This window comes from Carex rostrata, chromosome 1, assembly GCF_964058835.1.
Source record: "Carex rostrata chromosome 1, lpCarRost1.2, whole genome shotgun sequence".
NCBI lineage: Eukaryota > Viridiplantae > Streptophyta > Magnoliopsida > Poales > Cyperaceae > Carex > Carex rostrata.
In genome coordinates this window covers 11,694,856-11,763,165 of record NC_135918.1, presented here as the reverse complement: position 1 = coordinate 11,763,165, position 68,310 = coordinate 11,694,856, and the positions used below count along the sequence as shown (strand labels likewise).

The window sequence follows — 68,310 nt, the reverse complement described above, 5'->3', positions numbered from 1 at the left end:
ATTAACTTGTTTAACTAATATGGACATCTTTTTTGTAAATGTAGCCTGTTTTTTGTTTTATTATTTTTCCTAATTTGAGCATGGTATAAAAATTGAAAATATATTTTAGATTTTTCATAGCAATATTGTTGAGATAAATTTTCAAAATATTCAGATATTTATAAATTAATTGAAATATAGTTATCCGGATCAAACTGAATCTTATCCATAACCAAACCTAGAAGATTCGATCCACGTTGAGATTTGTATAAATGCTTTAGATATGTGTGGTTCTAAATTCATCTGCACAAATCTCAAAACATATCATATAAATATAACATGGCTTTGGATAAGGCTCTCACCATCTGTCCAAAGCTGGATAAAATCCCCATCCTAGAATAAATTGGAGAGATGGACTCACAGGCGTAGTGAGAAATGAATTATTCGGATTCGATTCGGTGAGATCAAAAATTTGTGATTCGGAAATAATTTGGAAATAATCGGGTATAATTTGGAAAAGATTTGGAAATTATGGATCAGAGATCTCAGTCTTGCATGAGAGCAAAAAAAAAAATGTTATGAAAAAAATTCGCAAATAATTCGTAAAATTCGGAAAAATTCATAAAATTCACGAATTATTCGGGTTTAATTCGGTCAAAGTTCAATTAACTGAATAATTCAGCGCATAGTGACAGGATACCCGAATTATACCCGTTTAATTCTTTTTTGGGGTGATGCCGAACTGAACGCCGAATTATTCGGTTGACCGAACTTTGACTGAATTAAACCCGAATAATTCCTGAATTTTATGAACTTTTTCCGAATTATTTACGAATTTTTCCAAGAATAATTTTTTTTTTTGGTTTTTCTTGGCTCCCTTGCAGGACTGAGATTTCTGATTTGGATAATTTCGAATCATTCCCGAATTATACCCAAATTATTCCCGAATTATGAATTTTTGATCTCGCCGAACCGAACTCGAATAATTCATTTGTCACTATGAATTTTAGCGTTCGATTCAACATCACCAAAAAAATAAATTATTCGGGTTTAATTCGCGAATCTTGTGACTATGATCACAAGACATCTCCATTGACTGGACCCAAGTCATGCAAAAATTATCTGATCCGCATGAAATTTGAAAACACCCCTTGTGTTTTCGCCTCTTACCTTCACTTCGAATTAAGTTCTTCTAACACCTTACTTGGATGAAGAGTAGAAGGAGGAAATGAAAAGAAAAGAAAACTTTCCATCTTGTGTTTGGTTGATAAAATTATGCCGGAGGTGAAGAATACAAGAAGTGAAAAGTTTAATTTTGTATCATTGTAATTAATAGAATCGGTTTTATGAGTGTAACAGATGAAAAAAAATGTTGCAAATATTTAAAAAAAAAATAACACAAATGTTCAATTCTATAACTTATATAATTCTCATATAAGTTTTTTGTCATAATTCTACAACAGTTACTGAATTTTTTCTAACCTTCTAAATTTTAATCAATCAAACAAAAATTAAGACGGAAAGAAAAATTAAATTTATTTTTCCTCATTAATCATCAAAACACAAAGAAGTTAGATATGTTAATTTTTATTTTTATTCCATTATCTTTCCTTCTTTTCTTCACCTTCACTTCTTTCCTCTGCTCTACATCCAAATAGTGTAAACCTTTTCGTTTTTTGAGCAAAACAGCGTGTGTGTGAGGTGATGAATAACTTGCTACCAACACGAAAGATCTTTTCCCAGCAATTATTAGGACCCTTTTTGGTGTGAAAAGGTTGGTTACATGCACAGTTCGAGTTAAAAAAAAAAGAACGAAGAAATCTGAAAACATACTTTAAAATCACTTCATTGAGTTTGCAAAAAACCCTATAATATATTATAATTTGAACAATCGTAGCGAAAAATGAAAAACTATTTTGCAATGTCATTTTAAAAAACTCAAACAATTGATTTTCTCATTTGAACAACTATATGTGTGATATTTTTTTATAGAATAATAAAATTCTCTAACAATTTGCATGTCAATTATATAAATATGGAATGTTTTCTTACGTAAGATTGCAAAATTAACAGTTCACAAGGCCTTTAATTTTGACTAAAATTTCCGCACTTAATCATTAGTACATATGTATGGTTCTAGACAACAGATTAAGTTCCCAAAAAACTTTAAACTTTATACTGTTGAAATGAAGAATTTTTCGTATTGTAAAAAATTATGTTCATTGAAACATTATTGTTGTACAAACATTACTTTATATTTCGACCATAATATAAATTGTTCAAATCATGATTTCTTGTGTTCGAACAGTCAATTAATTCAAGTCGCGCAATGCATTCGTCATATCAAATCTTGTAGGGTACCAAATTTATTATTTTCTCAGATTTTAATGTGGAATATATGCATTGAGAGACTAGGGTCGAACATCCCGAGAAATAATATAATTTGAACAAAATGTATTTAAAAAAAAGGAAGCAGCTAACAGTCCTCCAACTCCAGTCCCCCAAAAATCCCCGGACTAATTCTGTAAACATCAATACTAAATCCTGTAAACATCAATATTAAATTCTGTAAACTAATTCAACAAATCCTGTCAACATAAAACTTTCAATTATGTGTGGTCCCCAATAACTTCCACTTTAACCACCACTTAAACCACCACTTTAACCACTTTAACTACTTTGACTGGGACCACTTTTAAACCTTTGACCAGAACCACATCTAGAAGATCTCTGACATCTTTTCAAAACTAAAAACTAACCATGACTACATTAAAACTTTGTAAACAAAAATATGTAAAAAATATTCGATTTTTTTTTTCAAAATTTTTTTCAAATTTTTTTTCAAATTTTTTTTCAAATTTTTTTTCAAATTTTTTTTTTCAAAACTTTATTTTCGAACTTTTTATTCGGAATTTTTATTTTCCAAAATTTATTTTCGAAATTTTTATTCGGAATTTTTTTTCAAAATTCTTTTTCAAATTTTTTTTTCAAATTTTTTTGTCTCCTTCTAGATACTACTTTTAATTATTTTGAATTCTGTTAACCTTACTACATAACTCTGTAAATAGTTTCGTTTAATCCTATAAACCGGTAAAAAAATTTTAAATTTTTAAATTTTTGAACATGCACATATTATCTTGTGAACATGCACATATTATCCTGTGAACATACACATATTATCCTGCAGACATACACATATTATCCTGTGAACATACACATATTATCCTGTGAACATACACATATTATCCTGTGAACATACACATATTATCCTGTGAACATATCATGTAAACATACACATATTATCCTGTGAACATACACATAGTATCCTGTGAACATACACATAGTATCCTGTCAACATACACATATTATATTGTAAACATACACATATTATCTTGTAAACATACACATATTATTTTGTGAACATACATATTGTACTTGAAATTATGACAGTTGAAAGTGCGTCAGAATTAAGCTAAAAAGGGAAGGCTTTTATACACGGGGATTTTCGGAGGACTGTAGCCCGGGGGACGTTACCTTTCAAAGATCTCCCAACTCCAGTCCTTCAAAAATCCTCCAGATATTTTCAAAGATCATGTAAACTAATGGAGTAAATTCGGTAAACTTCAATACTAAATCCTGTAAACTAATTCAACGAATCCTGTAAACAAAATTTTTTTCCAAATTTTTTTTTTGAATTTTTTTTAAAAATTTATTTTTTGTCAAATCTCTTTCTAGATACTACTTTTAATTATTTTAAATTCTGTAAACCTTACTACATAACTCTGTAAATAGTTTCGTTTAATCCTATAAACCAATAAAAAAAAATTATTTTTAAATTTTTTCAATATTTTATTTTATTTTTCAAATTTTATTTTTTTAAATGTAAAAAAGAATTCGAATTTTTTTTTTGAAATCTCCTTCTAGATACTACTGCTAATTTATTTTAATTCTGTAAACCTTATCACATAACTCTGTAAATAGTTTCGTTTAATCCTGTAAATCGGTAAAAATAAAATTCAAATTTTAATTTTTTAAATTTTTTTTTTTAAATTTACATCTAAATGATATTTTCAATTGTTTTGAATTTTATAAACTTAATCACATAACTCTGTAGACAGTTTCGCTGAATACTGTAAATCAGTAAACAAATTCAAATTTTAATTTTTTTTTCAAATTTTTTTTTTTTAAATTTTGTAAACAGATATATGTAAAAAAAAATTCAATTTTTTTTTTTTAACTTTTTTTGCATTTTTTTTTTCAAATCTCTTTCTAAGTGCTACTTCCAATTATTTTGAATTCTGTAAACCTTATCACATAACTCTATAAATAGTTTCGTTGAATCTTGTAAACCTATAAAAAAAATTCAAATTTTATTTAATTTTTCAAATTTAATTTTTTTAAATTTACATCTAAATGCTACTTTCAATTGTTTTGAATTTTGTAAACTTGATCATATTATTCTATAGATAATTTCGTTGAATACTGTAAAAAAAAAAGTTTCAAATTTTATTTTTTTAAAATTTGCATCTAGATGCTACTTTCAATTGTTTTGAATAATGTAAACCTTATCACATGACTAATATGTAGACAGTTTCATAGATCTAAATACTCAAACAGAAACAAGTACATTCATTGAAACTAGAAAAGGCATATGAAATACAACACTATGTGGAAAGTCAATTAAAGATGAAAGGCACAATTGGACCTCAGGCCGTCTTCACCGGTTCCAGTGCTTCAATCATGACCACACCTGTTTCCTCTGATCACCTGGTGAAGAATTAAGTTATATAGATTTATATCAAATCAGTGCAGTAACTTGCGATAATGATTGAAACCATAATATTGTCATATTAATTACAAGCAAAAACACAACACACCTGTATCACTTCAGTTAAAACAAAATTCCCTAGTTTCGCTAAATTGATAATAATAGTGAACCATTTTAATCACCATAACTATCAATATTATGCATTAATTATTACTTGTCACCTTAGACTAACACAGTTACTTTGTTAACAACTACTCCAACAATCATCATTTAACCTTTGCTTAGAAAGTAGTCCGAACTTTCAAACTTGTTATTTTCATGAAAACTTTAGACATCAAACTTTGCCAGAATCAAGAGATTAAGTTTTTAAGCTGACCCTTAAGTGAAGATTAAAAAGATAAATGACCAATCAATCCCCTTCACTTTAGTTCGGATTTGACCTTGTTTTGGTGTACAAGAAGGTGAGTATTTCACTGGGGTAAACAGAAAAAGTAAATGAGCTCAAAGAAAAAATTAAATTAATAAGACGTACCACTATGCCAATGTCATTATTTTCATTGCCATTAAGCTCAACATAATTATCAACCACCAAATTCATAAATTGGTCAAATCCACGTAGAGTTTCAACTACAACCCGATTTGCATTTAGCTTGAGTAGAAAATAAAAAATGGTAAATGTTAGAATTTTAGAGCAGACAATCAAGAAAAAAATGAGCAGTTATGTAGCAATATATTGGGCATGAAAAGTACAGTTCCATGGACTTATCAATCTCAGCACTGTGCAAGTCAAGCCTGATAGCAGATCTGTACCAGTCAAATACTGACCAAATAGGCATTAACCATCTGGTACTGGTATCGGATAACTAACGAGAAAATAACATTGGTTAGAGAAGCAAAGCTAAACAGAAATTGGATACTTAACTTTAAATTGACAACTTTTATGTTTCATCAAATATCCACTCAACTGTCTGAATACATTGATTAGTTCAATCAAGTACATGTATGCTCTTCTACTTATCTCATCCCAAAGCATTAGAATATAGAGAACAATTTGAATATCAATTCGAATCTGCATAGGAATATTCCACAAGAACATATTCTATATATTCCAATAATTATTTGGTCAGGTTTCTCCAATAGCCAAGGAAGAGGCACTAAGCCTGCTGGAGCTATGCAAACCGACCTCTGTCATAGAGGACCTGTCACTAGTAGACTACCCAGTGGTGAATTGAATCCAAAACCATGCTATATACACTAGCGATGAATCCCATAAATCTAATGCAAGAATCCTGTAATGAACCAGTATAAACAGACCTGGAAATAACATGCCACTTAAGATGAAATTCAAAATAATTAGGATCGCAAAGTTCGTGACATAATTAGGATCGCAAAGTAGGTACAAGAGTGATTTTTTCTTCTTAGTCCTAGTTTTTTGTTGATTAACATTAAATGCCTAAAATCTCTCTTAGATCATTTTTTCATCAAGACATGCATTAACAAAAGCAAAGTTCAATATTATCCAAAAGCCAACTTTCAATACCATCCCTATATGTTTGATAAAACGACACCTACTTTCGACCAGCTTGATGATTTAATGACCCATTGCCAGAAGTTGTGAATTTATTTTCAAATAAGTTTGTGAAGAGCTAATACTAAGCAAGAGAATGAGCACCTTGATTAAAATCTCAAAACCATAAGACAAGCTCAAATGTTGCAAATTGTATCTCTTCTCTTAATTTACTATTAGGCCACCGAAATCGAGACAAGTTCAGAAGATTAAAAATAGATACAACCCCCATTACACTCCTTAAAGACAATGAAACCAAATATTAACCACCATGATAATATGAGGAGAATAAAGAAAAAAATAGTTAGATTATTAGTGTTTCTTGGGTTTGATAATTATAACTTTTATTCACAAGAGTTAAAAGGATAAGCAAATGGTACCGTACCTGATCAGTTTGGTACCAATCTCTAGGTAATTTGACCTCAAGCCTTACTAGAATTTTTAATCATGTTTACAAGGTAGCAGCTAGTTAATTAAATTACTATTGAAGCCTGACTAAAGTACTGTTAGTAACAAAATTATTTACCATAATTAAATATTAATCAATCACTGAACATCCTGATCCACTGTGGATAGTACCCAGTAGAAATTGGGGTTGGGCCATCTGATACATGCTTTTGTTACAAAACCTTTTATTTTTGCTAAAATTGAATATATCTCTGTAACTAGATGACAAAATCAAATCAAGGCGAGAAAAAGAACCAAACCACTGCTTTGAATTCCTTTGACTTCCTCGATCAGAGTTAACGGTTCCTTGGCGGTGAAATCTGATCTCGGATCGGATTCGTGGAGATCAGATTCGTTTTTACCAACGGCGATCTTCCTTCTGTACAACTTTTCGGCGATTTTCCTACAGGTTCGTCTTTACCGACGGCAACGATGCGGCGGCGGCGGTGGTAGCAACAGATGAAATCGATCCGCTTGGCTGTGGCTGAGTGGACGTCCAGAGGTGACACCAGGAGCAAAGAGATCTGAAAAGAGATTGGGAGGAGAGAAGAGAAGAGAACGGGAAAGATCGATTGGGAGGATATGAGAAACCAGAACAGGAAAGAGTAGATCGGGAAAGTTTTATCTTGGACCGTTAAAAGCGGTTGAAAAGACAGTTAAAACCGCATGAAAAAGGTTAACGGGGATTTTTCGGGGACTGTAAGTCGGGGATGATACCTTTTCTCTGAAAAAAATACATTACAAGCTGAATACGTTTTAAAACTGCAAATATAATTTTAAAACATCATTGATTCTAAGAACTTCATCATCAACGATATGCGTCAATGAAAACTTAACATAATACTTCACTCACTCAAGAGGCTTGAGACAGGGGGATCCTCTCTCACTGATGTTGTTCATAATTATCGCGGATTTCTTAAATTGGCTGATAAAAAACTCACTAAGTTTGATGCATCAACCCATTCATATCCCACCAAAACTCATACAGTATGCAGATGATACAATTATCATAGCCGAGGCACACCCGAAAACTCTTAAAATAATTGCTCTCATACTGGCAATTTACGAGAAGATTACGGGATTGAAGATCAATAGAATGAAAAGCGCCTTTGTTCCGATAGCTATCCAAGGCGACCTCAGGAAGGTAATTGAGAGAATTCTAGGATGCCCCGCAACGGAACTGCCGATTAAATATCTGGGACTTCCGCTTTCGGATAGAAAACCCAAGAGAAGTGACTTCCTTCCACTAATTGTGGCGGTCGAGGCTAGAGTTGCGAGCTGGAAATCGACTCTTCTGTCCTATGGAGGGAGGCTGATACTCATTAAATCGGTCTTATCAGCAGTTCCGCTTCACTATATGCAGGCTCTGAAAATACCAAAATGGGTATTTCAGGCTATTGATAGGGTGAGACGAAACTTTCTATGGAAGGGTCACCAGATGTGTAAACTGATCAATTGTTTAGTTAATTGGAAAAAAACTTGTGCGCTCAAGGAGAATGGAGGTTTGGCGATTATGGATTTAAAAACTCAAAATGATGCTCTTCTGACGAAATGGATCTGGATATGCCACTCGGATAGACAGGGTAATTGGGCCGCCACTTTGATGGACCTATATGGTATTCAAGATTTATCTGAGGAACTATTGCAATATCGGTTTTCTTTCTTCCTCAAAGATCTTCAGCAACTATTACCATTCTATAGGGTCTCAACCAAGCAGGATCCAAATTCCCTACAACTCATGTGGAGATGGGAAGCAAGTGGTAGGTTCACAACAGCTTCCACCTATAGGATGCTACACAACACGGGGATGATCTGCGGCTACCAAAAGAGATTATGGAAGATCAGGGCACCGCCTAAAGTGAAGGTTTTTCTATGGGTTCTATTACATAACAAACTATTGACTAGGGGGGTACTCTTACGCAGAGGATGTCAAGTGCCTGGAGATTGTGTATTGTGTGGAGACACGGTAACGGAAACATATGTGCACCTTTTCTGGGAATGTGCCTATACAGCTATATACTGGTGTATGCTTCTGACATCCTACAATGATCGGCGACCGATAAATGCCAGGTCACATGTGCAATTATGGATAGCCATAGCTCGGCAATTGGATGAGGTCGGGAGGAGGACCTGGGATATTGTTTGGTCGGCAGGGCTATGAGCTCTATGGCGCGAGAGGAATAATAGAATCTTTAGCCTGAGATCGAAAACTCAGGAAATACTCACGAGAGAAACGAGAGGCGATATTAGGCAATGGATTAACCACAGTTAGATGACGAGAATAATTGATACAATGATAGACTAGTTGATAGATGAAATTTGAGGTTTGTTTGAGATAATGTAATTAATTGTAATTAAGTTTCAAACTTTATATCCATTTGAGTTGTATAATTTTCCTTATCAATGAAAATCGTAAGATGGCAACTTGCCACCTTACTCTCAAATTTTTTTTTAAAACATCATGAGTGTTCGAAATACTGTCTGTAATAGAGTAACCTTAGAAATTTCAAAAAAGTATTGTTAAACCACTGTAAAAGATAAGAGTGCAATATTCCTCATAGATATTTTCTGTTCACTTACACACTGCATTAGTCATCTTTTTTTTACCACGTCTTAAATATTTTATTGTAGTGATAATAAATATTTGTACAATAGCCTAATTAATCATTTTTTAAAACTTTTAGTGTTGTTTTTATTCTCATATAGCGCCCAATTTTTTCTGGTGTCAGCCATGAGTATTTTAGGAGTTGTGATGCATCCAATCTGATCATCAGGTTCACTAATGGAAACTGAACCTTCTGAGTTCGACTGACTAGCTAGGGTTGTTTTACTGCTGCATAATTAAGAGGCGAGTCAGGGCACTGTTCCACTGGCCGAAAGATGATTGTGCTGGTCGTGGCATGAGCCCATAAGGAGCCCAGCTTCTCTCTTGCACCTGAGTCGCGACCTGTCGAGTCGACACCAATCTAATGCCGCTTTTAGGTACAAAGTTGGTTATGGTGTTTTTGTGGGACTACCTGTCATCATGGTGGTGATCTTTGCTTGGGGAATGAATTTTGCTCCTTTTCTTGAGAAAAGGAGGACCCTCCTATTCTCCAATCCGAGCTGTTCAAAATTGATCAAACGGCTTCAATTAAATCTAATTCGTTTTAATAGATTATATTGATATAAAAGAAAAATGTAATTGAAGCCGTCTGATCAATTTTAAACGGCTCGGATTGGAGAATATGAGGGTCCTCCTTTTCGGAGCAGATTTGCTTCCTTTGCTTGGTATGGTTGGGTTTTGTAAGATTTTAAACTTTTAATTACTTGGATATTAGGAAATTTGTGCACTTTAAATAATTAGTGGGGTTTATTTTATTTTATTTTTTATGATTTTTAGTTTGTTATGTCTGAATGATTGTACGTACTTCTGAGTTCTGACCATATGAGACTTTGAAATTTAATATTTTTTTACTGGACTTCTCTGTTTGTATTTCTTTTGCATAGAAAAGCGTCAGTTTATGTAATTTTTTTTTACTGGAGTAGTTCTCTGTTTGCATTTCTTTTATTGGAGTTTTCTTTTACGAAATTGAACCTTCTAGAGGAAAAACATATTCATATTACTGTTAATAAAACAAGGATTACATGTATATATAATTATTTCGTCCTTTGTTTCTCACGGACCCCATGACTTCTTTATATAGTCTATACACATTTCAATCATCTTGAGAGAAAAGACTTTAGCTAAGCATTTTTTTTTAATATTAAGTTTTTTTTTTTTTTCATGACTTGCTTCTATATATATATAGAATTTGCTTCTCACTGGTTGAAGCACACTATTTAGAAACATGCATAGATATTGCATAATGGATATTCTGTTTTACCCAGCAATTTTACCAGAAATTGCATAATGGATATTCTGTTTTACCCAGCAATTTTACCAGAAATTGCATAATGGAGAATATAAATGTAACCAAACAAGAAACGAAAAAAAAAAAAAAAAAACTGAAAACAACTGATGAAAATATTATAGAAGTTTAACAAAAACTTAATCAAAATTTGGTAATACTTCTCCCAAAATGAAAAGTTGAAAAGAAGAATGGACAACTGTACGTCGGGATTCACACTAGTAAAATTTAATGCTTGATCCAAAAATTGACATTAAACAAAAAATTAGATAACACCAGATAAGCGTCAAATGCCTCATAAGAAACATTATCCAAATAGAGAATTTTCATAACCAAGTAAAAAGTTCACAAAGAAGGAAATTAAATCATCAACCAAAAATTGAATATAACTACGCCAAATCTAAGACCAGTCTGGCCTTCAAATACACCTTGCGGCTTAGCCACTGCTGGTTGCACTGTTCTCTGATTGGAACCCCCCTGACTCACTGGCTGTTCTTTCACAAAACAAGCCTGACTAGCCCGGCATCATTTGCCAATACCTTGCACCAGCACTGAACCCAGTTCATAGATCAACCACATCCCCTTGGTATCCATAAATTGTTTGATTGTATGAAGGAGCCACCTGACCAAATTGTTGGGATATTGTTGTGGCACTTAGAGGGACTGTTGAGGTGGTAATGCATTATGTGGGACTGGTGGATAGAAGGATTGGGCTTGTAATGCAGCTTATTTTGCAAGGATAATTTCACCAATGACCTTAACATGGGCAAACAATCTGTTGATCAGCCGATCAACAAATCCATTATCATTTTTAAATCCTACAATTCGAACAGTCTTAAGAAACTCCCGCTGGACTAATGCATCTCCCGGTCCCTCCGGAGCCGTCTCCTCGTATAAATATTCCTTCAATAGTAACAAAACAAGTTACGTATGTTTCATTGATCATATATCGATCCTTCTAGACGGGCTTACTTTAGGGGGGTAATATGAACAACACCTAGCTTTACACGGCCTTTGCTATATTGTTAACTTCCTAATCAAAGACCATTTGTAATATATCTATTGACTCTTTAAATACTCGAACCTTGTCGTTTTCTCTATTTGATAAAGTAGGATTTTTAAACTACCTCATTCATTGACTATGTTTTGTACTTTTGTCTGCCTTCCTCAATTGAGGCATGGAAATATAACCTGCAGTAATACCGAGAAACAGAGAGATAGAGAGAGATTACTTGGATGTTTTTTAAGGTGAGCTTCTGTAGTTTAGGTGAGTGATGGAGAAAAAATACTGCAAGATCAAAGACATAGAAACCCAAACTTTCAAGTTCTAGATGCTTTAAGTTGTTGAAGACTGGACAATTAGAGAACTCCTTCTCCATTACCTATTACACAAAGTAAAAAAAAAAAAACTATGTTCAAAAGAAAAATAAAAAAAAAGAAAATCATAAAGCTAATTATAAATGAGAACTTTGGGTGCTTATTATAGAAATGGGATGTGTTTACTCCAAGAACTACAAACAAAAATCATGTACCCTGAAGATATCGAATTTTATCTGAATTAGTGTAGAAAACAAATTGTGTATTTTTGGTGGACATCATCAAGAACCAATATATTTAAAATGATGCTATTATAACTTTGGTGTAGCATGTGAAAAGCCCTTGCAAGCTTATATAAAATAAAGTCACACAAGTTAATTTGATATGTGAAAAGTCCAAATTACAATTAGGGTATGTGCTAGGCTTCACTATACATTGCAAATAAAAGGACCAAAGAAAAGTTTTGTTTATTTCCAAAGTACCTAAAAACATGCCAACAAAATGTATATGCAAAAGTAGAAGCATTGCAGATTTTTGTTTTCAATATATTGCAAAGAGAGTGTACCTTTTCGTCAGGAAAATAAAATTGAAGCTTTAATCTTTCAAGATTTGAAAAGTTGGCAATAAACTTGGGGACCCCAGTAATATATTGATCCTGATCAAACCAACCAGGAACAGAGATGAGTGCATTAACTAGCGATGGCATCTTTTGCAAAAGAATTTCCTTAAAATACATGATACAAATTTCGAAGTATATGAGATTGGGCGTGGAAATCTGTAATCTACTACTTCCTTCATCACAACCTTCAATAACCAACTTCTTTAAAGTGTTGGAACATATCTCAATGATCCCTCCATAACATGATAGTACTAATTCTTCAAGCACAGGACACCCCAATAAAAGCTTCTTGTAAAAGTCATCACTCATTATAATATCACCAGTGAGGTCAAGGGTTTTGAGACAAGGAAGATTTACTGAGTTGGGTTTTATAACTACAAAAGGATTGTCCTCTATATAAAACTGCAGTTGTAGATCTATTAGTGATGCACAAGTGAAAATCAGGTTTGTGTTTAAATTCAATTTTGCACATGAATCCAATTTGACTGAGCACTCTTGAGGCTTCAACTTCATCCCATCACAAATACAATCGGCAACAGCTTGAGTGCGAGGCCAGTAAGTGCGACCGCAGTAAGTGCGAGGCCAATGAACCCCAGAATCCAACCATAATTGAAATCTTTTAATGACACATGATCTCTCTCGTTTCTCCAACGCACTTTTCACAAGTAATCCAAATTTGATCACAGATTCTACAGCCATTTCATCATCAATAATCTTAGGCAACCCAAACTCTTTAATGTTAAATTCCAATATTGGCACGGATGCCCACGTGTTTTTCCATCTTTTGGACAAGATGCATGTTTGCATGGCCTTTCTTGTACTAAGAAAAGAAAGGATATGCGTGAGAACATCATCAGGCAAGCTACTGATCTTATCGATATCATAATTCTTGTCGCCACAGCATCTCTTGGTATTCATCATCTTTCACATTCACAAAAGCATTTATTCAAACACCTTCCTGGCACGACTCTGTTCAATACATAAACCACGAATTTTAATGAGTAGCACAGAAGTCAAAAGCTTCTTAAATTGCAAGAATTTAAATGAACATATGTTACTAAATAAATAAAAAGCTATTTTCATCAAAAAAAATAAAAAACAAAAAGCTATAGATCCCAAGTGTTACAGGTACAACAGTGATCCAGATTCCCACCTTTCTCAACCACAATCATAGTTACGATTTAACAAAATATCCCAAATAAGAAAATAAAATAAAAAGATTATCCGTAATATAATTTGTTTCACTAAAAATGGCAACTTGCCTTAGCCATCATGTCTACACTATTTTTTTTATTTCCATTTACCAATAGGGGTGTCAATGGGTACGATACAGGTAGGGTGGAACCATTTTCATATCTATATCCACTAAGAATTGACCTTACACATACCCTACCCATACCCATTAAGAATTTGCTTTACCCTATCCTATCCATACCTGTTAAAAATAGTGGGTAATAAAACGGTAGTGGACGAATAACAAATAATACAAATATAATAGTTTTATTATGTTTACAAATAAACTATAAAAACTTATCATGTCATATCACAATTAGTAATATATAAAATTAAAATGCAAATATATAATCAATTTTAACAAATAATTTTTATGAAGTAAAACAAATAAAAATCACAAATAACTTTTTTAACAAATTCAATTCGTTAACTAAATAACAAAATATTCAAATAAAAAAATAACATGTTTAGCATAATATTCTTCTTACAGTAACATACATATATTTTCTCATGATGTAATTTTTTTATATATATATATATATATATATATATTTTTTTTTTTTTGAAGAAGTGGGGAAATCCCACCAGTTTCCATTGAAACTAATATAGTTTGTGCCTTTTCAATCTCCAGAATAGAGAAAGATTAGAAATACAAAATAACAACCAACCAAACTAGCGTATAACAGCCAAAGCATCATAGCTCCAAAATCAAAAGTGAACTACATGCAAATAACATTACATAAAAGACAATATAGAAACACGAGCGATCAACTTACTCATTACCCAACGAGTAAGAAATATCATTTACCCGTACTCATACCCGTTTATCTAATGAAAAAAACAAATCTTTACTCATATCCATACCCAAGTTAATGAAAAAAAAATCTTACCCATACCTGTCTTATCGAATGCGATACGAGTAGGGTAAACGGGTATCATTGACACCCCTATTTACCAAAGTATATACCAGCAAAAATGCACACTAAAGTAACTTGCATACCAGCCATAAACTATAAAGAATAAAAAAAAAAATCAAACTAGAACATAAATGAATATCTACTACTTTTTTTGTCCTAACAATACTCAAGAGCCATTATCGATTATTGTGATATACATAAATGAATTCTCAATTTCTTCCTCTTTGACATCAAAAGTGTTACCAAGATCGATGCTTGTTGAGAAAGAATTTGTTTTACCAATGCCAACTTGATTCAACACGTTCAATCAAGAACATTCTGTAAATCTCACAGTTCTTTCTGAATTATCTTGGTTGCCATTGATAACAGAAGAAAACATTAGCTAAAATATCTGAAACATTAACAAGAATTCAAGCGTCTAAGACAAGAGCAACAATGGACAAAAGATTCAATGTGATACTTCTATATATACCGGCACACAAATCTCAACTAGAGTTCTATCCCAAAATTGGCCACTAAAATTCGATGGACAGTTACCATTACAATGATTCAATGGACAGGTATTTATGCAGCAGGTCCAAGTTTTTGGTCGGTCTCGGGGTCTTTATTTGGAAAAAAGTTATTGGCATTGAGATTGATCTTTGATTGCAGTGTTGTATGGATTGTGGGAGATGGAAAGACAACATCTTATTGGCTTGACTCATGGAATGGTGCCCCACTGGCAACTTTCTGTTAACCCAAGACTATCTCTCTGTGATGCATATCCAATCAGAGCCAATTTACATGGCAATCTTAACGTGCCAAGTGATCTCTCATTTAGTCAGGCAACTGATAAGATGGAATGGAAATGGAGTAACACAGGGGCATATTTGGCAAGGTCTATTTATGAAGTTATGATGGGGATGGGAATGATCAGGCCGCTACATGTGTACACTTGGAAGCTAGGAATACCACCAATAGTTCGTATCTTCATCTATCTGTTACTAAAACAGAAAATTGTGACAAAGGATGTCATGCAGTGCAGGAATATAAAATGTGTGGAAATTGCCCCTCTGAGTCCGTATTACATCTCCTATTTCTATGCCTTAGAGCAATCGAGGTATGGTATGAGATGTCAGCCAAGGTGGGATACATGCTGATGGTACCTCATGGTTCAATTCTACAAATATGGACTGAGTCAAGGGACCAAGTGAGGAGACGAGGCAAGACATGCAAAAAAGAATGGAGAGGATAAGAATAGTACAATATATATACGATCATGAGAGAAGCGTACAAACCTGATCAAAAAAAGAGAAGGAAGAAGTAACATGTAAAAAGGTGGAGAGGAGGGAGCAGCTGCGGGGATGAAGGAAGGAGGTGAGAGACGAGGAGAGATCGCGCGGAGCCACCAAGAAGATAGAAAAAAATGGGTTAAATAAGTGAGAGAAAGGCAGAACGGGCTGGACCACACCACATGTTTTTAACTATTTTTGTTATACTTAAATTAACTAACTATATAATATTAGTCCTTCAAATTGTTCGGGAGCTATTTTGAGCTCAATTTTTGCAATATATAACCACTGACAAAATAAATTAATATCTGTTTTACAATTCAACTTTTTCTTTCTTATCTGTCTCATCAAATACAAAAAGTTAATAAAGGAAGATATATACTCCCAAGAGAAATAAAAAAATATGTTCAAATCTCTGAAAAAAAAAAAAGCTTATTAAAGGAAGGTACTATCATTCATTTGCACAAAGCATAAAACATCTTATCCTTGTGTATATATAGCTATAGTACGAAATACTTTTGAGATGTTTAGGGATCTAGTTTTTGGAGATACTTTTGTGGCTATGCTGATGGTTTAGTTGTTAGCTTTTTATGATGATGAGGATACTATTTAATCTCTCATATAACATTTACATGTTAACTTTGTTTCATCTGATGGAACCAAGCTTCTAAATAGCTAGCTATAGCGGTTTTGGACCCAAAAAGCTAAGCTACGGGCTAAAACTGCGCTAATCAAGCTACGACCGCTATAGCGGTAATAGCGGTCCGCTATAGCGCGTAGCGCGTAGCGGCAATAGCGGCAATAGCGGTCCGCTATGCTACATGGGTTATGATTTTGCAATTTTTTTTTCTAAAAACATGATTTTGCAATTTTAATGGGCCTTAATATCTAGATTGGTTTTTTTTTTTTACTTTATTAAGCTATATCAATACAATGGAACATGTGCGGGCTATACCGCTATATCAATTAAATTTTGTATCATGCATTAATATATGGTAGTGGTATATTTTGAATATAAAATATATCGATAGTTTTTGAATTAGGGATATTTTGAATGACAATTTGAACTTTGTATTTGTTTAATATGAATAATATGAGAACTTCTTAATTAATTTGATTTTTTTTTTCTTGATGAGACATTTTTACTAGGCAAAGCCTTCTATGGACATAAGGACCTATTTGTAAAATGAACATATTTTTATTTTTAAAGTTCAAACAGTTGATCCGAACCGTTCATCTTGTTCTCCATATTAATATGTGCTTGGAGACCAAATTTTACATTTTTCTGATTTTTTTTACTATTTATTAAGATGGGTACAAAATTCAATGGTCTGAATTTGATATTTTTTATACCCATCTTAATAAATAGTAAATAAATTCAGAAAAATGTAAAATTTGGTCTCCAAAGATATATTAATATGGAGAACAAGATGAATGGTTCGGATCGGCTGTTTGAACTTTGAAAATAAAAATATATTCATTTTACAAATAAGCCCTTATGTCCATAGAAGCATCACTCTTTTTACTATTAGTAGAAATATAAAATATAATTTTTGAAATAAAAAAACGCTATTTATAATAGCTTTCGCTATAGCTCCGCTATTCGCTAAAGCTTTTTTTTTTGTCTCCCCGCTACACCGCTATAAACGCTATTTAGAAGCTTGGATGGAACTGAGCTTCGTCCCTTTTATTCAAAAAAAGGTACTATCATTCATTTGTTCCAGAAAAAGTACAAGTATGCAATGAGTTTAATAGTTTAGGGGGTGCTATTTTGAGCAAAGAAGCTCATTATATCTGTCAATCATATGATATGAGAACATTTATAAAGTATGGAATGAGTTCTAAACGTTGCGCATGATCAAAGTTTCGGTCACTATATTCAAATTATACTAGCAGAACTTGGCATGGTGACTTTAGTTGAGTTATTAAATCCTCCTACCAAAAAATTTAGATAATTCTGGAATTTATCAGCAGTAGTGAAATATTAAATGAAATTGTGAGCACCTTTCTCTAATCAGCTATATTTTCATATATCATTTGTAATGAAAATAAATTATTTGTATTTTTTTAATGGAACAAATGCACAGTAGTACCTTTATTATTTTTCTAGGATTTGAACAGATTTTTTCTCTCTTGGAAGTACCTCCTTTATTATTATTATTTTTTTTACTTACATATGAGAGATAGAATAGAAGGATAAAATAGATATTTGCAGTGAAAATTTTCTCTCAACACTCAATGTTGCAAAAATTGAACTCAAAATGGCACCCCTTTATTCTTTCGAGGATAAAACAAAGCTAGTTAGGCCGAAAAAAATTATTAGTGGTGTTTATGAAAAATTAGAGAGTATAGATATTAATAATATATTAATCACTCTCTAATCAAGTTCATAATTTCGAAACATAAAGATTAAACTTTTTTTCCAATCCTCTCATCATGTTTCTCTTAGTGCAAAAAGTCCAGTATGGTGTTTGGTGGTATGCTTGTCCTTTTCAGGTTAGAATTATTCTTTAAACTTTCAACCCTAATCTTTATATCTTAATTTCAAGCATCTCTTAATTATTTTTTAATTTGACATGCTAATTAGAATTATTCTTTAAACTTTAATCAACCGAGAGTACTTCCAAACAATATATTTTTCTAGCTAGCTAATTGTCTTTTATATATTTTCATGAAGGATTAGTTGTCACACCCCGCGGCCACGGGTCGCAACAGTCCCCCGCCGTAAGCATACAACGCCGTGTATGCTTACAAGGCAATAAACAATTCATACTCAAAAAAACACAAAACCAAATAATATAAACCAAGTTTATATATACACAAATCAGAGTACACAGTCTGGTTAGAATATAATACAACAAAAGTATCTCATCCGGATACCAACCATGAGGCCTACCCTAAATCTATACAACAAAACATATCTAGGGTCATATAATGGTAAGCTACTAAGGCCTACTACTCGCGTGCCTCTCCGGAATCAGTCGCACCAGTACCTGTAATATAACCCGAAGGGTGGGGGTGAGAATAAAATTCTCAGTGCGAATTTGCCACATTTGAATTATTGGACTTGCAATCAGACTCCATATTCAAAAATGAAACCCAAACAATAACAATTCAAACAGATATATATATTCATAAATAACAGAATGCCAATGCTCGACAACAATTAATCAGGTGAATCACAGTTTACGGAATTTCCAAGATGAATTTCAAACACAACATATATTTGGCTTAACTCGACTCATTGGGGCTTGTAGCAACTATAGATGTTCTTTCGAGCTGGACCCTTTATCAAACCCACATCTGTAGGGTTACTGACACCTACAGATGGCCCACCAAGCTGGACCCTTTATCTGACACCCATCTGCAATTGCTTGGCTTAACAGTTTATTAAGGTCTGGTTCAAATCATATAAAGAAAATTCTCTTTAGAATCATTTCCAACATTCGTATTATTCAATTGACCTTCCAAATGCATTAACACGTAGGAGAATGCCACCGAGCCACAGACGTTACACATGTCACCCACGATTCCAATTCACACATCATATCATAATCACCCTCCCTCTCCCAACCGGTACTGGGAAACATCGAGGGCCGTTCACCTAAGGTCATTAGGATCCTGGGAATCAAAGTCAGCATACAGCCCGACTTTGCAAATTCATTGGATCCAAGTGCTTAACTTCGTAAATCCATTCACATACATAGTTCGTGGTGACTTTCAATCAAATCAGATCATAATAGATCGACACAACCTACAACCATACCAACATGCAAATCACTCAAGTCACATCAATTCGAGTTTAATTTGATTAGGTTATGCAAATGCTTTACACAATTCAATGATGCAATCAATGATATTCAACATGACAAACGAATACACAGTTTAATTCCTGAAAATAAAGTATCAAACAAGTCCAAGAATCCCGCACCTGGTTACGACGAGCGTACCGCTTAGTTACGGATCGGGCGTCTCGAATTGCCTCGCTAATTCTTGCTCGACCGAGCCTACACCTATTTTACACGTATACTGGTTTAGCATTGGTTCACGATTGGGATGTTTACTCGAGTTATAATAGGCTTACACCTTAATTAACCTCCTATCCTTTGGTACCAATTCGTTCGATTCCTTATTTCTTACTTAAAACCTTTAAAATTCACACCATTTACTTCTGGGTCCTTTAAACCCTACACAATTCCAATCAGGTAACAGTTCATGCACCGTTTCACTACTTTGGTTCTCGAAACAATTCAATTTACCGATTGGTTAAACCCTAATTTGGTCAAAACCTCAAATTAACCGTTAAACGTTCTAAAAATTCAAGATCAAGAGGTAACCCTACCGATTACAAGTCTAATCGGTTGGATCAAACTAATCAGTTCACGATTATGCCCAATTTCGATTTTGGCACGAAACCCTAGAGATAAAAAAAAATTCGAAATCGAGGTGAAATCGGGAAAGAATCGACAAATAAACGGTCGCTTACTCGGTTCCAACTTCGATTTCTCGCAACAATCGGGGGTTTGAGAGGGACGGAGAACTCTCTCGCGATTTTTCTTCTCTCTTGGGTGAAAATCACCAAAAATGGGGAAAGGGGCGGAGGGGAAGAGAGAGAAAAGAAGAAATTTTGGGCTTTTATGAAAAGATACCCTGAGTGCGGACGCACTCAATTCAGTGCGGGTCAGCCACCCGCACTCAGCACTTAGACGGATTTTCAGCAGTTGAAAATACACAGAAACCATACTCCAGTGCGGACGCACTCAGTACAGTGCGGACACACTCAGTACTTAGTCAAATTTTCATGAAAACGGCACTGAACAAGGGAAAAGTCTGAGCGTAATGCGGACGCACTCAATTTCAGTGCGGGTCGGTTACCCGCACTCAGGACTTAGTCAGAATTGGAGAAATCGGAGTCAGTGCGGGTCACCCAGCCGCACTCACACCAGTGCGGACGCACTGAGGAGAAATTCAGAAAACAATTAAAGGCAAACAGAGGCCAGTGCGGGTCAGCCACCCGCACTCACCACCAGTGCGGACGCATTAAGCCTATAAAGTCTCAAATTCTCGAAATTTCGACGCGGTTTCAATTCACACTTAATTTACTTATTTAGAGAATCATTATTTAAGGTTTAAATGTCTATTTCGTTAGCACCATTTTCGATTCTTGCCTTTAAAACATTCAGAATTTAATTGTTAAAGTTCCGTAACGTAGCATTAGTTGGATTTTCTTATTTTTTAAATTAGTTTAAATAAACAATATAATTTGATAGCACTTGACATTTAAGTTTTTTTTGTCTACAAATTATTTGCGATTCGTGTTGAATTAAGCCGAATAAAGTACCAAAACATGCAAGATGAATGATAATTGTGGTTACAGCATGCAATTTGCATTTCATACTTAACAAACTTTGTACAAACAAATAGAAAGTCGTGTCGATGATAAGTAAACAAAGGTTGTATTGTTTTTTACATATAATGAGACATTGAAGAAAAACCATATAAAAAGTTCATGTGATTTTTTTCACATTACCATTATTTTTATAACAACAAATTAAGTCGTATTTCAAGAAAGACATGTATCCCCACCATTTTTGTAATAAAGTTCAAAATTAGATTTAATTTGTCAGGTTAAAATCAAGTGGCAAGTATATGCCGAACATCTTGTGCAATAACCTAACCTACATTTATTTTAAATTTGGGCCTTGGCTTAACCAATAAAAAAGGGGTCAGTGTTAAGTATTGAGAGTCCCTTATATCCATAATTTCCTCCAATAATAAAATGAGAAAGGAAGACAAATATTGACTACATGCACCCTTCAAACTTAGTTAATTTTTGATCTGTTTTCATCTCTACTATTAATTAATTATAATTTCATCAAAATAAATGTAGATGGTGTATTACACTTGAAACCATAATTCTTAACAATATTCATATAAAAAGAATGGAGGCGATCAACCAAAACAACAAAACGAAGTAAATTTTGCAAAATTTACTAAAAATGAAAATAAATTGCTAACAGTTAAACAGTTAGAAAGATAACAACGAATAAGAGAGTGGAGCATAATTGAATAAACTTAAATTGAGAAAAATTAAGAAAAACGCGCACCATTTGAGGAGTATTTCAAGTATTCAATAGCTATTTTTTAGTTGATTCTTTCTTTTTAATCGAAAAATTGTTTGTAGTATTAATGACTAATAATGGAGTTTAAAAAGAAATGGACAGTTCTCCCAAAAATTATTGGAAAACTGCTTGGACTAAACTAAGATTTAGTACTTCTTGATTTGTTGTTATATATAGTTAATTTTTAAACATCGATCAATATTACATCTATAGTTCATTTAAACATTTCAAAGTTCTAAACTTAGTTCAATTTTCGTCTTCTTAATTTTTCTTCATCTTGCTTACAGATCCCTTCTTTTTCTTCACCAGAATCTTCTTTGTTATTCTTCTCCATTAATCTCTTCCTGTGTGCCATCTTCTGTTAACCTGCCCATGTTCGAGTGGGGAGTGACGACTCCTGACCCGGGCTGACCTATGGGCGGGATGATTGGATCCTTGTCATTTGCCGGTTCGTCAGTGCCTCCCGAAGGGGAAGCAACATCGCTCTTGGAACTGGGCATCTTCGAAATGAGGCCGGAAAGCCTGGTTAAATCCTCAACGCCAGTGAGTGATTTGCGCGGGTTTGTCGTCATCGTGCTCTTCGGTACGGCGGTAGGGGGCCCCACGGTGATTGATACGGGCTATATGAGGTGGCAGGTCGTATGCTATAGTTGGGCTAAACAGGGCTCGTCCTGCTAGGGGTAGCAGGCCGAGAGAGGATTAGCTCAAGGAGATCAAGGGATGACCTCGGGCCCCAAGTCTCGGAAGCAGGTAGATGACCTCGGAGACAAGGGAATGAACCCCGGAAATATCGTACTCTTTCCTGTCTGATATCTCGGAGTGTGTAAATGTGTGTGAGAGTTTGTGAGAGTGTGAGAGTGTACTGCCCTCGGTTCACCCTTTCCTTGTGAAAGGAAGGGCCTTATATAGTAGACTCACGTACCGCCTTCCCCCTGCTAGGATAAGGCAGAACGTGGGTTGGTTACAAAGATATGCGATCATGACCACGTTCAATCGTGTGAACGAGGTCGGTAACCGATGTGGTTGCCAGTTATGAGCGGTTAATGACTCGGGACCGACTTTGGGCCTTACAGCCCCATACGTAGGCTGTTTTGCCGTAATTGGGCTGACTTATCATGGACCCTGCACTGTATCCCGGGTTGGCCCTGCAAAACGAGGTCATAATTCCAGCCTTGTTTGTAGTCCAGATTGAAACTATATGGGCCGTGGAACATGGCCCTATCAGAGGCTAAGTGGAAGCAGAGGTCAAGATGTGTGTGACTTGCTCAAGGGGATTGAAACACGTGATACTTTCATGCTCTAGCCTCTTCAAGGCTTAGAACAAATTTGGTGATTGCAATACAAGACAATGCAGAAACAGTCACTGATGTGGTAGCAATAAGATAAATTTTTACCAATGCAATGAAAGGAGTGCTTGGTACATCATCACAGGTCATTCCTTTTCATGCAACTAGCCTCTACAATCCTCATGATTTACAAGCCTTGCAACTACCTTTTACCCTTACAGAAATACATTAAGCTGTGTCTCAATTAGCAAATGGAAAGGCGTCGGGCCCGGACGGCCTACCAAATGAGTTTCTCAAAATCTATTGGCCGTACCTTCAAAATCAGATCCTATCCATTTTCAATAGATTCTTTCATAATAACCTTGATTTGCTTTCATTCAATGAAGCAAAGATTGTCATGATTCCAAAAACTGATTCCCCCTCTTCTACAAATTATTATCGACCAATTAGCGTTCTCAACTTAATTCCTAAACTGATTTCTAAGGTTCTCTCCAATAGATTGAGATTGGTGTTGCCCGACCTTATTTCGGTGAATCAAACGGCATTTATTCACGGTAGGCAGATTTCCGAGAATTTTGTCACAACAAGGGAGCTCCTTCAACATGTGGCAAGTGGTGGTAAGCCGGCTGTGTTCGCGAAGATTGATTTTAAAAAAGCTTTTGATACTGTGGAGTGGGCATTTCTCAAGCAAGTTATGATTGCTAGAGGCTTCCCGAGTCGTTGGATTGTTTGAATTTGGTCATTGTAGACTTCTTCTACTTCAAGGATGTTCATCAATGGAGAATACTCATAGCCGTTCTCACACAAGAGGGGCCTCCGTCAAGGAGACCCTCTTTCTCCTATGCTCTTCAATCTTGCAGTAGATGTATTCCAAAGAATATTCAAGTGGCTAATTCGCTCCTAGACACCCCCCTCTCCAATGGATTGCAAGAATCTATCATAGCTCTTCAATATGCGGATGATACTGTAGTTCTGGTTAGCGCTGACATCTCCTCCTTAATCTCTTTTAGACTAATTGTTCGGCTATTCTCCTCCATGTCAGGACTGGAGGTCAATTTCCAAAAAAGTTCCTTCATCCCCATTAATGTCGCTCTACCAGATGTGCCTTGGGTTAGGGCTATCTTAGGATGCCCTCAAATGAATTTTCCAATTGTGTATCTCGGAATGCCGCTTACTATCAAGAAGCCTTCTAAGGAACTCTTCATCCCTTTGATTGAAAGGATAGAGCGAAGAATGCAAGGATGGCAGTCCCGCCTTTTGAGCAGGGGTGGTAGGCTAGTTCTAGTGCAATCGGTCCTCTCTTCAATCCCCATTTACCACATGATCTGCTTCCTGCTTCCAAAGTGGGTCCTCTCTCGAATAGACAAAGCGAGGAGGGCCTTCTTGTGGGGCAAATCATCTACTGCTGGTCGTCATATTTCTCTTTGCAACTGGAATTTAGTTTGTATACCTAGAGATTCTGGTGGGTTGGGGATTCCAAACCTACAACTCAGAAATCAAGCGCTTCTTATGCGTTGGTGGTGGAAGGGCTACTGTGAACCGAACTCAATGTGGTCCGTAATGATTGTCAGGATTCGAACACAGGGATCGATTGCAAATGGTCCCCTTCTCTAGTCCAAGCGAGGATCTTTTTTTTGGAGTCAGTTAATTGGGTTGAAATCTCTTTTCAGTTGGGCAACAGAATGGGTGGTGGAAAATGGAGCTTCAATTGCTTTTTGGTATGATAAATGGGGTCGGACCCGCTAGTCCAATTGGGTGCGAGACAGCTTCAGCACTCTCTATCCTTGAGAGATGTCATTGTCTCTTACAATATCCAAGACTTACCGACCTCACATTCTATCCCAACACTGACTGATCAAGAAGATGAATTGAGATGGAGGTGGTCGGCAAATGGTCGCTATAGTGCTAAATCTCTCTATGGCATAATGGCAACTGCTGGTTTAATTAGTTGGAATTTTACCAATATTTGGTCCTTTTCGATTCCACAATCCACAAAAATTTTCCTTTTCCTTCTACTGAGGGGAAAACTGCTAACAAAAGAAGTGATGCTACGAAGACATTTCAATTGCTCACCTCATTGCACCCTCTGTGAAAATGGGAATTTGGAAATGGCGGTTCACCTTTTTTTCTTCTGTGATTTTGCAAAAGCAATTTGGGAGGGGATTAGCAATTACCTGGGATGTAGGATGGTGCTTCGAGCGAATTCAGTGTCAGAAATCTGGTCGGAATCAGTGAGCAGGTTCATGGCAATGCTAGAGCTCGTACCAGATGGGAAATATTTATGTCAGCTGAGTGTTGGGCAATTTGGAGACAGCGGAACTTGGTAATTTTTGAGGAAAGGAGAGTAATGGCAGATGTGCTAATCCAATGGATTATCAGAGAAGCAACAGTATGGGAGACGCATTGTGGAGCTGGAGTGAGAAATGTGGTACCGGTACATATAATGGGATAGGTACTGGCTCCAAAGCATAGGGACTTAGCGGGTATGGATTTCTTTTTACTGTTTTTTATTTGAGTTGGAGCTTACTGAGAGATGGAATTTTTATTAATTGAAGTTCAATTGGAACTTAACTCTGTAACTTTGGTGTGGTTATTTTTAATATATCTCTCCCGACAGCCTCTGCCCGGTATTCCTCAAAAAAAGAGGCGGACTCTTAGACGGATTGCTTATGATAATCCAAAATTTTAAAATGATTAATTAATTATAAATCATAATTACAAGTTAAATTAAAATACATTTAATAGATAATTAATATTTGACAAACAATTAAAACTTGCAACTGTTAATTTAAATGAATTAAACATTAACAATTTATCTAAAAATTAAAGGTTATTCAGTTCATGATTCATTGCGATACCCCAAATTTTAAAAATAATTTAAACAATCATAAATAATAACTTAAGGCCAATTTAATAGAAATTTAACAAACGCAGTGTTTTTCAGATTTCTCAGTCTCACTCGAAACAAAACCAACCACGTGAATGGTCCGAGGAAAGAAGAGCGAGAAAAATAAAATATAATAATCGAGCGAGTCCAACATCCGATCAGGTTCAAGGGGGTGTATTCAATGGGCACAGGACTGAATTTGGGCTGACTTCTAATCAAAACTGTTGATCTACATATAAATTCGTGAGCAATTAGCAAAATCAAAATTATATGCTTTCATACGAATGTAAACTGACGTGTGAATTGCGATGCGGATTAAACGTCAGACAAAAATTGGGTATTACTGCAATTAATTACAGAACCGTCGCTAAATCTGGCTTCAAAGTTAAAACCATACCAAAGCCGACTTTTCCTATCTCCGTGCTGAAGTTGTTAATTTGTTTCTATTTTTGTTTCCATGTAGGCATGTAGCTGCAACTTCTGAACATTTGTGATGGACCTAAATTTTGATACAATTATAGAGTTAAAATTATTTGAAATTTTACAAGAAATGCTCTGAAGCTTTGGGAACATCAGGCGCTAGATTTATACATTTTAATGCTAAGAGTGTAGAATTATCATCAGTATTTTGATTTACATAATGTTCTATTCTTTCCTTTAAATAGAGCACTAAAAAGAGATTTGACCATACAAGATTCACACTTGGGCTTCAAGAGCATCTTCCTAAACTTGTAATTTAAATTCGGAACTGGGGTTATTTAAAATCTACAAGAAATGACATGTGCTTCCTAGACATGCAGGGACTAAAGATAGCACACGTACATATATATTTTCACTTGTAGTTCTTTTGGTAACATGATCAGGTTGTTCCCTTTAATAAGCATAAGTCACCCCTACAATTTCAAAATCTCGAACAATAGAAACCAGAACACTGAAATAATGCTATAGAGTCATAAGATGTGACCGATTCAACTTTTGCAAGTGTACATGAGAAAACACGATGTTTCAACTCTGTTTTCATATCTTATGGCATGGATCCTTATATGGTCATACTGCAAATAATACATGCATGTCATGTCTAATATCTTAATGGTAGCTAGGGATTCTCAATTCGAGTCGTTTAATACGTCTTCAACATAAAATCATACCATCAGTAAGAATAAATGAGAAAATAAATTACCATCTTGAACCCTTCTAAATTGAGGCTGAGAAAAAGCACCGCTAGATAATGTCTCATTAGGAGATTTGACATTCTTTAATTCCATACTTTTTCTTCCAATCAATGCCATGAGAATCAGGATGATTGCCATTCCGATTCCTGGAATTTAGAGAGAAGTGAAATGCTTGGTGTTGCAGACTTGCAGCTGTTGTTTCTTGCAAATTAGGTCAATGCTCTTTTGGATTTAGCGAAGAAGCCTGAGTTGGTTTTGTTGTCCCTTCAGATGATGTGTTTGAAATATAAAATTTCATTTAATTAGTTACACATGTTTAATTTTATCTTGTTTTGTGTCAAGTTGAGGTCTTTGGAAAAATTGGAGTTTACGTAGTCATATAAAAGATAATACCAGTTGGTAGTACTAAGGCCTTCAACTCAGAAGAAGCAAGATGCCATGTCCTCATCACTTATCAAACTATCTCCTTGGTTTGACAGTGTGGCAAAAATTGCCTCTCGACATACACTCAAAGCTACTTTATCATCAGTACCAATCAATCGGTGCAGGTACATAATTCCTGAATTCAGGCACGTCTTGCAACCAACTTCCGACGGAACTAGAACCTGCCACAGACTAGTCATTACAACAATGCCGGTGCTTCACACACCTGAGGATAACTTGATAAGATTGGTCCGTACTACGAATCAATATTTTCCTTTTTAAAGTTCAAATAGTCGATCTGAACCATTGAACAGGATCTTCAAAGGTATACAAGTACATATTCATATGAAGATCTTGTTGAACAGTTCAGATCGATCATTGGAATCAGAAAATAGAGATGTTGATCCATAGTACAGACCATTATGCGCTATGCATATAGTAGCATGGCCTCGCTCTAAAGAGTAAGTTATGACTGGATTGAATCATGGGTTCATTGACCAATTGCAAGATACACTCAATTCGGTTAAATGGGGCTTAATGGAATTTGACAGAAATCATACCACAAGATTTGATATTATAACAATCCAACCAAGTACCACAAGATTTTATACCATGCCAATTGAGACCAAAACGGTGAGATTACAAGTTTACAGCCATACCTGACAGTTGGAAATGACATCAGTAAATCCTGGGGACTGCTCATCTCCAGTACAGTAACCCTGCCATTGAACTGGTACATAACCCTGATCTTGGGCCCCACCCCCCAGGATTCAGTGGCACTCAGAGGAATCCCATACAACTGTAAGGTTTCAGTAACCGCAGTAAGACAGAGGTTAGAGAAAGCCGGTGGGACCCCAGCTTTTCCTATATTCTTTTTTTTTCTTCTTAATATCTAACTATTGTCGTGGTACTAGTACCTGGCCAAGCATTTTTTTTTTCCGTCCTGCACAATTACTCTTTGGCATCACATGATATAAGTTAGAGATTTGTTTGAGTGCACCACCATTTAGAGAAAATAAAAATTATGAAATTGAATTGACCATCTGATAAATCAATGGTAATGGCAATATGAAAAAATTAAATATAATGAGTTATATATAAGTGTGTGTGTATTTTTCGTAGCGAATTTTATAATATGAATAGCAATTTTTTGAGAGAAAATTGAATAATTAGCTTTCATACAAATAATGCTAGAACAAATTAAAAGTGAATTGTCAACAATGTACACAACTTGTTGGGAACCGTGTATCGGTGATTAAGTTCACTTAGACAATACCACAAACACCTTGTGTGCAGCAGAAAACCAGAACCGTACCAGTACTGGTACAGGACGAAATCAGCACCAATTTTCCGCAAGAAAATAGATTAAAAGCAACAATAATTATTCACACAAATTCTGAAACCCAAGACACTTTCAATTGATGAATATCAATGTTTTATGCATGAAGGCACCCAAAGAACAACAAAAAGCAAATAAAGTCATGTGCACGAAGGCACCAAAAAAACAGTGGGCACATAGGCACCAATCCAAAAGGGAATATCAGTACCATCCCATACTAGATCTATTGAACTAAATTTGCAATTCTATCTATTTTGACATTGATTAAAACCGTCCTGACTTTTGATTGAAATATAACTAGAAGAAGTCTAAGCCGTGGGCCCAGCTGCTGGCTGCACTGTATCGGAACCCTCCTGACTCACTGTCGACACTTCTTGCGCAACACCAGCCTGAGTATCTGTCATCAATCGACCCCCAACTACTGGGGCTCCACTGGCCTGAGCAGTGGGCACAGATGCTGCTGGTTGCACTATACCTTGATCAGACTCCCCCTGATTCACAGGCTGCCCATACTGACCCGGTGCATTTGGATTACCACCCAGCACTTGCCCCTGCCCACTGGTCCGAACCACTCCACGCCCACTGGTCCGAGCCGCTCCATGCCCACTAGTCTGAGCCCTTTGATCTCTCTGGTAGGGATGGTAGAATCCTGCCATTACCGGTTGTGCCTGATTATTTGGGTGAGGTGGTCGTGAACCATAGTTCTGGTTACTTCTTGGATCTTGACGTGATTCCTCCTCAAGAGGATAGATAACATTATCATACAATTTTGCGGCATGATTGGCAGCCTCTATGATATCTTCTTTGGAGTTTGTCTTTGGCTTAGTCCATCGTGCTGATAGAATTGGGAAATTCAGCTCTGCCCTATCACCTTGCAACGCTGATGCTCCAACATCATAAGCAATCGCCGCCATCTTGGCACTAGGAAAAGTGCCAAGATGTATTCTACCCGTATTGCTTGATCGTACAGAGGCTTCCCATGAGTATTGACTTTTAGCTTTGACGCCTCGGAATCCGTGAATATTTCCATCTGAAGTAGAGGATGGTACTTCAGAAGAGTTTCCTGGTTCGGGATCCATCCCTGAAAAACGTTTTATCAGCTAATTAGAGAGATGTACATGGAACTCATTTATCAAAAAACAAAGATTCTGGTGAATTTCCAACAGATATAAACAAAAGAAAAACAAGTACAAGACTCGATTTAACCTAAACGGCAATGTCTATTTAGCAATCAGTATATATACAACCATTTTAGCAAAATTAGAAAAATTAAAGACAAAGATGGGATCATGTACAATGCAAAATCCTCTGTACTCAGTTACCTCACTATAAAGCAGCAAGCAATGTAATTGAAAAACCAACGGTAGAGAAAGAGGGGGGGATTGTCTCTTACTGGCTTCTTGGATTTCTTTCTTGGAGAGATGGAGCTTCGGGGGAAAGAGCTGGGAAAGATGCTTTCTTGAAGTGTTTTCTACCTCCTTGCTACTCTCTCTCTATCTTTCTCTCAGTCGTAGCTGGGGGAGAAGAAGATGAAGTGCTTTCTTCCTTTTGCTTCTAACTCACCTCACACTGTCACACACGCGGCGTTTGTGTGTGAGAGATCGGATTAGTTGATACTTATACTCGAAAGTAAAGTTCTGTGCCGGATACTAGAGCCACCTAAATAAAACACGAGCAAAATGACCGTTCGATTAATATTATGCATTGTTCTTGACGCTAAGTAAATGGCATAGGAAAAATGTGAGGGAAGCAGGTATGGCCCCGGGGAGGGTTGCGACTTGCGACCACAGTGACAAACGAATTATTCCGGTTCGGTTCGGCGAGGTCAAGAATTCGTGATTCGGGTATAATTCGGGAATGATTTGGAATTATCCGGATCATAAATCTCAGTTCTGCAAGAGAGAAAAAAAAAATAGAATATTATGGCAAAATTTCGGAAAAAATTTGAGAATAATTCGTCAAATTCGGGAAAATTTTGTAAAATTCACAAATTATTCGGGTTTAATTCGGTCAAAGTTCGGTCAACCGAATAATTTGGCATTCGGTTCGGCATCACTAAAAAACGAATTATTCGGATATAATACGCGAATCTTGTCACTATTGTTGCAACTTGCGCCCATCCGGATTTTGAAATTTTGTGAAAAATTACGGATTCAAACTAATTTTGTTCTCTTTCTGAAATTTAAGGCCCCGGGCTATTACTATTAGTTGTTACTATTTGAAATTTGAAAATAGAGATAAGAATATGAGACACAAATGAGATTTAAAAGACACAGCTTATAAATCATACTCAAAAAGAAATAACTAGATAGTGTTAACCACTAAATCAAAATTAATTGGGTAAAAATTAGCTTTAATGTCTCGGTAAAGCACAGTGATTTTTTTTTAAGACGGAAACGAGGATCTAGCCCTCCTTTGATTAAAGAACAAGATTACAAGAGTTTTGTTGCTTGTTTAGTAAAATAAAAAGCAATTTGGCTCACATACTTGAGCCCTAATAAAAAGAAAGAAATACAAATGCAATAATCAAACTAAGTAAAGTAGAAATTGAAAGCTGAAAACACAAAAGTAGTAAATAAGTCTAAAGTTTTCTTCATCTCTCTCTTTTTTTTTCTTTTTTTTTTTTTTATGTGCGCGCCCTTTGTTTGATTGTTCTTGTTATATTCCGATATTTTGAAATATAAATTTTTCTCTAAACTGATAATTACACTTAAACAAAATTTCTAGATTTAAATAAATGATCGATCAGACTTAGAATTACCTTAATCGAATCTAAAATTTCAAATTATAAATGAACTACGAATTATGTACCGTTTAAAAAAAATAATAAGAGTTAAAAGTAAAAACAAATTATGAAACCCTTGGATTAAAATCTGACACGAATCTTGAAGACCATCTTAACCTTTGATTTTGAATTTCATAAGTTCATATTGAAAATCTGGAATTTGTTGGACCTTTGGATGAGATCTAGCACAAATCTTGAAGCAATATCACCCTTTGATCTTGAATGGAAATGTACAGGGGATTTAACCCCATTTGATATAAATTTCGGGTCCGGCCCCCTTTGTCTTCCTTTCTCCTCTCCCGTTCGCGCGAGACAGAGGGAGATCGCTCCCTCTTCTCTCTTCTCTCTTCTCTCGCTGAAACCCTAGCCCCACCCTCTCGGTGCTGCCGCTGACAACCCGACCCCACCCCTGTGTTCCTTCTCTCCTTTTATCTCCTTGTAGGAGATGGCGTCCGGGATTGATTTCCCCGCTCTTTTTCCCTCTCGATCACGCGAGCAACACGCTCGCCTCCGCTCCAGCTGTCCCGTCGTTTTGCCTGCGAGGGTGAAGCCACTGACGGTACGGCTGTCAGTGAGTTACCCCTCCCCGCCTTGCTGCCTTGTGTGATTCCGGTATATAAGACCCCTTTTCGTTTATCTCTTGCTTGTGTTTTTCTCCTCTCCTTTCTCTCATGTGTTGAGAAAATCTCCTCTCTCTCTCTCGTTGCCTTTGATTTCTGTTTGGAGTGAAAATTCAGAAACCCTAGAAATTAGGGTTGAGGCTGGCTGGTGCTATTCGGGTGCTGTGCTGGTGAATTGTTGTTGCTAGTCTGGTGTTGGTCTCCTTTTTGCTCTCTCCATTCTGTGCTTGCTCTAATCGGGTAAGTTTAGCCCTTACCTTTTTCTTTGATGGTGCTGCGAAATATTGGATTTTACGGCTTACTCGGGTTGTTGATTTTCCCGGTAAGCTAGTGCACGAGGCTATGTTGCCGTGCTTGGCTGGGTTCCCTGCTCTATTCTGATTCCGTTTGTCTCTGACTTGATGCCTTGCTTGTTGTTCGGCATGCCTCTGTTCTGGTTTGTCTTTCATTGTTGGTGACCTGTGTTGGACTTGTGCTTATGTATGCTGTTGCTTGATACTTGCCTGGTACATTGTCGAATCTGTGGTATTGTGCTAAATGCCGAAATTTGGCACTGTGACTGGTCTGGTTTTACATCTTTACCAGTATTTGACCTGACAGGACCTTAATGCAAAATAAATTTATTAGGGGTCTGAATTGTAAATTATAAGGCCTTATGTGAATTGTATAAATATAAGGGGCCAATTTGTGAAATGTAAATTGTGAGGCTATGGCCGGCCATGCATGTGAATTATATGTTCTGGGCCATGAATGAATAGGGCTTGTATTTTCATAAGCCTTGGGAATAAATTAATTGGGCTCTGATTTTTGTTGGGCCTATTTTCTAATTTATTAATAAATTAGAACAAGGCTTGGGCCTTGATATTAATGGGCTTGACAGAATTTTAAAAGGATATCAAAATTATGGTATTTGGAATATTTCCAAAAGGCGTAATTGTCGAATTTAGAACATGGCTTTTAAAGTTTAAGTTTTATGAGGAATCGAATTAAAATCGAATGCTTACGTAAACTTGAACTAGCTCGGGAAATGATTATACCGTCCAGGGTCTTGATGCCTCGATGATAGCTCATAACATAACTTGAGCAGATACTAAAATAACCCGATTGGACACCTGTATGATCCCGAAACAAATCAAACTAAAACTCCCAACACATTTAAAATAAAATAAAGGTTTCATAATAAGTCTTAAATTAAAATATTTCTTTTAATATATGTTCAAACTTGTATGAAAAACTCGATACTAATTAATAAAGGACAATTAATTAGCAGCGAAAAATGTTTATTTTGACTTACATTCGAAACGACTAATTATGCGTAGAATTAGATTAGTTATAAAATAACGAACTGCTCGACTTAGAAATAATTAGAAAGACACGTAAAATAGGTAAACATTTCTCTTCTAAAATTTTGTAAACCAATTTACGTGTCTAAATTATAATATAACTAAAAGCATAATTATAATACTTATTAGTTTAGTAATAATTACATAATTTATACATTTCTATAAGAATAGTAATATTAGTAAATTGTAATAATAAATTAACTTCAAAACTGCAATTTGACCGGTTAGAATAATTATAGTTAATTTAGAATAAATCAAGTAGCTGAATAATTAGGATATACATTAACTTGGTTAGAGCACGTATAAAAATTATGTAACTCACGAATAATGAGTTTGCGAATATTTTGACATTAGAAATTTTACAAGCAATATATCTTCAAAGTAAATTATTAAAACTATAAATTAAATAGGATTAAAATTAGATTAGTTTAAATGAAACAAGTGATTAAGATCCGATAAATCGGTTCAATCAGACCGACTGAATCGAAAACTTTTATAAGACCGAAATAATCGATAACTTAAACCTACACGATAATTGGGACGAGGGTTAGAGTATTTTAGAGTAGACTCTAATTAGTGTAAATTCGTAATTTCAGATCGGTCGATTCCGGACGAGTCTGATCCGTGGACTGATCCAGCTGACCCGTAATTTGGAGCATACGCGGAGCACGCTGATTTCGCTGAGGGTTAGTCATAGAGTCTTCAGCCCTACAGGTGTGGGATATCTGAATTATTTTCTTTCGTGGGCGTACTCTTACCAGTCGATCCATCTGACCTGACATCCGCACTTTAATTTACGTAGTTGCATTAACACTGTAGAGCATGTTTATCCTTTTCTGCACTGTAGGTAGAATTGCATAAACCCTGAAAAACCTGAATTTACTGTATTTTAGGAGTAGATTAATTAAATAATATTATAATTACATTATTAGAATATTAGGTTATTAGTTGTCTCCTTCTCGTGGGAGACAATATATTATTATTATAGTACGTGCATATGCATGCATTGGTGAGAGCTGAGCAGAGCCGAGTGACTTCGTTCCGTCTTGGTGTCACTTGGCATGGGACGGCCCGACAGCCACTGAGCTGAGGATCACTTGATCCTTGGATGGCTTTAGGATATTATATGTATAAACTTTGATTATATATCATTTTTCGATCATTTTACTATTTGACGTGAGCAGTTCCGATCTCGAGTTCTGTGGTACGATACGATTCGGGAATTTATTCCTTCCCTACATTAGGAGTTACTTTGCCTAGAACGGAAGTTCCCAAGGCCCAATGCGGGTCTTGAGGAATGAAGTGCAAGTGCATAAGGTCGGCGAGCCTTGATGCACGGGGTCGAGCTCGAGTCGAGCCCCTGATTCCTATTGGTCTGGCCGGACGGTAGAGTTCTCTCCTGCTCATGAGGGAAGAGATTAACTTTTTACGACTTGCATTGTATGATTCGAAAAGTGGCAAATGCTTACCTGGTCAGTATTCCATAATGGGTATTCATAGATGTAGTCTATGGCGATGAAAATTTCTGGGAGGAATACTCAATTGCCATTCTGCCTTGGCAGACGCTGGACGGCTCCAATCTACCACCACCCAGACGTCGTGTTATGCTTACTATAAGCGACTTCCCTCTAGATTGGTGGCACCCAACTTATTTCCGACAAGCGACTTCCCTCATGGATTGAAACTTTGTAATCTCTGTTTTGGTAGCCTCTACCAAACTTTTCAAAAAAAAGAAAAAAAGAAAAAAAAGACAAGCGACTGTCAATATCGGAGTAATGGTGGGTTTTGCTTTAGACACTATGACAACTGGGAATATGGCAAGGGTCCGACTCCTCATGGAATGCATCAGCCTAGACCATGTCCCTCCATATCTCAAAGTCATTCATGCTGGTAAAGAAACAATTTGTACTATAGAAATGGACGAATTGCAAGCCGACGGACAAGACCCACCAGACCAACCACCACCGGATAATGATGGATCTCAAAATCAACAAATGGAAGGCAATAATCAGCCTCAGATACACCCTCCCCCTAATCTGCCTCAGGAAATATGGGCACCGCGAGCACTCCCCCTCCAGGAGCGAAATCCAGACCAGCAGGAGGCCGGCTGCCACAGAACCAAGCTTAGAACCCAACAAAATCAACAACTTACCCCACAGAGATTGCTACTTCCCTAGCCACACGATATCTGAGACAGAAAAATTCAACAAAGGAAAAAATGGTACTGCCAAAAACACCTCTGCCAAAAGAACATTGATCTTTAAGGGGCATACCTTCCAAGTCCTAGAAGAAGACTTCAACCCAACGGTACTAAACAATTGCCAAAATGAGGATAGAAAACCAAATAGAAATACTGAAAGCACCGTTATCAAGGTGGGTCATGTACCAGTGCTAAAGGTGGACTACGGCATTAACTCCACAAATTCCCCAATCCATGATAAACAACCCCTTTCACACCCTGCTGAATGGAAATACTATGAGAATAGAACCAGTATCTACCAGTGCTGCAGGTCACATCTATCCATAAAATAGAGGGACCATTCCTTAAAACCCGAAATCCAATAGAAAACACTATCTCCTGCTTCCAAGACCCAAAGACCATAAAGGATACCCAAAATACAACAAGCAATAAAGGCTTTCTAACTACAATTAAGACAAATAAATTGATCCACCAACATCCTCCTCTACAGTATAAAAAGAACCTTAGCCCTAAACTAAGTCCCTTGCACTTCAATACACAAAAATCATACAACCAAGAATCACCACTCCAACTAGATAATAACCCAACACACAGAAAAATGGACCTATCTGATGAGGATTTTGTAGAACAATTTGCAGCCTTGAGCTCTGGCTCTCTTCAACCAGTTGACATCCCACAACAGGTGACAAACCAGAGAACATGGGAACTATGTGCCATAGTAAGAGTCATCACAGACAAGCAGGTCAACTTAGCTCAATTCTCACCAAATATGCTAAGAATATGGGGGGTACATCATCATACTGAACTGTCCATCTTACAAAAGAACACATTCCTTGTTCAATTCGTCATTGAGGAGGAACTAAAGCGTGTCTATAACAGAGGTGTCTGGACCTACAGAGGCCAAGCGGTGGCCATGAAAAGAATCTACCAGCAGTTCGATTTAGCTCAACCTCAGGTACGGCATATGGAGGTATGGACGCAATGGCATAGAATCCCCAACCAAGCACTGACACATGAAGGGTTGCTGCTGCTATCCGGACATATATGTTAAGAGAATCAATCAGAGAAATTGACACAGTAATTTAACGTGGTTCGGCACAATTCGTACCTACATCCACCTCTACACACACACCCTTGTTTTTTATTTCATTCAAACTTATTTTTTCTTACACAGAGAGAAGCCTCCTTTATAGAACTGTTGTACCCTAGAAAGTTGCCAATTTAAATAAATGGAAATTGGCACCAATTAAAATGCTTGAACAATGCTAAATGTGCATAAAATCTTCCCAAAATGAAGGGAAATGGCATATTGGAGTTCATGGTAATATTCTACGTTTAAAACCATGAATTTTGATATAAAATACAGATTCTAACTCCAAATGGTTAAAGAGTTATGAATTTTCAAAGTTTCTGCTGACATGGCAACTCCTGATTGGTGCCACCTCAGCCTGGGTACCCATAGCAATAATCCTAAGCATTCTGGGTACAAATCAGGAGCCGCAAACCTCCACCTTACAAGTGGGGCCCTTTATTCAGTGAGATAAACGAAATTTCGCTGAAGTTACAAGATAGGCAGACTTGGAGCATGAGAATTGAACTCTGTACACCGAGCTGTAAGGGTTTAGGCTCACACTACACCAAGTCCACTCAAATTGTCGGGTTTAAATTAAACCCAGCGTCTCAGCGCTTCTAACCCCTTCGATTGGCGTGGACCCGGCACTCTATGCACCATATTCAAGCCTTTGCATGGCTTATCAAGCGCCAGATGCACCCAAGCCGACTCGAGAAGGGTACTGTGCCCTGGAGTCACTGACTTGTGGGCCCCGAGACCCTGACTCCTTCTTCCTCCTTTCCTTCTCGTCCTGAGCTCCGATTGAAGCTCTAAATTCATGGAAATGAAAGGAGAATTGATTAAGAGCTCACCTAAGATCGAAAAGGGGATGTAATCTCTGTTCTTCTCTGCTTTCTTTGGAACACAAGCTACTTCCTTTTCTTCCAATTGAACCCGAGAAGGAAGGAGATTGACAAGATGGTTAAGCCAAATTAGGCAAAATTAAGACTTAGGGATTGAGATAGGATCTCTTAAGCATGTCACGATGCTATCTGAAACGTCAATTTGATTGGTAACATACCAATTTGAGTCTATACATGAAAGGTGCACGGTGCAACTCGGGTGCAGTGCAAGTAGATTCAATTGGCTATCTGGATGATAAATTAGCCTTTAGAACATCATAAGGAGGTTAAAACGATGCTCTCTGTCATCCTTGCATGCTATGAAGCTCAATAATCGAGAAGGGCCCATTTTAAGCTTTGAAATAGCTCGGGTCCAACACAACATAGTCGGTTGGCTGCTCACAGCTCATTCTGGTCCCCAGGACACGTGCCTAGAACACCTGGGATCAGTCCAAGATAGAGGAATATCCCTCCTGCACCTCAGGAGTCATGCAAATCAAATTGCCCTTCAAAGCCATGAAATCAAGGGCTGCCATGCCATGCAATGCCCTACAGATCAATCCAAGGGCTGAAATCAATACAACACATTCAAGTGACATGCCAAAACACAATTGGGTGATCCCCTGCCTTGATGGCACTACAGATGATACAAATCAAGCATAGACATATGATCAAACACTAAGGGCCAAGATGAGACCACCTCAGCCCTACCAGTTCTGGAGCCAAGCTCTTTGCCTATAAAAGGGCACCTCAAATGAAGACTAAAAACACCAACACACACCCCACAGCTAGAGAAAAAAACACACACATTGAGCTCTGAGCATACAACTACACATTACACATACATTTACACACATATAAGTGGTGCACACACACACCATAAGCTTCCTCTGTCATAACAAGTCTAATTCATAGGTAATTAGAGCTTGGATTCAATGTAAGGTCCCTAGGGACCATGTTATGTATCATTTTTATTAATAAAGCTTCTTATTCTAGCTATTTGATATCTTTTGTTTTCTTTTCTGTTCTGATGCAATAACCTTCCTTACAAACACCTAAATAATGTATATAAACATTAGAAACATGAAATGTGTTGTTTTAATACAAACATTTCATAAAAAGTTATATTTTTGTACATTTTTCTCCATTTTCTTTCATTTTCTTCTTCTCTGCCTCCCTTGATTCTTTTTGTAAATTAATTAGAGGTAAAGATGAGTGTAGTGAGCCACAGGCATCCTTGCTCATCTGACCCTTTGATTTCTTTACAAAAATAATCAAAATAAGGGAATAAAGTGACTTTAATTAAAAGATAAATACACAAGGGTTGTTTAAAGTGAGCCACAGGCATCATTTGCAACTCTCAACCCTAAGTCCCCTTGAGAGAGCCTAGCTGTAGCTAGATCCAAAGAAATGGTGAGATTATGCCCTTCAAATGGCTAATTTCTCTATTTTTGAGGATCTAATTGTAAATAGTGAGAAACTGAGGACTAAGATGTAAATATGCAGCAGTTATACTGCCATATGCCATTTACACTCTTTGTCTAAGGAAGTTTTGATGATATCGCTCTCTAAAATCAAGTGGATATGCTCAAAACATGATTTTCAGAACAATCAGGGGCCTCCCTGCATATTTCCAGGCTCTGACATGTTTAAAATATATCAAAATAATGATTTTGTAAACCTTGAATCTTTTGATCTTCATGTTATATATTTCTGGTATGAAAACAGTGGCTAAATGCCCTTGAAAACTTGTATTGAACTAAACCAGACCTTGAATGAACTTGTACCAGTCCCTGGTACCATGACAAACCCAGCTTCAGCACTTAATTGCATTAGAAATAGCACTGACACAACTTTGTACATTGAAATAGGCCCTTCTGACCTCTGCTGACAAATCTGATAATTCAGACAAATATAGGAACTAAAGTGAAAAATAGACTTCACAATCAGATAGAACACATCAAAACACATGAAATTGATGTAAGGTTTGCATCATTTGGACTTTCCTATATAGAGTTATGATCTGTCAAAGTTCATCTTTTAAAAATGGAAATTCTGTAATTTAAATGGTAAAATTACCATGTATGCCCCTGATGTTGATCAAGCCATTTGACTGAGTAAATGAGCTCAGAAAAATCCCAAATTTGGAACAAAAATCCTTAACATATATATCTTTGAGTTTATGAAATAAAACAGACACATCATGTATATAAATCATGAGAAAATGGATCAAAAGGAATTGAAATAACAAGTTTAAACATGTTCCTCATGCCAAGCTGGTCCAGAACTCATTTCAATCCAATCCAATGCCCATGATATGTTTTAAATAACCTTTAAATGATGTGAATGAACTCCCTGAATGTCCAATTGAGCTTTGAAATCTCTGTACCTACCTCTGGTACCAATTCGGTACTGGAACCGAGACCAAAGAACTCAAAACATGCCCAAATCACGTTTAAACCTCAAATTGACATTCCTAACATCTTCCATAGTCTCATACGATCTCAAACAACCAATTAATTGAAAGAAATCATGGAGAAATCAATCAAAATCGATCTGAGACTCAGTCGGTACCGATAGGTACTGTAGATGCCTATTCCGCCGCCTCCGATGATCGCCGACGGCCGATAATGGTGCCAATAGACTCCTGATAACCTCACGATCATAATCATATCCTTGGTCGGCGCTGCCGTGGCCTAGATCGGCCGGACAAGGTTTGTCAGGGATGGACCCTAAGCCGATAACCCTCTTTGCACGATCCTCAAAGCACACAGCACGGATCTTGAAGCAGCACATCTGATCAATGAACCAAATTCAAACATCTAACGGCTCCTGACAGCATGGGACCCCTTTTGTCAAGTGAGTCAAATGAATTCAAATGACATAACACGAATCTTAAGGCCCAATAATCTTGATCTAGTGGCCTGCACATATCTCAAAGGCTCAAAAGCCCAAATCTCAGAAGCCCAACACCAATCTCAAAGCCCAGAAATCATTAAATAAAGCCCTTTTACATATAGACCCTTCTGTTTATTCAAAATATGCAGAGAAGCCCCTGTAAATTTACATATAGGCCCCTGTCAGAATAGAACTCTTTTAAATAAGCCCTTAAAGGCCCAAATTTCATTCCAGACCCTGTCAAAAGCCCAAATTACAGCCTCAGGTCCCTGGATATTTACAAATAGGTCCCTGGAAATATAAAATCTTCACAAACAAGTCCTTTCATGTCCTTTTTGACCATAACTTTTTCATACTAAGTCCAAATCAACTCAAATCAGTCCCAAATGAACCCAAATTCAATCTTCTATAATTTTAAATAATATTTGAACATATTCATGTCCCCATAAATAATCTGAAATGACCAAAATGCCCCTCTCTCGACATATCTTTATAAATAAAAATATAAAAAATGATATTTGAATACTCCTTTCAAACTAAAGATACATAAATGACATCTCTCACGAATGTTCTCACATTTTGAATATGTAAATCCATATTTTCATGCACATATTATGGTAATTGACCAAAATACACCTGCAAATTAAATGAGAACCAATCACATGACCAAAACAGACCATACATGAGCCCCTTTAGCCTCATTATTCAATTCAATCTAAATAGGCATACATCCTGGAATGCTTGAGGTCTTCAGATAGACTCGAAAGGTCTTTATGATGTAATTAACGGCGGGGGCTTGCGCCCGCCGGGAGTAAAACGTCATCGCAATCGAAAATAATAAAACCTCCGACAACCGATCATGAACGTAAGTCGTCACAAGGGGTGAACCAGGAGGAATGCAGAAAGCAAATCCCGAGTGAATGCCTTCCCCTGAGTTCGGTGACCTGCTCACATTCAAAGAAACAGAGCACTGAACCCAGCCGGGAGCATCTCCACTCACCCACACATGAAAAACCCGCACCGTTAGCTAACCTGACGCCGTGCAACTTTCTACGCCCTACAAGAACATAGGCAGGCCATTATTCTTTTCCTTATTTTGTAAAAGATAATAATTGGTAACTAATCTAAGATACAAAAGAAATAAATATGCAAAAGATCCATCATCCTTCAATAAGCGCCTCCACAAATTGCCTTCCTTATATGGCGCCTATTCCAGCTCACTTCCACACTCCTCAAGTTGGATGGTAGATATCTACCATTCCTAACTTGTCGAGTGAGCTGTCAAAAATTTTCGTGGACACTGCTTTGGTCAGCACATCTGCCAGTTGATCTTCAGACCTTACGAAAGAGAACTGTTTAATTTTTTCTTCAAGATTGTTCTTTATGAAGTGACGATCAACTTCTACATGCTTTGTTCGATCGTGTTGTACTGGATTGTGAGAAATATCTATTGCAGCTTTATTATCAGTATCACAGAATAATTCCATCTCCTCCTGAGGTCCATACCCAAGTTCGGTCATCAGTTTTCTTAGCCACAACAACTCACAAAGACCCTTCGACATTCCTCTAAATTCAGCTTCAGCACTTGAGAGAGCCACCACATTATGTTTCTTGCTCCTCCAAGTTACTAAATTTTCTCCAACAAATGTGAAGTATCCTGCCATTGATTTTTTGTCTGTGACATTTCCTGCCCAGTCTGCGTCCGTATAGCCTGTAATTTATTTTAGTTTTGTCATTTCGTACTAATTGTCTTACTTTTAATGTTCCAGGCAAGACGAGAGGCATGTTTCGCTCCAGAGGGTCTAGCGGTTCTCAGTCGCATTCTTCACAGTCATATTCCTCTATGCCGCCAGGTCAGCGTCTCACAGAAGAAGATATCGACATGATATCTTCTCGGGTACTTCGTCAGATGGAGGCTCAGATCGAGGCTCGGGTGGATGCTCGGTTGGAGGCTCGGTTGGGAGCTCGGTTGGGAGCTACTCAGGTATAAAATTCGATAAGTATGTTTTAATTGTGAACCGTAAACTAATCCTAATTATGTAAACTACTTTCTTACAACCTCATAGGCCGGAGGTTCAGGCTCACAGCCAGGAGGTTCGGGCTCGCACCAAGCCTCGCCGCCCGCTCCTCAGGATGACGAGGATGATGACGACACTGATGACGAGGAGCATTGGTCGGATGTTGGCGGTGATGGTACTGCTTAGGTCTTTTTATATATTTCTACATTGTCATATGATATTGTTTATGTTATTGGCACAGTTATGTACTCAATATTTATGTTTATGGTGCTGATGGTACTGTTTGGCATTTAGACTTACTGTTTATGCATTTAGACTTACTGTTTATGTTACTCGGATGTTTATGTTTGATGAGATGATATACTACTTTTTGATTTTTATGTTTATATTTGTTTGTATGCTTGTGTTGTATGTTGAGTGTGTATCGATATTTATTTTTGCTTGTATGTTGTATATTGTTTGTATGCTTTCAGCGACCGGTTCTGACTTTCTGAGACCGGAATTATTTTCAGCGACCGGCGTCATAACTTTCAGCGATCGGAATTCCGGTCGCTGAAAGTAGGTTTTGATGTAGTGTGAGATTCTAAAAAAACCTGTAATATATTATAATTTGAACAACCGTCGCGCATGTTTTGTTAAATAAAAATTAAAAGCTATTTTGCAATGTCATTTTAAAAAAAATCAAACAATTGATTTTCTCATTTGAACAACTATATGTGTGATATTTTTTTATAGAATAATAAAATTCTCTACAATTTGCATGTCAATTATATAAATATGGAATGTTTTCATACGTAATATGGCAAAATTAACAGTTCACAAGGCCTTTAATTATGACTAAATTTTCCGCACTTAATCATTAGTACATATGTATGGTTCTAGACAACAAATTAAGTTCCCAAAAAACTTAAAATTTTATACTGTTGAAATGAAGAATTTTTCGTATTGTAAAAATTATGTTCATTGAAAGCATATTGTTGTACAAACATTACTTTACATTTCGACCATAATATAAATTGTTCAAATCATAATTTCTTGTGTTCGAACAGTCAATTCAAGTCGCGCAATGCATTCGTCATATCAAATCTTGTAGGGTACCAAATTTATTATTTTCTCAGATTTTAATGTGGAATGCATTGAGAGACTTGGGTCGAACATCCCGAGAAATAATATAATTTGAACAAAATGTATTTAAAAAAAATACATTACAAGCTGAATACGTTTTAAAACTGTAAATATAATTTTATAACATCATAAGTGTTCGAAATACTGTCTGTAATAGAGTAACCTTAGAAATTTCAAAAAAAAAATGTTAAACCACTGTAAAAGATAAGAGTGCAATATTCCTCATAGATATTTTCTGTTCACTTACACACGGCATTAGTCATCTTTTTTTACCACGTCTTAAACATTTTATTGTAGTGATAATAAATATTTGTACAATAGCCTAATTAATCATTTTTTTTTAACTTTTAGTGTTGTTTTTATTCTCATATAGCGCCCAATTTTTTCTGGTGTCAGCCATGAGTATTTTAGGAGTTGTGATGCATCCAATCCGATCATCAGGTTCACTAATGGAAACTGAACCTTCTGAGTTCGACTAACTAGCTAGGGTTGTTTTACTGCTTCATAATTAAGAGGCGAGTCAGGGCACTGTTCCACTGGCCAAAAGATGATTGTGCTGGTCGTGGCATGAGCCCGTCATGAGCCCAGCTTCTTTTCTTGCACCTGAGTCGCGCCCTGTCGATCGAGTCGACACCAATTTAATGCCGCTTTAATTTGTGGGACTACCTGTCATCATGGTGGTGATCTTTGTTTGATGAATGTATGGTTGGGTTTTGTAAGATTTTAAACTTTTAATTACTTGGATATTAGGAAATTTGTGCACTTTAAATAATTAGTGGTTTTTTTTTTTTTATGATTTTTAGTTTGTTATGTCTGAATGATTGTACGTACTTCTCAGTTCTGACCGTATGAGACTTGAAATTAATATTTTTTTACTGGACTTCTCTGTTTGTATTTGTTTTGCATAAAGCGTCAGATTATGTAATTTTTTTTTACTGGAGTAGTTCTCTGTTTGCATTTCTTTTATTGGAGTTTTCTTTTACGAAATTGAACCTTCTAGAGGAAAAACATATTAATATTACTGTTAATAAAACAAGGATTACATGTATATATAATTATTTCGTCCTTTGTTTCTCACGGACCCCAGACTTCTTTATATAGTCTATACACATTTCAATCATCTTGAGAGAAAAGACTTTAGCTAAGCATTTTTTTTTTTAATATTAAGTTTTTTTTTTCATGACTTGCTTATATATATATATAGAATTTGCTTCTCACTGGTTGAAGCACACTATTTAGAAACATGCATAGATATTGCATAATGGATATTCTGTTTTACCCAGCAATTTTACCAGAAATTGCATAATGGATATTCTGTTTTACCCAGCAATTTTACCAGAAATTGCATAATGGAGAATATAAATGTAACCAAACAAGAAACGAAAAAAAAAAAAAAAAAACTGAAAACAACTGATGAAAATATTATAGAAGTTTAACAAAAACTTAATCAAAATTTGGTAATACTTCTCCCAAAATGAAAAGTTGAAAAGAAGAATGGACAACTGTACGTCGGGATTCACACTAGTAAAATTTAATGCTTGATCCAAAAATTGACATTAAACAAAAAATTAGATAACACCAGATAAGCGTCAAATGCCTCATAAGAAACATTATCCAAATAGAGAATTTTCATAACCAAGTAAAAAGTTCACAAAGAAGGAAATTAAATCATCAACCAAAAATTGAATATAACTACGCCAAATCTAAGACCAGTCTGGCCTTCAAATACACCTTGCGGCTTAGCCACTGCTGGTTGCACTGTTCTCTGATTGGAACCCCCCTGACTCACTGGCTGTTCTTTCACAAAACAAGCCTGACTAGCCCGGCATCATTTGCCAATACCTTGCACCAGCACTGAACCCAGTTCATAGATCAACCACATCCCCTTGGTATCCATAAATTGTTTGATTGTATGAAGGAGCCACCTGACCAAATTGTTGGGATATTGTTGTGGCACTTAGAGGGACTGTTGAGGTGGTAATGCATTATGTGGGACTGGTGGATAGAAGGATTGGGCTTGTAATGCAGCTTATTTTGCAAGGATAATTTCACCAATGACCTTAACATGGGCAAACAATCTGTTGATCAGCCGATCAACAAATCCATTATCATTTTTAAATCCTACAATTCGAACAGTCTTAAGAAACTCCCGCTGGACTAATGCATCTCCCGGTCCCTCCGGAGCCGTCTCCTCGTATAAATATTCCTTCAATAGTAACAAAACAAGTTACGTATGTTTCATTGATCATATATCGATCCTTCTAGACGGGCTTACTTTAGGGGGGTAATATGAACAACACCTAGCTTTACACGGCCTTTGCTATATTGTTAACTTCCTAATCAAAGACCATTTGTAGTATATCTATTGACTCTTTAAATACTCGAACCTTGTCGTTTTCTCTATTTGATAAAGTAGGATTTTTAAACTACCTCATTCATTGACTATGTTTTGTACTTTTGTCTGCCTTCCTCAATTGAGGCATGGAAATATAACCTGCAGTAATACCGAGAAACAGAGAGATAGAGAGAGATTACTTGGATGTTTTTTAAGGTGAGCTTCTGTAGTTTAGGTGAGTGATGGAGAAAAAATACTGCAAGATCAAAGACATAGAAACCCAAACTTTCAAGTTCTAGATGCTTTAAGTTGTTGAAGACTGGACAATTAGAGAACTCCTTCTCCATTACCTATTACACAAAGTAAAAAAAAAAAAACTATGTTCAAAAGAAAAATAAAAAAAAAGAAAATCATAAAGCTAATTATAAATGAGAACTTTGGGTGCTTATTATAGAAATGGGATGTGTTTACTCCAAGAACTACAAACAAAAATCATGTACCCTGAAGATATCGAATTTTATCTGAATTAGTGTAGAAAACAAATTGTGTATTTTTGGTGGACATCATCAAGAACCAATATATTTAAAATGATGCTATTATAACTTTGGTGTAGCATGTGAAAAGCCCTTGCAAGCTTATATAAAATAAAGTCACACAAGTTAATTTGATATGTGAAAAGTCCAAATTACAATTAGGGTATGTGCTAGGCTTCACTATACATTGCAAATAAAAGGACCAAAGAAAAGTTTTGTTTATTTCCAAAGTACCTAAAAACATGCCAACAAAATGTATATGCAAAAGTAGAAGCATTGCAGATTTTTGTTTTCAATATATTGCAAAGAGAGTGTACCTTTTCGTCAGGAAAATAAAATTGAAGCTTTAATCTTTCAAGATTTGAAAAGTTGGCAATAAACTTGGGGACCCCAGTAATATATTGATCCTGATCAAACCAACCAGGAACAGAGATGAGTGCATTAACTAGCGATGGCATCTTTTGCAAAAGAATTTCCTTAAAATACATGATACAAATTTCGAAGTATATGAGATTGGGCGTGGAAATCTGTAATCTACTACTTCCTTCATCACAACCTTCAATAACCAACCTCTTTAAAGTGTTGGAACATATCTCAATGATCCCTACATAACATGATAGTACTAATTCTTCAAGCACAGGACACCCCAATAAAAGCTTCTTGCAAAAGTCATCACTGATTGTAATATCACCAGTGAGGTCAAGGGTTTTGAGACAAGGAAGATTTACTGAGTTGGGTTTTATAGCTACAAAAGGATTGTCCTCTATATAAAACTGCAGTTGTAGATCTACTAGTGATGCACAAGTGAAAATCAGGTTTGTGTTTAAATTCAATTTTGCACATGAATCCAATTTGACTGAGCACTCTTGAGGCTTCAACTTCATCCCATCACAAATACAATCGGCAACAGCTTGAGTGCGAGGCCAGTAAGTGCGACCGCAATAAGTGCGAGGCCAATGAACCCCAGAATCCAACCATAATTGAAATCTTTTAATGACACATGATCTCTCTCGTTTCTCCAACGCACTTTTCACAAGTAATCCAAATTTGATCACAGATTCTACAGCCATTTCATCATCAATAATCTTAGGCAACCCAAACTCTTTAATGTTAAATTCCAATATTGGCACGGATGCCCACGTGTTTTTCCATCTTTTGGACAAGATGCATGTTTGCATGGCCTTTCTTGTACTAAGAAAAGAAAGGATATGCGTGAGAACATCATCAGGCAAGCTACTGATCTTATCGATATCATAATTCTTGTCGCCACAGCATCTCTTGGTATTCATCATCTTTCACATTCACAAAAGCATTTATTCAAACACCTTCCTGGCACGACTCTGTTCAATACATAAACCACGAATTTTAATGAGTAGCACAGAAGTCAAAAGCTTCTTAAATTGCAAGAATTTAAATGAACATATGTTACTAAATAAATAAAAAGCTATTTTCATCAAAAAAAATAAAAAATAAAAAGCTATAGATCCCAAGTGTTACAGGTACAACAGTGATCCAGATTCCCACCTTTCTCAACCACAATCATAGTTACGATTTAACAAAATATCCCAAATAAGAAAATAAAATAAAAAGATTATCCGTAATATAATTTGTTTCACTAAAAATGGCAACTTGCCTTAGCCATCATGTCTACACTATTTTTTTTATTTCCATTTACCAATAGGGGTGTCAATGGGTACGATACAGGTAGGGTGGAACCATTTTCATATCTATATCCACTAAGAATTGACCTTACACATACCCTACCCATACCCATTAAGAATTTGCTTTACCCTATCCTATCCATACCTGTTAAAAATAGTGGGTAATAAAACGGTAGTGGACGAATAACAAATAATACAAATATAATAGTTTTATTATGTTTACAAATAAACTATAAAAACTTATCATGTCATATCACAATTAGTAATATATAAAATTAAAATGCAAATATATAATCAATTTTAACAAATAATTTTTATGAAGTAAAACAAATAAAAATCACAAATAACTTTTTTAACAAATTCAATTCGTTAACTAAATAACAAAACATTCAAATAAAAAAATAACATGTTTAGCATAATATTCTTCTTACAGTAACATACATATATTTTCTCATGATGTAATTTTTTATATATATATATATTTTTTTTTTTTTTGAAGAAGTGGGGAAATCCCACCAGTTTCCATTGAAACTAATATAGTTTGTGCCTTTTCAATCTCCAGAATAGAGAAAGATTAGAAATACAAAATAACAACCAACCAAACTAGCGTATAACAGCCAAAGCATCATAGCTCCAAAATCAAAAGTGAACTACATGCAAATAACATTACATAAAAGACAATATAGAAACACGAGCGATCAACTTACTCATTACCCAACGAGTAAGAAATATCATTTACCCGTACTCATACCCGTTTATCTAATGAAAAAAACAAATCTTTACTCATATCCATACCCAAGTTAATGAAAAAAAAATCTTACCCATACCTGTCTTATCGAATGCGATACGAGTAGGGTAAACGGGTATCATTGACACCCCTATTTACCAAAGTATATACCAGCAAAAATGCACACTAAAGTAACTTGCATACCAGCCATAAACTATAAAGAATAAAAAAAAAAATCAAACTAGAACATAAATGAATATCTACTACTTTTTTTGTCCTAACAATACTCAAGAGCCATTATCGATTATTGTGATATACATAAATGAATTCTCAATTTCTTCCTCTTTGACATCAAAAGTGTTACCAAGATCGATGCTTGTTGAGAAAGAATTTGTTTTACCAATGCCAACTTGATTCAACACGTTCAATCAAGAACATTCTGTAAATCTCACAGTTCTTTCTGAATTATCTTGGTTGCCATTGATAACAGAAGAAAACATTAGCTAAAATATCTGAAACATTAACAAGAATTCAAGCGTCTAAGACAAGAGCAACAATGGACAAAAGATTCAATGTGATACTTCTATATATACCGGCACACAAATCTCAACTAGAGTTCTATCCCAAAATTGGCCACTAAAATTCGATGGACAGTTACCATTACAATGATTCAATGGACAGGTATTTATGCAGCAGGTCCAAGTTTTTGGTCGGTCTCGGGGTCTTTATTTGGAAAAAGTTATTGGCATTGAGATTGATCTTTGATTGCAGTGTTGTATGGATTGTGGGAGATGGAAAGACAACATCTTATTGGCTTGACTCATGGAATGGTGCCCCACTGGCAACTTTCTGTTAACCCAAGACTATCTCTCTGTGATGCATATCCAATCAGAGCCAATTTACATGGCAATCTTAACGTGCCAAGTGATCTCTCATTTATGAAGTAACACAGGGGCATATTCGGCAAGGTCTATTTATGAAGTTATGATGGGGATGGGAATGATCAGGCCGCTACATGTGTACACTTGGAAGCTAGGAATACCACCAATAGTTCGTATCTTCATCTATCTGTTACTAAAACAGAAAATTGTGACAAAGGATGTCATGCAGTGCAGGAATATAAAATGTGTGGAAATTGCCCCTCTGAGTCCGTATTACATCTCCTATTTCTATGCCTTAGAGCAATCGAGGTATGGTATGAGATGTCTGCCAAGGTGGGATACATGCTGATGGTACCTCATGGTTCAATTCTACAAATATGGACTGAGTCAAGGGACCAAGTGAGGAGACGAGGCAAGACATGCAAAAAAGAATGGAGAGGATAAGAATAGTACAATATACGATCATGAGAGAAGCGTACAAACCTGATCAAAAAGAGAGAAGGAAGAAGTAACATGTAAAAAGGTGGAGAGGAGGGAGCAGCTGTGGGGATGAAGGAAGGAGGTGAGAGACGAGGAGAGATCGCGCGGAGCCACCAAGAAGATAGAAAAAATGGGTTAAATAAGTGAGAGAAAGGCAGAACGGGCTGGACCACACCACATGTTTTTAACTATTTTTGTTATACTTAAATTAACTAACTATATAATATTAGTCCTTCAAATTGTTCGGGAGCTATTTTGAGCTCAATTTTTGCAATATATGACCACTGACAAAATAAATTAATATCTGTTTTACAATTCAACTTTTTCTTTCTTATCTGTCTCATCAAATACAAAAAGTTAATAAAGGAAGATATATACTCCCAAGAGAAAAAAAAAAAAAATGTTCAAATCTCTGAAAAAAAAAGCTTATTAAAGGAAGGTACTATCATTCATTTGCACAAAGCATAAGACATCTTATCCTTGTGTATATATAGCTATAGTATACGAAATACTTTTGAGATGTTTAGGGATCTAGTTTTTGGAGATATATACTTTTGTGGCTATGCTGATGGTTTAGTTGTTAGCTTTTTATGATGATGAGGATACTATTTAATCTCTCATATAACATTTACATGTTAACTTAATTTGTTTCATCTGATGGAACTGAGCTTCGGCCCTTTTATTCAAAAAAAGGTACTATCATTCATTTGTTCCAGAAAAAGTAGAAGTATGCAATGAGTTTAATAGTTTAGGGGGTGCTATTTTGAGTTCTAAACGTTGCGCATGATCAAAGTTTCGGTCACTATATTCAAATTATACTAGCAGAACTTGGCATGGTGACTTTAGTTGAGTTATTAAATCCTCCTACTAAAAAATTTAGATAATTCTGGAATTTATCAGCAGCAGTGAAATATTAGATAAAATTGTGAGCACCTTTCTCTAATCAGCTATATTTTCATATATCATTTGTAATGAAAATAAATTAATTTGTATTTTTTTAATGGAACAATTGCACAGTAGTACCTTTATTAACTTTATTATTTAATTTTCTAGGATTTGAACAGATTTTTTTTCTCTTGGAAGTACCTCCTTTATTAACTTTTTTTTTTACTTTGTTGGATTTATTAATTGGTACGCCCGTTATGAAAAATCCGAATCCAAAATTTGACCCGTTATGAAGAGATGCTGACCCGTTATGAAAAGGTGCAAACCCTTTCTGAAGAGGTGTAGACCCTTTATAAATAGGTGCATTGGTTTTATATAAACCATCCATATATCTCTCTCTATCAATCAGAAGAAAAACGTGAATAGTGACAGCCAAATAAAGAGAGAAAAAATAGAGAGCACCAAGAAACACTTTGTTAATACTTGAAGGTCTTAGGTCGTTGAAAACGCAGGGCTTCCGGCTTCGGCTTGTGATTCCTTGCATAACCAGTAATACTGCTACGCTCGCAAGATCCGCTTCCGCACAAAGATTAACGGAGTAATTTGTAAGTTCTATCCGTTAATTAACATTGGTATCAGAGCCTTTATAGCATGTATTCTGGTTTTAATACATAGTACGAATTTTTCTGAAAATTAATTTCATATTTCAGAAAAACGCCTAAATTTGAAATTTAAAATTTGGATGCAAATTTTTTTTTCAGATTTGATTTACAATTTTTTTTTTATGTAAATTTGATAAATCTAAATACGTATTTTATTTTAAAAACGTATTTAATTGTATTCATTGTTTTGGAGATTTTTTAAATGTATCTTTTTGGAGATGCATTGCAAAACAGTGATCTTGTATAGTGAAAATGAGATATGCAAAGCAAAACAATGCATCTTAAGTTTATTTTGGATCTTATACAACTGGGTTGGACAATTTTTTGGTCCAGATGAATTACAACCGTCCAAAACCATTTTTTCTCCAGAATCCTCGGAACTGCATATTTACTCTAATTAGTTATTTTGGAATTTTGCCAATGATCATGAATGATGCAATCCAATGGAATATATCTTGATAGCAATTGATTTGGAATGAAGAGATTCTAGATAAAAGAAAAAAGATCATTTGAGTGTTACATTAAGTTATATTCACTGGTGCACCAATTATGTTTATGTAACATAATTGTGAATATATAAGTATGGTTGTATCAATAAATAAAAGAGATCATGTAATACTTAAAAATGTAACTTGATGATCTCGGGTACTGCATATTTACTCTACTTAGATGTTGTTATACATTGTAGTATGTGTTGATATTTGGTGTCGACCATTTTTATACTTCCGGATTATATGAAATCCAATTTTAATTCAACCAGCGGTAATTGATGGGTTGTAAATGCCCTATTATCTTGTCATCTAGAGACACTACTAGAGTTCACTAAACACCTTCAATTGGAGTGTTGTACTAGGATTGTAAATGCCTTATCTTGCCATATGGAGACACTACTAGAGTGCTCTAAACACCTTCAATTGGAGTGTTGTATTAGAGTACTAAATGACCTATTATCTTGCCATCTAGAGACACTACTAGAGTTCACCAAACACCTTCAATTGGAGCGTTGTACTAGGGTTGTAAATGCCTTATCTTGCCATACGGGGACACTACTAGAGTGCTCTAAACACCTTCAATCGGAGTGTTGTATTAGAGTAGTACATGACCTATTATCTTGCTATATAGAGATACTACAAGAGTGCTCCAAACACCTTCAATTTGAGTGTTGTATTAAAGTTGTAAATGCCCTATTATCTTGCCATATAGAAACACTACTAGAGTGCTCCAAACACCTTCAATTGGAGTGTTGTACTGGGGTTGCAAATGTCATATTATCTTGCCATATAAATACACTAATAGAGTGCTCCAAACACCATCAATTGGAGTGTTGTATTAAGGCTGTAAATGCCATATTATCTTCCCATATACATACACTACTGGAGTGCTCCAAACACCATCAATTGGAGTCTTGTGTTAGGGTTATAAATGTCATATTATCTTGCCATCTGTAGATACTACAAGAGTGCTCCAAACACCTTCAATTGGAGTGTTGTGTTAGGGTAGTAAATGCTTTATTATCTTGCCATATACAGACAATAGAAGAGTGCTCCAAAAACCTTCAATTGGAGTGTTGTATTGGGGTTATAAATTCCCTATTATCATGCCATCTAGAGACATTACTAGAGTGCTTCAAACACCTTCAATTGGAGTGTCATATTAGGTATGTAAATGCCCTATTATATTGCCATATAGAGTCACTACTAGGGTTCCCCAAACAACTTCAATTGAAGTATATTATTAGGGTTGCAAATGTCATATTATCTTGTCATATGGAGACACTACTAGAGTGCTCCAAACACCATCAATTGAAGTGTTGCATTTGGGTTGTAAAAGTCCTATTATCTTCCCATATAAAGACACTACTAGAGTGCTCCAAACAGCATCACTTGGAGTGTTGTATTAGGGTTGTAAATGCATTATTATCCTGACATACGGAGACACTACTAGAGCACCAAACACCTTCAATTGGAATGTTATATTAGGGTCGTAAATGCCCTATTATCTTGCTATCTAGAGACACTACTAAAGTTCACCAAACACTTTCAATTGGAGTGTTGTATTAGGGTTGTAAATGCCTTATTATCTTGCCATATGAGGACACTACTAGAGTGCTCCAAACACCTTCAATTGGAGTGTTGTATTAGAGTAGTAAATGACCTATTATCTTGTCATCTAAAGACATTACAAGAGTGCGCCAAACACCTTCAATTTGAGTGTTGTATTAGAGTTGTAAATGCCCTATTATCTTGCCATATAGAGACACTACAAGAGTGCTCCAAATACCTTAAAATAGAGTGTTGTATTGGTGCTACAAATGCCTTTTTATCTTGCCATATAGAAACACAACAAGAGTGCTCCAAATACCTTCAATTGAAGGGTAGTATTAGGGTTGTAAATTCCCTATTATCTTGCCATAGAGAGAGACACTGCAAGAGTGCTCCAAACACCCTCAATTAGAGTGTTGTATTGGGGTTGTAAATGCCCTATTATCTTGCCATTGGGACACAACTAGAGTTCTCTAAACACCTTCAATTGGAGTATTGTATTAGAGATGTAAATGCCCTATTATCTTGTCTTACAGAGACACTAAAATAGTGCTCCAAACACCTTCAATTGGAGTGTTGTATTAGGGGTTGTAAATGCCCTATTATTATCTTGCCATATAGAGACACTACCAGAGTTCACTAAACACCTTCAATGGGAGTGTTGTACTGGAGTTGTAAATGCCTTATTATCTTGCCATATGGGGACACTACTAGAGTGCTCCAAACACCTTCAATTGGAGTGTTTTATTAGGGTAGTAAATGACCTATTATCTTGCCATATAGAGACACTAGAAGAGTGCTCCAAAAACTTTTAATTGGAGTGTTGTATTGGGGTTGTAAATGCTATATTATCTTGCCATATGGGGACAGTACTATAGTGCTCCAAACACCTTCAATTGGAGTGTTTTATTAAGGTAGTAAATGACCTATTATCTTGCCATATAGAGACACTAGAAGAGTGCTCAAAACATGATCAATTGGAGTGTTGTATTAGAGTTGTAAATGCAATATTATCTTGACATAAGGAGACACTACTAGAGCACCAAACACCTTCAATTGGAAAGTTGCATTAGGGTTGTAAATGCCATATTATCTTGCCATCTCGAGACACTACTAGAGTTCACCAAATACCTTCAATGGGAGTGTTATACTGGAGTTGTAAATGCCTTATTATCTGGCCTTATGGGGACACTACTAGAGTGCTCCAAACACCTTCAATTGGAGTGTTTTATTAGGGTAGTAAATGACCTATTATCTTGCCATATAGAGACAGTAGAAGAGTGCTCCAAAAACATTCAATTGGAGTGTTGTATTGGGGTTGTAAATGGCATATTATCTTGCCATATGGGGACACTACTAGAGTGCTCCAAACACCTTCAATTGGAGTGTTTTATTAGGGTAGTAAATGACCTATTATCTTGCCATATAGAGACACTAGAAGAGTGCTCCAAAAACTTTCAATTTGAGTGTTGTATTGGGGTTGTAAATGCCATATTATCTTGCCATCTAGAGACATTACAAGAGTGCTCCAAACACCTTCAATTTGAGTGCTGTATTGGGGTTGTAAATACCCTATTATCTTGCCATATAGAGATACTACAAGAGTGGTCCTAATACCTTCAATTGGAGTGTTGTATTGGTGCTACAAATGCCTTATTATATTGCCATATAGAAACACTACTAGAGTGCTCCAAATACTTTCAATTGGAGAGTACTATTAGGGTTGTAAATGCCCTATTATCTGGTCGTAGAGAGACACTACTAAGGTTCTCCAAACAACTTCAATTGGAGTGTTGTATTACGATTGTAAATGCCCTATTGTCTTGCCATATAGAGACACTACTAGTGTGCTCCAAACACCATCGATTGGTGTGTTATATTAGGGTTGTAAATACCCTATTATCCTGCCATATAGACACTACAAGGGTCCTCCAAGCACATTTAATTGGAGTATTGTATTGGGGTCGCAAATGCCCTATTGTCATACAGAGACAATACTGGAGTGCTCCCAACACTATCAATTCGAGTGTTGTATTAGGGTTGTAAATGACCTATTATCTTGTCATTCGGAGACACTACTAGAGTGGTCCAAACACCTTCAATTGGAGTGTTGTATTAGTGTTTTAAATGCCCTATTATCTTGCTATATAGAGACACTGCTATAGTGCTCCAAACACCATCGATTGGAATGTTGTATTAGGGTTGTAAATGCCTCCATTATCTTGCCATATATAGACACTACAAGTGTGCTCCTAACACTTTCAATTGGAGTGTTGTGTTGGTGTTGCAAATGCCATATTATCTTGCCTTATAGAGACACTACTAGGGTTCTCCAAACGCCTTCAATTAGAGTATTGCATTAGGGTTGCAAAATGCCCTATTATCTTGCCATATGGAGACACTACTATTGTGTTCCAAACACCATGGATTGGTGTGTTGTATTAGGGTTGTAAATGACCTATTGTCTTTCCAAATAGAGAAAATACTAGAGTGCTCCAAGCACCTTCAATTGGAGTATTGTATTGGGGTTGTAAATGGCCTATTATCTTGCCATTTGGAGATACTACTAGAGTGGTCCAAACACTTTCCATTGGAGGGTTATATTCGGGTTTTAAATGTCATATTATCTTGGTATATAGAGTCACTGCTATAGTGCTCCAAACACCATCGATTTGAGTGTCCTATTAGGGTTGTAAATGTCCCATTATCTTACCATATATAGACACTACAAGTGTGCTCCTAACACTTTTAATTCGAGTGTTGCGTTGGGTTTGCAAATACCCTATTATCTTACCTTCTAGAGACACTACTATGGTTCTCCAAACAGCTTCAATTGGAGTGTTGTATTAGGGTTGCAAATGCCCTATTATCTTGCCATATAGAGACACTACAAGAGTGCTCCAAGCACCTTCAATTGGAGTGTTTTATTGGGGTTGCAAATGCCCAATTATCTTGCCATATAGAGACACTACTAGAGTGCTCCCAACACCATCAATTAGAGTGTTGTATTAGGGTTGTAAATGCCCTGTTATCTTTTCATTTGGAGACACCTTCAATTGGAGGGTTGTATTTGGGTTTTAAATGGGCTATTATTTTTCCATATAGTGACACTGCTATAGTGCTCCAATGACCATCGATTGGAGTGTTGTATTAGGGTTGTAATTGCTCCATTATCTTGAAGGTGTTGTGTTAGGGCAATAAATGCCCTATTCAATTGAAGTGTTGTGTTAGGGCAATAAATGCTCTATTATCTTGCCATATACAGACACTGGAAGAGTGCTCCAAAAACATTCAATTGACGTGTTGAATTTGGGTTGCAAATGCCCTATTATCTTGCCATCTAGAGACACTACTAGAGTTCCCCAAACAACTTCAATTGGAGTGTTGCATTAAGGTTTCAAATGCCCTATTATCTTGCCATAGAGAGACACCACTAGGGTTCTCCAAACGACTTCAATTGGAGTGTTGTATTAGGGTTACAAATGCCCTATTATCTTGCCATATAGAGACACTACTAGAGTGCTCCAAACACTATCGATTGGAATATTGTATTAGGGCTGTAAATACCCTATTATCTTGCCATTTGGAGACACTACTAGAATGGTCCAAACACCTTCAATTGGAGGGTTGTATTAGGGTTTTAAATGCCCTATTATCTTGTCATATAGAGACACTGCTATAGTGCTCCAAACACTATCGATTGGAGTGTTGTATTAGGGTTCTAAATGCCCCATTATCTTGCCATATATAGACACTACAAGTGTGCTCCTAACATTTTCAATTGGAGTGTTGCGTTGGGGTTGCAAACGCCCTATGATCTTGCCTTATAGAGACACTACTAGGGTTCTCCAAACACCTTCAATTGGAGTGTTGTTTTAGGGTTACAAATGCCCTATTATCTTTCCATATGGGGACACTACTCGAGTGTCTAGACACATTCAATTGGAGTGTTGTATTAGGGTTGTAAATGCCCTATTATTTTTCCATATAGAAACATTACAAGAATGCTCCAAACACCTTCAATAGGAGTGTTGTATTAGAGTTGTAAATACCCTATTATTTTGTGATATAGGAACACTACTAGAGTGCTCCAAACACCTTCAATTGGAGTGTTGTAATAGGGAGTAAATTCCATATTATCTTGCCATATAGAAACCCTAGAAGAGTGCTCCAAAAACCTTCAATTGGAGTGTTGTATTGGAGTTGCAAATGCCCTATAATCTTGCCATCTAGAGACATTACAAGAGTGCTCCCAACACCTTCAATTTGAGTGTTTTATTAAGGTTGTAAATGCCCTATTATCTTGCTATATGGGGACTCTACTAGAGTGCTCCAAACACCTTCAATTGGAGGGTTTAATTAGGGTTTTAAGTGCCCTATTATCTAGCCATTTGGAGACACTACTAGAGTGGTCCATACACCATCGATTGGAGAGTTGTATTAGGGTTGTAAATGCCCTACTGTCTTGCCTTATAGAGATACTGCTATTGTGCTCCAAACACCATCGATTGGAAGGTTGTATTAGGGTTAAATGCCCTATTATCTTGTCATATATTGATACTACTAGAGTGCTCCAAATATCTTCAATTGGAGTGTTGTATTAGGGTTGTAAATGCCTTATTATCTAGCTATATGGGAGCACTACTAGAGTGCTCCAAACACCTTCAATTGGTGTGTTGTTTTAGGGCAATATATGTCATATTATCTTACCATATAGAGACACTAAAAGAGTGCTCCAAAAACGTTCAATTGGAGTGTTGTATTGGGGTCGTAAATGACATATTATCTTGTCATCTAGGCACATTACAAGAGTGCTCCAAACATCTTCAATTTGAATGTTGTATTAGGGCTGTAAATTCCCTATTATCTTGCCATATAGAGATACTACCATAGTGCTCCAAACACCATCAATTGGAGGGTTGTATTAGGGTTGTAATGCCCTATTATCTTTCCATATAGAGACACAACAAGAGTGCTCCAAGCAATTTCAATTGGAGTATTGTACTGGGGTTGCAGATGTCCTATTATCTTGGCATATATATACACTACTAGAGTCCTCCCAGCACCATCAATTGGAGTGTTGTATTAGGGTTGTAAATGTCCTATTATCTTGCTATTTGGAGACACCACTAGAGTGGTCCAAACACCTTCAATTGGAGAGTTTTATTAGGGTTTTAAATGCCCTATTATCTTGCCATTTGGAGACACTACTAGAGTGGTCCATACACCATCGATTAGAGGGTTGTATTAGGGTTGTAAATGCCCTACTATCTTGCCTTATAGAGATACTGCTATTGTGCTCCAAACACCATCGATTGGAGTGTTGTATTAGAGTTGTAAATGCCCTATTATTTTGCCATATAGTGACACTACTAGAGTGCTCCAAACGTCTTCAATTGGATTGTTGTATTAGGGTTGTAAATGCCTTGTTACCTTGCCATATGGGGACACTACTAGAGTGCTTCAAACACCTTCAATTGGTGTGTTGTATTAGGGCAGTAAATGCCCTTTTATTTTGCCATATAGAAACACTAAATGAGTGCTCCAGAAACCTTCAATTTGAGTGTTGTATTAGGGTTGTAAACGACCTATTATTTTTCCATATAGACACATTACAAGAGTGCTCCAAACACCTTCAATAGGCATGTTGAATTAGGATTGTAAATGTCATATTATCTTGCCATCTAGAGACACTACTAGGGTTCTCCAAACTCGTTCAATTGGAGTGTTGTTTCAGGGTTGCAAATGCCCAATTATCTTTTCATATGAGGACACTACTAGAGTGTTCCAAACAAATTCAATCGGAGTGTTGTATTTGGGTTGTAAATGCCCTATTATTTTCCCATATAGAAACATTACCAGTGCTCCAAACACCTTCAATAGGAGTGTTGTATTAGAGTTGTAAATACCCAACTAGAGTGCTCCAAACATATTCAATTGGAGTGTTGTATTATGGTTGTAAATGCCTTATTATCTTGCTATATGGGGGCACTACTGGAGTGCTCCAAACACCTTCAATTGGAGGGTTTAATTAGGGTTTTAAATGCCCTATTATCTAGCCATTTGGAGACACTACTAGAGTGGTCCATACACCATCGATTGGAGGGTTGTATTAGGGTTATAAATGCCCTACTATCTTGCCTTATAGAGATACTGCTATTGTGCTCCAAACACCATCGATTGGAGTGTTGTATTTGAGTTGTAAATGCCCTATTATCTTGCCATATAGTGACACTACTAAAGTGCTCCAAACGTCTTCAATTGGATTGTTGTATTAGGATTGTAAATGCCTTGTTATCTTGCCATATGTGGACACTACTAGAGTGCTCCAAACACCTTCAATTGGTGTGTTGTATTTGGGTTGTAAATGCCCTATTATTTTCCCATATAGAAACATTACCAGAGTGCTCCAAACACCTTCAATAGGAGTGTTGTATTAGAGTTGTAAATACCCAACTAGAGTGCTCCAAACATATTCAATTGGAGTGTTGTATTATGGTTGTAAATGCCTTATTATCTTGCTATATGGGGGCACTACTGGAGTGCTCCAAACACCTTCAATTGGAGGGTTTAATTAGGGTTTTAAATGCCCTATTATCTAGCCATTTGGAGACACTACTAGAGTGGTCCATACACCATCGATTGGAGGGTTGTATTAGGGTTATAAATGCCCTACTATCTTGCCTTATAGAGATACTGCTATTGTGCTCCAAACACCATCGATTGGAGTGTTGTATTTGAGTTGTAAATGCCCTATTATCTTGCCATATAGTGACACTACTAAAGTGCTCCAAACGTCTTCAATTGGATTGTTGTATTAGGATTGTAAATGCCTTGTTATCTTGCCATATGTGGACACTACTAGAGTGCTCCAAACACCTTCAATTGGTGTGTTGTATTAGGGCAGTAAATGCCCTTTTATTTTGCCATATAGAGACACTAAAAGAGTGCTCCAAAAACCTTCAATTTGAGTGTTGTATTAGGGTTGTAAATGCCCTATTATTTTGCCATATAGACACATTACAAGAGTGCTCCAAACATCTTTAATATGCATGTTGAATTAGGATTGTAAATGTCATATTATCTAGCCATCCAGAGACACTACTAGGGTTCTCCAAACTCGTTCAATTGGAGTGTTCTTTCAGGGTTGCAAATGCCCAATTATCTTTCCATATGAGGACACTACTAGAGTTTTCCAAACACATTCAATCGGAGTGTTGTATTTGGGTTGTAAATGCCCTATTATTTTTCCATATAGAAACATTACAAGAGTGCTCCAAACACCTTCAATAGGAGTGTTGTATTAGAGTTGTAAATACCCAACTAGAGTGCTCCAAACATATTCAATTGGAGTGTTGTATTAGGGTTGTAAATGCCTTATTATCTTGCTATATGGGGGGGCACTACTGGAGTGCTCCAAACACCTTCAATTGGAGGGTTTAATTAGGGTTTTAAGTGCCCTATTATCTAGCCATTTGGAGACACTACTAGAGTGGTCCATACACCATCGATTGGAGAGTTGTATTAGGGTTGTAAATGCCCTACTGTCTTGCCTTATAGAGATACTGCTATTGTGCTCCAAACACCATCGATTGGAAGGTTGTATTAGGGTTAAATGCCCTATTATCTTGTCATATATTGACACTACTAGAGTGCTCCAAATATCTTCAATTGGAGTGTTGTATTACGATTGTATTAGGGTTTTAAATGCCCTATTATCTTGTCATATAGAGACACTGCTATAGTGCTCCAAACACCATCGAATGGAGTGTTGTATTTGGGTTGTAAATGCCCCATTATCTTGCCATATATAGACACTACAAGTGTGCTCCTAACATTTTCAATTGGAGTGTTGCGTTGGGGTTGCAAACGCCCTATTATCTTGCCTTATAGAGACACTACTAGGGTTCTCCAAACACTTTCAATTGGAGTGTTGTTTTAGGGTTGGAAATGCCCCATTATTTTTCCATATGGGGACACTACTAGAATGTTCCAAACACATATAGACACTACAAGTGTGCTTCTAACATTTTGAATTGGAGTGTTGCGTTGGGGTTGCAAATGCTCTATTATCTTGCCTTATAGAGACACTACTAGGGTTCTCCAAACAACTTCAATTGGAGTGTTGTATTAGGGTTACAAATGCCCTATTATCTTGTCATATAGAGACACTACTAGAGTGCTCCAAACACTATCGATTGGAATGTTGTATTACAGTTGTAGTTGCCCAATTATCTTGCCATATAGAGACACTATAAGTGTGCTGCAAGCACCTTCAATTGGAGTGTTTTATTGGGGTTGCAATTGCCCTATTGTCTTGTCATATAGAAACATTACAAGAGTGCCCCAAACACCTTCAATAGGCGTGTTGAATTAGGGTTGTAAATGTCCTATTATCTTGCCATCTAGAGTCACTACTAGTGTTCACTAAACAACTTCAATTGGAGTGTTGTATTAGGGTTACAAATGCCTTATTTTCTTGCCATATGGAGACACTACAAGAGTGATCCAAACACCATCAATTGGAGCGTTGTTTTTGGGTTGTAAAAGTCTTATTATTCCCATATAGGGACACTACTAGAGTGCTCCAAACACCAATGATTGGAGTGTTGTATTAGGGATGTAAATGCCCTATTATCTTGCCATCTAGAGACACTACTAGAGTTCACCAAACACATTCAATTGGAGTGTTGTATTAGGGTTGTAAATGTCTTATTATCTAGCTATATGGGGACACTACTAGAGTGCTCCAAACACCTTCCATTGGTGTGTTGTTTTAGGGCAATAAATGCCATATTATCTTGCCATATAGAGACACTAAAAGAGTGCTCGAAAAACGTTCAATTTGAGTGTTGTATTGGAGTTGTAAATGCCCTATTATCTTGTCATCTAGACACATTACCAGAATGCTCCTAACACCTTTAATTGGAGGGTCGTATTAGGGTTGTAATGCCCTATTATCTTGCCATATAGAGACACAACAAGAGTGCTCCAAGCAACTTCAATTGGAGTGTTGTTTTTGGGTTGGAAATGCCCTATTATCTTTCCATATGGGGACATTACTAGAGTGTTCCAAACACATATAGACAGTACAAGTGTGCTTCTAACATTTTGAATTGGAGTGTTGCGTTGGGGTTGCAAATGCTCTATTATCTTGCCTTATAGAGACACTACTAGGGTTCTCCAAACAACTTCAATTGGAGTGTTGTATTAGGGTTACAAATGCCCTATTATCTTGTCATATAGAGACACTACTAGATTGCTCCAAACACTATCGGTTGGAATGTTGTATTACAGTTGTAATTGCCCAATTATCTTGCCATATAGAGACACTACAAGTGTGCTGCAAGCACCTTCAATTGGAGTGTTGTATTGGGGTTGCAATTGCCCTATTTTCCTGTCATATAGAAACATTACAAGAGTGCTCCAAACACCTTCAATAGGCGTGTTGAATTAGGGTTGTAAATGTTCTATTATCTTGCCATCTAGAGTCACTACTAATGTTCACTAAACAACTTCAATTGGAGGGTTGTATTAGGGTTGCAAATGCCTTATTTTCTTGCCATATGGAGACACTACAAGAGTTATCCAAACACCATCAATTGGAGCGTTGTTTTTGGGTTGTAAAAGTCTTTTTATCTTCCCATATAGGGACACTACTAGAGTGCTCCAAACACCAATGATTGGAGTGTTGTATTAGAGTTCTAAATGTTCCATTATCTTGCCATCTAGAGATATTACCAGAGTGCTCCAAACACCTTCAATCTGAGTGTTGTATTGGGGTTGTAAATGCCCTATTATTTTGCCATATAGAAACTTTACAAGAGTGCTCCAAACACCTTCAATAGGCATGTTGAATTAAGGTTGTAAATGTCTTATTATCTTGCCATCTAGAGACACTACTAGAGTGCTCTGAACACCTTCAATTTGAGTGTTGTATTAGGGTTGTAAATGCGCTTTTATCTTGCCATATAGAGACACTACTAGAGTTCTCCGAACACCTTCAATTACAGTTTTGTATTAGGGTTGTAAATGCCTCATTATCTTACTATCTGGAAACACTACTAGAGTGCTCCAAACACCATCAATTGGAGTGTGGTATTAAGGTTGTAAATGCTCTATTATTTTTCCATTGGAGTCACAACTAGAGTGGTTCAAACACCTTCAATTGGTGGGTTGTATTAGGGTTTTAAATGCCCTATTATCTTGTCAGAAACAGACACTGCTTTAGTGCTCCAAACACCATTAATTGAAGTATTGTATTAGAGTTCTAAATGCCCCATTATCATGCCATATATAGATACTACAAGTGTGCTCCTAACATTTTCAATTGGAGTGTTGCACTGGGTTACAAATGCCCTATTATCTTACCTTATAGAGACACTACTAGGGTTCTCCAAACACCTTCAATTAGAGTGTTGTTTTAGGGTTGCAAATACCCTATTATCTTTCCATATAAGGACACTACTAGAGTGTTCGAAATACATTCAATTGGAGTGTTGTATTAGGGTTGTAAATGCCATATTATTTTTCCATATATAAACATTACAAGAGTGCTGCAAACACCTTCAATAGGAGTGTTGTATTAGAGTTTTAAATGCCCAATTATCTTGCCATATAGGGACACCACTAGAGTGCTCCAAACATCTTCAATTGGAGTGTTGTATTAGGGTTGTAAATGACTTATTATCTTGCTATATGGGGACACTACTGGAGTGCTCCAAACACCTTCAATTGGTGTGTTGTTTTAGGGCAATAAATGCCCTATTATCTTGCCATATACACTAAAAGAGTGCTCCAAAAACCTTCAATTGGAGTGTTGTATTGGGTTTGTAAATGCCCTATTATCTTGTCATCCGGACACATTACAAGAGTGCTCCAAACATCTTCAATTTGAGTGTGGTATTAGGGTTGTAAATGCCCTATTATGTTGCCATATAGATACTACCAGAGTGCTCCAAACATCTTCAATTGGAGGGTTGTATTAGGGTTGTAAATGCCTTATTATCTTGCCATAGAGAGACACTACTGAGCTTCTTCAAACAACTTCAATTAGAGTGTTGTATTATGGTTGCAAATGCCCTATTATCTTGCCGTATGGAGACACTACTAGTGTCCTCTAAAGACCATCGATTGGAGTGTTGTATTAGGGTTGTAAATGCCCTATTATCTTGTCATCCAGACACATTACAACAGTGCTCCAAACATCTTCAATTTGAGTGTTGTATTAAGGTTGTAAATTCCCTATTATCTTGCCATATAGAGACACAACAAGAGTGCTCCATGCACCTTCAATTGGAGTGTTGTATTGGGGTTGCAAATGCCCTATTATCTTGCCATATACATACACTGCTAGAGTGCTCCCACACCATCAATTAGAGTGTTGTATTAGGGTTGTAAATGCCCTATTATCTTGTCATTTGGAGACACTACTAGTGTGGTCCAAACACCTTCAATTGGAGGGTTTTATTAGGGTTTTAAATGCCGTATTATATTGCCAAATAGAGACACAGCTATAATGGTCCAAACACCATTGATTGGAGTGTTGTATTAGGGATGTAAATACCTCATTATCTTGCCATATATAGACACTACAAGAGTGTTCCAACCACCTTCAATTTGAGTGTTGTACTGGGGCTGCAAATGCCCTATTATCTTGTCATATAGAGACACTAATAGAGTGCTCCAAACACCACGAATTGGAGTATTGTATTAGGGCTGTAAATGCCCTATTATCTTTTTTTTTTTTGAAAATATTTGACAGGGGCTGTCAAATTACAAACTCAGTACTATACAATAAATGCCCTATTATCTTGTCATATACAAACACTACTAGAGTGCTCCAACACCATCAATTGGAGTCATGTTGTATTAGGGTTGTAAATGCTCTATTATCTTGTCATATACAGGCACTACTACAGTGCTCCAAACACCATCAATTTGAGTGTTGTATTAGGGTTGTAAATGCCCTATTATCTAGCCATAAAGGGACACTACTAGAGTTCTCCAAACACCTTCAATTGGAGTGTTGTATTAGAGATGTAAATGCCCTATTATCTTGCCATATAGAGTCACTACTAGTGTTCACCAAACAACTTCAATTGGAGTGTTGTTTTAGGGTTGCAAATGCCTTATTTTCTTGCCACATGGAGACACTGCTAGAGTGCTCCCAACACCATCAATTAGAGTGTTGTATTAGGGTTGTAAATGCCCTATTATCTTGCCATTTGGAGACACTACTAGTGTGGTCCAAACACCTTCAATTGGAGGGTTTTATTAGGGTTTTAAATGCCGTATTATCTTGCCAAATAGAGACACAGCTATAATGGTCCAAACACCATTGATTGGAGTGTTGTATTAGGGATGTAAATACCTCATTATCTTGCCATATATAGACACTACAAGAGTGTTCCAACCACCTTCAATTTGAGTGTTGTACTGGGGCTGCAAATGCCCTATTATCTTGTCATATAGAGACACTAATAGAGTGCTCCAAACACCACGAATTGGAGTATTGTATTAGGGCTGTAAATGCCCTATTATCTTTTTTTTTTTTGAAAATATTTGACAGGGGCTGTCAAATTACAAACTCAGTACTATACAATAAATGCCCTATTATCTTGTCATATACAAACACTACTAGAGTGCTCCAACACCATCAATTGGAGTCATGTTGTATTAGGGTTGTAAATGCTCTATTATCTTGTCATATACAGGCACTACTACAGTGCTCCAAACACCATCAATTTGAGTGTTGTATTAGGGTTGTAAATGCCCTATTATCTAGCCATAAAGGGACACTACTAGAGTTCTCCAAACACCTTCAATTGGAGTGTTGTATTAGAGATGTAAATGCCCTATTATCTTGCCATATAGAGTCACTACTAGTGTTCACCAAACAACTTCAATTGGAGTGTTGTTTTAGGGTTGCAAATGCCTTATTTTCTTGCCACATGGAGACACTGCTAGAGTGCTCCCAATACCATCAATTAGAGTGTTGTATTAGGGTTGTAAATGCCCTATTATCTTGCCATTTGGAGACACTACTAGTGTGGTCCAAACACCTTCAATTGGAGGGTTTTATTAGGGTTTTAAATGCCGTATTATCTTGCCATATAGAGACACAGCTATAATGGTCCAAACACCAATGATTGGAGTGTTGTATTAGGGATGTAAATACCCCATTATTTTTCCATATATAGACACTACAAGAGTGCTCCAACCACCATCAATTTGAGTGTTGTACTGGGGCTGCAAATGCCCTATTATCTTGCCATATAGAGACACTAATATAGTGCTCCAAACACCACGAATTGGAGTATTGTATTAGGGCTGTAAATGCCCTTCATATACAGACACAACTAGAGTGCTCCAAACACCATCAATTGGAGTCTTGTGTCAGGGTTGTAAATTCCCTATTATCTTGCCTTCTAAAGACATTACAAGGGTGCTCCAAACACCTTCAATTGGAGTGTTGTATTAGGGTTGTAAATGCCCTATTATCTTGTCATCTAGAGACACTACTAGAGTGCTCCACACACCTTCAATTGAATTGTTGTATTACGGTTGTAAATGCCCTATTATCTTTCCATATAGATACACTACTAGAGTGCTCCAACACCATCAATTAGAGTGTTGTATTAGGATTGTAAATGCTCTATTATCTTGCCATTTGGAGACACTACTAGAGTGGTCCATACACCTTTGATTTGAGGGTTGTATTAAGGTTCTAAATGCCCTATTATCTTGCCATATAGCGACACTGCTATAGTGCTCGAAACACCATCGATTGGAGTGTTATATTAGGGTTGTAAATGCCCTATTATCTTGTCATATATAGAAACTACAAGAGTTCTCCAAACACCTTCAATTGGAGTGTTGCTTTGTGTTCACACGCAAGCGTATACACAAAGTTTCAGGTACAG

At 36.3% G+C, this 68,310-nt stretch overlaps 4 protein-coding genes across 4 annotated transcripts; 1 reads left to right on the top strand and 3 right to left on the bottom strand.

Moving 5' to 3' along the window:
- Nucleotides 1–12,435: 12,435 nt before the first annotated feature.
- On the bottom strand, nucleotides 12,436–13,508 carry LOC144559059 (F-box protein At1g60400-like). The gene is made up of 2 exons (XM_078308025.1): nucleotides 12,534–13,508; nucleotides 12,436–12,450 (listed from the first exon to the last, which is right to left on the bottom strand). Exons 1-2 carry the CDS (start codon nucleotides 13,506–13,508, stop codon nucleotides 12,436–12,438), a joined length of 990 nt encoding a protein of 329 aa, XP_078164151.1.
- Nucleotides 13,509–29,424: 15,916 nt separating this feature from the next.
- LOC144546470 (uncharacterized) lies at nucleotides 29,425–30,762 on the bottom strand. The gene is made up of 2 exons (XM_078295055.1): nucleotides 30,631–30,762; nucleotides 29,425–30,318 (listed from the first exon to the last, which is right to left on the bottom strand). The coding sequence occupies exon 2, from the start codon at nucleotides 30,314–30,316 to the stop codon at nucleotides 29,546–29,548; it is 771 nt and encodes a 256-aa protein (XP_078151181.1). The 5' UTR covers nucleotides 30,317–30,318; nucleotides 30,631–30,762; the 3' UTR covers nucleotides 29,425–29,545.
- Nucleotides 30,763–32,729: 1,967 nt separating this feature from the next.
- LOC144546961 (uncharacterized) lies at nucleotides 32,730–43,403 on the top strand. The gene is made up of 4 exons (XM_078295589.1): nucleotides 32,730–32,882; nucleotides 34,582–34,699; nucleotides 42,806–43,020; nucleotides 43,103–43,403. Exons 3-4 carry the CDS (start codon nucleotides 42,820–42,822, stop codon nucleotides 43,238–43,240), a joined length of 339 nt encoding a protein of 112 aa, XP_078151715.1. The 5' UTR covers nucleotides 32,730–32,882; nucleotides 34,582–34,699; nucleotides 42,806–42,819; the 3' UTR covers nucleotides 43,241–43,403.
- Nucleotides 43,404–46,053: 2,650 nt separating this feature from the next.
- LOC144566333 (F-box protein At1g60400-like) lies at nucleotides 46,054–48,703 on the bottom strand. The gene is made up of 2 exons (XM_078316349.1): nucleotides 46,715–48,703; nucleotides 46,054–46,385 (listed from the first exon to the last, which is right to left on the bottom strand). Exon 1 carries the CDS (start codon nucleotides 48,337–48,339, stop codon nucleotides 47,218–47,220), a length of 1,122 nt encoding a protein of 373 aa, XP_078172475.1. The 5' UTR covers nucleotides 48,340–48,703; the 3' UTR covers nucleotides 46,054–46,385; nucleotides 46,715–47,217.
- Between the last annotated feature and the right edge of the window lie 19,607 nt (nucleotides 48,704–68,310).

Excerpts from the sequence above, each read along its gene's own strand:
- LOC144546470 (XM_078295055.1), bottom strand. The coding sequence starts at position 30,316 with ATGGATCCCGAACCAGGAAACTCTTCTGAAGTACCATCCTCTACTTCA.
- LOC144559059 (XM_078308025.1), bottom strand. The coding sequence starts at position 13,508 with ATGATGAATACCAAGAGATGCTGTGGCGACAAGAATTATGATATCGAT.
- LOC144546961 (XM_078295589.1), top strand. The coding sequence starts at position 42,820 with ATGTTTCGCTCCAGAGGGTCTAGCGGTTCTCAGTCGCATTCTTCACAG. Across the intron at positions 43,021-43,102 it reads CTCGGTTGGGAGCTACTCAG|GCCGGAGGTTCAGGCTCACA; the intron begins GTATAAAATTCG and ends ACAACCTCATAG.
- LOC144566333 (XM_078316349.1), bottom strand. The coding sequence starts at position 48,339 with ATGATGAATACCAAGAGATGCTGTGGCGACAAGAATTATGATATCGAT.